This window comes from Arvicanthis niloticus, chromosome 1, assembly GCF_011762505.2.
Source record: "Arvicanthis niloticus isolate mArvNil1 chromosome 1, mArvNil1.pat.X, whole genome shotgun sequence".
Taxonomy (NCBI): Eukaryota; Metazoa; Chordata; class Mammalia; order Rodentia; family Muridae; genus Arvicanthis; species Arvicanthis niloticus.
In genome coordinates this window covers 16,377,170-16,449,258 of record NC_047658.1, presented here as the reverse complement: position 1 = coordinate 16,449,258, position 72,089 = coordinate 16,377,170, and the positions used below count along the sequence as shown (strand labels likewise).

Genomic DNA, 72,089 nt, shown 5'->3' with positions numbered 1-72,089 from the left:
GGCTTGACAGAGGCAGCAGGCTTGGTGGCAGTTGTGTACAGACAGGCCTTCTGTGAGAGATTAGACAGCAGCTTTGTAGGCAAATGTCTTTTCCATGTCTCCCCACCCACAGATCCCGATGAAAAGAGTTGGTCCATGGTTCTGAGGCATTTATTTTCGTGGCAGAAAGTAGATGTGTAAAACCATACCCCAATTCTCAGGGTAGTCCTGAGATTAAATACCTTTTGCAAGGAGGAATGTCTGGCAAGGGAATCTTATTAGCAACACTCTCTGGGCCTCTAGGAACCTCATTTGCAAGGAGATCGATCGCTGTCTTCAGCCTATGTGACCACAAGTCACATCTCTTTTCCTATTGCCTTTGTCTGAGATGTTCGGGATGTCTCATCTACATGTTGAAGGTCTTGGAGTACTGCCCTTATGTGACTGATGGTAACAGATCTATGGGGGCTGCAGCTATATGGCAGAATCTAGAACTGGGGAGCAAGTGAAGCTCTTCCCTTCCCTTCAGGGACTTTGGGGCTTCAAAGCCTTTTGTTCCACCAAGGACCAGGCTACCTCTCATGGTCCGCTGCCCCACTGAAGCCCACATACTCATGGAAATTGAACAACTCTCTATTTAATGATAACTTGGTCAGAGAAGAAATAAAGAAATTAAAGACTTTGTAGAATTCAAAGAAAATGAAGGCTTAGCAAACTCAAACTTATGGGATGCAATGAAAGGAGTGTTAAGAAGAAAATTTGGAGCACTAAGTGCCTTCACAAAGAAATCGGAGAAATCCTATACTAGGAAGTTAACAGCACACCTAAAAGCTCTAGAAAAAAAGAAGCAAGCACACACAAGAGGAGTAGATGGCAGGAAATAGCCAAACTCAGGGCTGAAATCAGCCAAATAGAAACAAAGACAATAAATAATACAAAGAATGAACATAACCAAGGTCTTCCTTGAGAAAAAGCAACAAGATAGATAAACTCTTAGCCAAATTATGTAAAGGACACAGAGACAGTATCCAAATTAACAAAATTAGAAATACAAAGGGAAACATAACAACAGAAACTGAGGAAATTCAAAAACTTATCAGATGTTACTGCCAAAGCCTATACACAACAAAATGGGAAAATCTAGACGAAATGGATGATTTTCTACATAGATATCACATACCTCAGTTAAATCAAGATCAGGTAAAGTATCTAAACAGTCCCCCAAAGTGTAAGGAAATCTCTTGGAGAGATCAGGAATTCATGGCAAATGACCTAAAGATAATAAAGGCAATATACAGCAAACCAGCAGCCAACATGAAATTAAATGAAAAAAAAAAAACTGGAAGTAATCTCACTAAAATCAGGGAGAAGAAATGGCTGCCCACTCTCTCCCCATCTATTCAATATAGTATTTGAAGTTACTACTATGTATAGCAGAGCAATTAGACAACAAATGAAGTTGAAGACTATGCAAATCAGAAGGGAAGAAGCAAAGGTATCACTATTTGCAGATGATATGATAGTATATATAAGTGACCCCAAATATTCTACCAGAGAACTCCTCTAGATGATAACTTCAGCAAAGTGGATGGATATCAAATTAACTCAAACAAATCAGTAGCCTTCCTTTATACCAATAATAATTGGGATGAGGAGAAAGTTAGGGAAACAACACCCTTCACAATAGCCTCAAATAATATAAAATATCTTGGTGCAACTCTAATTAAGCAAATGACAGTTCTGTATGACAAGAACTTCCAAGTCCATTAAGAAAGAAACCGAGGAGACCTCAGAAGATGGAAGAGTCTTCCATGCTTATAAATTGGCAGGATTAAGGTAGTAAAAATGGCCCTCCTACCTCTTCAATGCAATCTCTATCAAAATTCCAAGACAATTCTTCACAGACATATAAAGATCAATTCTCAACTGCATATGGAAAATCAAAAAACTCAGGGTAGCAAAAACAATACTCAAGAATAAAAGAACTTCTGGGGGAATCACTCTCCCTGACCTCAAGCTGTACTATAGAGTAATAGTGATAAAAACCACATGATATTTGTGCAGAGACAGATTGGTTGGTCAATGAAATATAATTGAAGACCTAGAAATAAACCCTCACACATATGGACACTTTATTTTTCACAAAGAAGTCATAACCATACAGAGAAAAAAAACCCCACAGTATTTTCAACAAATGGTACTGGCCTATCTGGCAGTCTGCTTGTAGAAGAATGCAAATTGATCCATATTTATTACTTTGTCCAAAATTCAGGTGGATCGAGGACCCCAACATAAAACCAGAATCTAACAGATTCTACACTGAATCTAATAGAAAGTAGGAAATACTCTCAAATGCATTGGCATAGGAGAAAATTTCCTGAACAGAACACCATTAGCTCACACTCTAAGATCAACAATTGACAAATAGGACCTTATGAAATGGCCAGGAAGCACTTAAAGACATGTCCAGCATCCTTAGCCACCAGGGAAATGCAAATCAGAATGACTAAGATAAAAAAAAAAACTTCCAGTGACAGCGCACGCTGGTGAAGATGTGGAGAATCAGAAACACTCCTCCACTGGTAGTGGAATTGTAAACTGGTACAACCACACTGGAAATCAATTGGGTACCTTCTCAGAAAATTGGAAATAGTTCTACCCGAAGAACCAGCTATACAGCTCCTGAGCATATACCCAAAAGATATTCCACCAAACCACAAGGGCACATATTCCACTATAGTTGACTAATTCGTAATAGCCAAAAGCTTGAAACAACTTAGATAAACCTCAACTAAAGAATGGATACAGAAAATGTGGTTCATTTACATAATGAAGTACTGTTCAGCTATTACAAAAGAGGACATCAGGAATTTTGCAGTCAAATGGATGGAACTAGAAAATATCATCCTGAGTGAGGTAACCCAGACCCAAAAGGACATGCATGGAATGTACTCACTGATAGTGAATATTAGCCCCAAAGTAAAGAATACTGATGATAAAATCCTCAGACTATAAGAAGTTTAACAAGAAGCAAGGCCCAAGCGAGGATGCTTCAATCCACTTAGAAGGGAAAACAAAATAATCATGGGAGCCAGAGGAAGAGAGGGACTTGGCTGGGAGAAGTGAGGGGGAGTGGAAAGGGGGTCAGGAACAGGTATGGGAGGAGACAGGAGAGAATCCCAGAGGGCCAGGAGAATGAATGGAAATATACAGCTGTGGGGATTGGGGGTGCAGAGGGAATCTCTAGAATGTCCCAGATAATTGGGATGCTGGAGGCTCCCAGGACAGTGAAGATTACCTTAGCTGAAATGCCCAACAGTGGGGAGATGGAACTTGAAGGGACCACCTCCAGTCCACAGACAGTGACACCAGTGGAGAGATGTGTCACAAAACTACCTTCAAAGTTTGAACCCAGAATTGTTTCTGTCTAAAAGAAATGCAGGGACAAAAACAGAGTAGAGATTGAAAGGTCAACCATGACTGGTCAAACATGGGAACCATTTTATTCACTAAACCCTGACACTGTTACTAATGCCATGTTGTACCTGCAGGCAGAAGCCTAGCATGAGTGCCCTCTGAGAGGTTCTACCAGCAGCCGACCAAGACAGATACTTATAATCAACCATTAGACTGAAATCAGAGACTCCTATGGAAGAGTTAGGAGAAGAAATTAAGGAGCTGAAAGGGGATGTAACCCCATAATGGTTGGAGGGGGACTGGGAAGTGGGGTTACATTTGGAATATAAATAAATTAAAAAATTGAAAATATATAGTTCCAAGTTAAAAAATGGGGGGGGGGGATGTCACTTCCCTTTTTCTATTTATTTTTTAAAGGCTAGGACATGACTAGGACATGTATTTTTAAAGGCTAGGACGGACGCTAAATGATTAGAGTCCTTAGTTCCACCAATGCATGCCTTTTAGAGGCCTAGGCCAGGTACAAGGAAATTGGTAGGGAGAGGATTCCTCTTTGTGGCAGAAGGCAGAGACTCTGAGACTAAGTAGGCAGAAATGTCAAGTGAGCCCTGACTACGCAGTCCACACCCTGATCAAGAAGACTACACAGTGGTGGATGGCAAGACCTTCAGGAAAGATGGGCATACCACTCTTCTTCTGCATTAACGTCAAAGAGCTGCGTGTCTCTCCCCTATTTGGCAGAGAGGCCTTTGGATTTTTTTCTTCTTCATTGGCTTCTGACAAGTAAAGAATTCCAAGAACACAGCCTTGTGCTGCAGATGACTCTCACAGTCTTGTTGGCTCCAGTCCAGTATGCTGCTTCAGGAAGGCCCACACAAAGGGCCCAGCCTGCTAGGCTCCCTGCTCTTGCTCAGAGACATGGTGATGTGGTTCACAGTTCTGGGGCCCTCATACCCTGTTCCAGAGAGCCACTATTTTGATGGTTCGTCTGTGTACCTACTGAGGGTCACAAATCTCTCCTGCCAAGCGTTTGCTCCACCCAGCTGCCAAGATGTAAAAGAAATACTCACATGCTAATTGTGACAGTGTACCACACTGCAGCCAGGTGAGACACTGACTTCCTGTCTGCTTCTTTGTGGTTCCTCTAGTGAGGATTTGAAATAATTTGTAATGCAAGACTTTTCTAACCCTTGTGGGAAGGAAGCTTGAGACATGGATGATGCAGGTTATTTAATCAGCCATGACCAGCTTAAAGGGCAAGGGACCTGGGGTTCATAGGGAAATGAGCCACTCCAGCACTAGAGGAAATGGAGTTTCTAGGAAAGTCATGTCCTTTGAGGAGGGATTCTGACAGTGAGCATCACAGTCCTCTCTCCTTGGTTTGCAGCCCTGTGGACTCTGTGTGACCGCTCTTGGAGAGATCTGCCCAAACCCACCTGTAGGCAAAAAGTATGAAGTGTATCTTGGGAGCTATTCAATTTCAGCAACAGGCACAGCAATGTCAAGTTACATGGGTTTCTAGGGAAGATTGGGTGAAAACACTTCACAGTTGCATCCAGTCCTGAAAACACTCTAGTTTCACTACCTCAAGTCAGAACAGCAGCAATTCATTCCTCACTGGGCAACAGGCACTTCAATTGGCCTTCATCTGCTGCAACCCTCGTTCTTGAGGTCCAATCTCTTCCCTGGGCCACTTGCTGGGTTGTTTTTACATCATCCAGACAGTAACAGCAAGTCTGAGGCTAACTGCCATCTTTAGGATAGTGTATCAATAGTGACTGATACCTTCTCTGTGCTAAAGTAAGGGAGTCCAAATACAGAATATCTTTGAGGTAGTTTAAAGGCACAGATGGCTGAACAGTCCATCATTGACATCTGGACAATTTGTTTGTTTGTTTGTTTGTTTGTTTGTTTGTTTTAAATATATGTGGTCTCTCATTCATGGGGAAGTAAAGTTAAAGGTGAGCTGACCTTTTAAAATTTAGGTTTTAGGAATAGGTTGTCTTTATGAGCCACAGGTGAAGTTTCTTCCCAACTGACAATGCACAGCTGAAACATCCAAATAGAATTTGTAATATCCATTAATGAAATGGGATGAGTTATGACCAGGATACAGAAGCGACATGAAGGCCTGGCTTTAAGTGGACACAGGCTGCCACTTCCTACACACTCGGATCTTTGAATTCTTTTGTGTACTGAGTCAATTCCTTGGAAGTTGTCTTGGGACTATGTTGAGACAGGTATCTCTGATTCATTTCATAAATGAGCTTCCAGTTCTCGTTCCTCTAGTCTTACATCCGGGCCCATTTCGCATCTCCCATCCCATTTACCCTTCATTATTCACCAGCATCTGGAGCGCTCTGAGGGTTTCTTTTTCAGGCCTCACTCAGTTTTTTTTTTCTTCTTCCTTTCTTTGCTTTGTTCAGCAGCTTTCCTGTTTAAATTTCCACTGGAATAATCCAGTATGCCCAAGAAATAAGGTATGCACAGTAGTACACTGACTTGCTCCAGCCAGCAACAGTGAATTGAGACCAGATTTCTGATATGGCGCCTCAGTGATGCCGTTGACATGACGCCATCGGTGAGTGTCTGTTTCTGGCAGCACATGCGCCTTGAGGTTACCTCCGGACCTGATAGAGGCCTGAGCTTTGAGGAGTGGCGTCTGTTCCGTGTGATCAGTTCGCAAATGTCTCCGGAGAGAGCACAGGTCAGGAATAATTAAGTATAGAGTGTTGAGCTGGCAAAGAGAGGACAAGACAGAGATTGGGGACTCGGGAGGGCACAGGTGGGCCTGGGATATTGGTAATAACGGCTTAACGGCTGTAGTGGAGTCTTAGGATTTCCCCAAGGGGTTCACAATGTGACCCTGGGTGGCTCCAGAAATTACTAATTCACACTTCATTCTGGTGGCAGGGGATTTAGTTCTATTTCTTCTATTAACTTCTTTTATGACCTCCTTTAAAGTTTTCTTTTCAGTGGGTAAAAAGAAAGTGTAGGTTTAGTTGTTGTGAGCAAGAAGACAGATATGCATAGTTAGCGAAGCTAGTAAAATTTTATTATACTGAGGGTCCTTACACAAGGTTCACACACTAAATCCTTAACTACAGTCCTATGCCCATCTCCCCATACCTACTTGTCTGTGTAATTATCTTAGCTGAAGGACAGGTCCAGACTGTACTAGAGGTCTTTGATTCGAGGGTAGGGATCCTCCGGGAGATTCTCCAGTTTCAGGGCAGATCAAGGTGGCAGCTCTCCAGATGTGCAGAGGAGAGCACATCTTGGTCTCTGCTTATGTACTGTCCGGTGGGTGTCATGGGATTCTAGGACTATGTCTAGTTATTTTGAGTGAGTTGAAGTCTCTGGGTTGTGGTTATCAGGTGCAGTCTTGTGTGTACTGGGATTCCTTGACTAAACTGTTTTCAAACGTCTAAAAGGCATTTGTTTTTACTATGTTCATTATAGGTGGCATTGATGGTCCCAGCTCTTTTAAATTTATTTTTTTTCATTCTGAAGACAAAGACTCCCTCTGTCAGCCAGACACTTGCTATGTAGTCTAGGCTGAGCTTGAAAGTGTAATGTTTCTGTCTGAGCTGCTGGAGCATTAGTATTTACAGTCTCTCCTACTGCATCCAACCCAGAAAGCATTCTTTAGACTTAGAACATTAGTTCTCTCGTGATAAAAGAAAAAAATGTTATTCTCATAGCTACAGATGTGGGACACAAAGTCCCTGCCTAGCCTTCCCTCTAACCCAGTTACTGCAGTCTCTTAATGGATGGCTTTCAAATATCCAGCTTGGCTTTGGGCATCTGGTAGTATTCCCTATCATTCTCAGATTACAGTAGAGTAGTGGTTTCTTTAGAGCAATAGTGACACCACAGTTGCCTGCTTGCTAAAAATCTTTGCTTTTTAACAAGGAGACAGGCTCACTTTGACATCCTCAAAAAACAGTGTATAAAGAAGGATACTTATTAGAATTTTTGTGATTCTTGTATGAGAGCAAAGTACTGGGAATAATATTTGACAGCAATAGACTGAGCAAATGAAGTATGTGCTGCTTTATTTGGTAAATTAAATTTATCACAGGGGTGATAGACTGTACACTTATTTTTAAATTTTTTATCAGATATTTTCTTTATTTACATTTCAAATGTTATCCCCTTTTCTGGTTTCCCCTTTGAAAAACCTCTATCCTATCCCCCTCCTCCTGCTTCCACGAGACTATTTTCCCACCCATCCACCCACTCCTGGTTCCCCATCCTGGCATTCCCTTACATTGGGGCCTGAAGCCTTCACAAGACCAAGGGCCTCTCCTCCCATTGATGTCCAACAATGCCATCCTCTGCTACATCTTCTGCAGCTGAAGCCATGGATCATTCCATGTGTACTCTTTGGTTGGTGGTTTAGTCCCTGGGAGCTCTGCAGGTCTGGTTGATTCATATTGTTGTTCCTTCTATGCATCTGCAAACACTTTCAGCTCCTTCAGTCCATTCTCCATCTTCTTTATTGGGGACCCCATGCTCAGTCCAATAGTTGGTTGTGAGCATCCACCTCTGTATTTGTCAGGTTTTGGCAGAATCTCTCAGGAGACATCTATATCAGGCTCCGGTCAGCATGCACTTCTTGGCATCCACAGTCATGTCTGGGTTTGGTAACTATATATGGGATGGATCCCCAGGTGGGGCAGTCTCTGGATGGCCTTTCCTTCAGTCTCTGCTCCACAGTTTGTGTATCTTCTCCCATGGGTATGCTGTTCCCTCTTCTAAGAAGGACAGAAGTATCCACACTTTGGTCTTCCTTCTTGAGCTTCATGTGGTCTGTGAGTTGTATCTTGGATATTCTGAGCTTTGGGGCTAATAACTACTTACCAGTGAGTGCATATGATGTGTATTCTTTAGTGATTGGGTTACCTCACTCAGGATGATATTTTCTTGTTCTATGCATTTGCCTAAGAATTTCAGCAATTCATTGTATTTTTAATAGCTGAGTAATTTCCATTGTGCAAATGTGCCAAATTTTCTGTATCCATTCCTCTTTTAAAGGACAGCTGTGCTCTTTCCAGCTTTTGGCTATTATAAATAAGACTGCTATGATCATAGTGGAGCATTTGTCCTTGTTATACATTGGGGCATCTTTTGGGTGTATGCCCAGGAGTGGTATAGCTAGATCCTCAGTTAATACTATGTCCAATTTTCTGAGGAACCATTAGACTGGTTTCTATAGTGGTTGTACCAGTTTGCAATCCCACCAACAATGGAGGAGTGTTCCTCTTTCTCCACATCCTCACCAGTACTACTGTCACCCGAGATTTTGACTTTTGTGTTCTGACTGGTGTGAGGTGGAATCTCAAGATTGTTTTGATTTGCATTTCCCTGATGACTCAGGATGTGGAACATTTTTTAGGTGTATCTCAGACATTTGGTATTCTTCAGTTGAGAATTCTTTGTTTAGATCTGTACCCTATTTTACAATATGGTTATTTGGTTCTCTGGAGTCTAACTTCTTGAGTTCTTTGTATATATTGAATCTTGTCCCAATCTGTTGGTTGCTGTTTTGTTCTATTGACAGTGTCCTTTGCCTTACAGAAAGAAGCTTTGCATTTTTATGAGGTTCCATTTGTAGATTCTTTATCTTAGAGCATAAGCCATTGGTGTTGTGTTCAGGAACTATCCCACCTTCTCTTCTATTAGTTTCTGTGTATGTGGTTTTATGTGAATGTCCTTTATCCACTTGGACTTGAGCTTTGGACAAGGAGATAAGAATGGATTGATTTTTTCAAGACTAGAACATACTGATTTGAACCACTGGCATCCCCTGCCTAAGGAAACTAGGGTACAAGTCCTAAGAGATAGAATTCATTCTTGTGAGGGAGCTGTGGGGGAAGCTACAAAAAGAATTAATATTGCATATGGAAAAGTTTGAAAAACAGTATAAAATAGATATTTGAATAAGCTTAATAAGCTGGAGGAAGAAATTCAGTAAATTTAGACAAGATAAAAATATTAATATTACAAATGGTGCTGGTTCAATTGGAAGTCAGCATGTAGAAAAATGCAAATCAATCCATTCTTATCTTATTTCTTGACCTCCAGTAATTAAAGGGGACCCTGTAATGGCTCTGACCCTCCTGTCGTTGTTCAGTGAGGCATGAGGGCCATACCCATCCCGATATCTTTTTCCTGGAGAGGGAATACTTTTGAAATCAACCTCTATGCAGTCAGGCTTGTCCCTCAGGGAACCCAGAAGGATATTTTTAATTTTTATTTATATTCCCTTGTAGTGCTTAGCCTCAAAGCCTAAGCAAGAATTTAGATCACCAGTCAGAGGGGGATCTTGGTGGCCCCTCCCTGTTTGGTCTAGGGGTGGATGTTCCCTCTTTTAGGTTGGGTGGAGATGGGGTTTTGGCAACACCCTGTGGATAGAGTAATAACATCTTGAGTCTCGTGATCCTTTATAGCTACCGTATGATAATGTATCTGAATAGGTTTTGCTGTCAAAATTATCTATCTGTTGTTTCACAAAATTAGTCAGCCTATTTAAGGACCAAGGACCAAGAGAAGTAAGCAGAAGTAACCCAATTATCAGTCACAAAATGGAAGGAAGTAGGGTTGACAATCATGAAGAGGTTGAAAACCAATTCTTGTAGCAACTCTCTTCTCTTTTCTTCTCTTCTCTTCTCTTCTCTTCTCTTCTCTTCTCTTCTCTTCTCTTCTCTTCTCTCTCTCTCTCTCTCTCTCTCTCTCTCTCTCTCTCTCTCTCTCTCTTTTCTCAAGGCCTTCTCTGACCTTTTTCATGTTAACTTTAACCCTCCCTGTCTTGTCTATGTAAAAGCAACATTCTTCTTTAAGGGCTGTACATAGTCTAGAGCTTTACAGTCTTTTTTATTGTAAAAGAGTAAATCAAGTCCAGTAAAGTTCTTTGCAATGGAGATCACTTAAGACAGCAAAATGAGGGATTTCTTCAGATTAGTCTCTAGCTGTTTGATGTTCTTGTCAAAGGCCCATTGAAGGTCTGAGTAGTATAAGTCCACAGGCCAGCATCAGGATTAGAACTTCTATCATCAGACACCATCAGTGATTCATGTTTACCTGGAAAGGAAGAAGAAGAGAATTCTCAAGGAGATTTCTCTTCCCTGGATATCAATTGTTATTCATCTTATTTATAATTGGGCTTGGTTTTGTGGGGGTATCTATTTATTTCATTAATCTTTTTGGTGGCCATTTAGCTGTGCCTTCTGTGGTATTAAACAGGCATATCAATCCTCAGCCCCATAGAGAACTGGGTCTGGGCCATTCTATTTAAAGGTAAGAGGGTTCTTCCACATAACTGTGGCATAGTTTTTATTGGTCTCACCATGCCAAAGGCAATCAGCAGCAGCTTTGTCATGAGCTTTTAGATTTAGAAAATTAAAAATGAACAAGGCATGATGGAGAGTATTTCTGGGAGACTTCTCCTGGTGGTATAGTTCCCCCTCTTTTGTTTTAAAAGCCAAATTTTCAGAGTTCTTGTAAAACGAGGGTAGCTGCTCCCCCCATATTCAGAGTTATTAAGATATTATTTTAAAGTTTTATAATATCTGCTTTATAATATCTTGTCTTTGAGGATTATAAGGAATTCCAGTAATATGGCTAATAGTAAATTGTTAACTAAACATCTCAAATGTCTGACTGTAACAGTTAGTTTTGTTTATCTTAATCTGATATGGAACACCAAGGATAAAAGTTAATATAGGCAATAACTAATTATATTTTTAGTTGTTTTTCTTGTTAAAGTAATTGTAACTAGAAAGCCTGAAAAGGTATCAAATCACATATACATATTTTAATTTTTTAAAATAAAATATGAATAACATCCACTTATCATAACTGAATAGGTATACGTCCTCAAGTATTAACACTATTATGAAAAAATTGAGGACACTGAAAAAAATTTTGTAATTTGACCTATATATTCTCTAAAGATATCAAATTGTTGTCTCAGGCTATTATTATTAAATATAGATCTATAAAAATGTACTATCTTGTGATGATGTTTTAAAATAGATGAGTTTTTAAATTTTAATGATGATCTTATAAAAATTTTAAAAACTATATCCATGATTATTAAGCTCTTTTGTAATGAGACTGTTATTAGACCTTTTTCTGATAGTCAAAAATTGTAATAATTTTGTCAATCTCTCAGATAACATCAGTTAATTTTTTAGACAAATAACCAGACTTTTACTCAGAGCACATTTCAGGAGGTTATAAAACAATTTGTCAAAGGTCAATGAAAAGGGAACCAACAATTTATCATAGGTCTCAGGATACAAAATAAAATACTGTCTGGGCTTATATACACAAATCTTCACTAATAACTCAGTTATAGTTCTGTGGCTGTCTTCTTTTGAATTTGTTGGAAGGAGATTACTTTCTTGCTCTTTCTAGGATATAATTACCTGCCTTGTATTGGAGCTTTACCACTATCATCCTTTGTAGTGCTGGGTTTGTGGAAAGATATTGTGTAAATTTGGTTTTGTTGTGGAATATCTTGGTGTCTCCACCTATGGTAATTGAGAGTTTTGCTGGGTATAGTAGCCTGGGCTGACATTTGTGTTCTTTTAGGGTCTGTATGACATCTGCCCAGGATCTTCTAGCTTTTATAATATCTGGTGAGAAGTCTGGTGTAATTCTGATAGGTCTGCCTTTATATGTTACTTGGCCTTTTTCCCTTACTGCATTTAATATTCTTTCTTTGTTTTGTGCACTTGGTGTTTTGATTATTATGTGACAGGAGGTATTTCTTTTCTGGTCTAGCCTCTTTGGCATTCTATAGGATTCTTGTATGTTTATGGGCACTTCTTTTTTTTTTAAGTTAGGGAAGTTTTCTTCTATAATTTTGTTGAAGATATTTGTTGGCCCTTTAAGTTGGGAATCTTCACTCTCTTCTATACCTATTATCCTTAGGTTTGGTCTTCTCATTGTGTCCTGGATTTTCTGCATATTTTGTGTTAAGAACTTTTTGCATTTTGCATTTTCTTTGAAGTTGTGTCAATATTTTCTATGATATCTTCTGCACCTGAGATTCTGTCTTCTATCTCTTGTATTCTGTTGGTGATGCTTGTGTCTATGACTCCTGTTTTTTTTTTTTCCTAGGTTTTCTACCTCCAGGGTAGTCTCCCTTTGTGATTTCTTTATTGTTTCTACTTCCATTTTTATGTCCTGGATGGTTTTGTTCAATTCCTTCACCTGTTCATTTGTGTTCTCTTGAAAATCTTTAAGGGATTTTTGTGTTTCCTCTTTAAGGCCTTCAAACTGTTTACCTGTGTTCTCCTCAATTTCTATGAGAGTGTTGTTTATGACCTTTTAAAAATCCTCTATCATAATCATTAGAAGTGATTTTAGATCTGACTCTTGCTTTCCTGGTGACATGAGGAATTCAGGACTTTCTAGTGTGGAATAACTAGGTTCTGATGATGCTAAGTACCCTGGGTTGCTGATGCTAATGTTCTTGTGCTTGCCTTTTGCCATCTGGATCTCCCTAGTGCTATTTGCCCTGTCTCTGACTGGAGCCTATCTTTCCTATTATCTTGGTTGTGTCAGAACTGTGTGGGGTGTGTGTTGCTACTGGGGTTAGAGATGAGGCCCAAGATCTGCTCAGTGCTCAGGCCCAAAATGGAAGGAGCCAGTGCTCTAGGCCAGGAGTGAATTCTTGGGTCCCAGTGGGTACCAGTTATTCCCTTTTGGGGGTGGGTGTTGCTGTCTCCTTACCTAAGACACTGCCCAGGTTACAGCTCCTGGGAGACCCTTTTCCTCTGGCTTCTGAGATATTGGGTGCAGAACTGCTTCCTGGGATCTGCTGAGTGCTTGGGCCCAGACCAGAAGTTCTCTGGTGTGTTTTTAAATTGCTAGGATAAGATCTCTCCCTATTTTTAGATCTCTCCATTTTTTAAAGAAATCACTTAGTGCTATGAACTTTCCTATTAGCACTGCTTTCATTGTGTCTCATAAGTTTGGGCATGTTGTTCATTCATTTTCATTGAATTTTAGGAAGTCTTTTATGTCTTTGTTCTGCCAAGATCCTATAGTAGTTCAGTGAGGATTTAGTCAGATGTATGCTTTTTATTGCTTCTATTGTGGTTGACATCCATTTTGATTCCACAGTGGTCTGATAGGATATAGGGAGTTATTTCAATTTTCTACTTTCTATTAAGGTTGCGTTGTGATTGAGTATGTGGTCAATTTTTAAGACTATTTTCTGTGATACTGAGAAGATGTATATTTTTATGTTTGAGTAAAATGTTCTATAGTTATTCATTAGGTCTATTTTTTCATGCCTTCTGTTATTTTCTATATTTCTCTGTGTAGTTTTGTCCAGATGACATGCCCAATAGTGAGAGTAGAATATTGAAGCCTCTCACTATTAATGTATGAGTTTCAATGTGTGATTTAAGCTTTAGGAATGTTTGTTTTACAAGTGTGAGTTCCCTGGAATTTCAAGCATAAATATTAGGAACTGAAATAGCATCTTGGTTCACTTTTCCTTTTATGAAAATAAAATGTCCTTTTGATTAATTTTGGTGTGCTGTTTATTTTTTAGATACTAGAATACCTACATGAGCTTGCTTGCTTCTTAGGTCTATTTGCTTGGAAAAATACCTTCTAACCCTTTATTCTGAGGTAATACACATATTTGAAGTTGAGGTATGTTTCTTGTAGGTAACATAAGAATGGATCCTGTTTGTGTATTCATTCTGTTAGATGATGTCTTTTAATTGGTGAATTGAATCCAATGATATTGGGAGATATTAATGACCAATGATTGCTATTCCTGTTATTTCTTGGTGGTGGTGGCAGTGGTGGTGGTGTGAATGTGTGTGTTTTCCTTCTTTTGGATTTGCTTGTGTGGCTTTTTGAAAAAGATATGAGCATTTAATTAAAGTTGATGAATTGAGACAGTCAAGACTTTAGAGTGTGACATGCCAAGTGTTAGTTTTTTTTTCTGGTTTACTATTGTATGGATTTGCACTGATAATTGAACAATCCAAAGCCTCAGTGTATGTCTGAAATGTTTTCTTTTTACATCAGCTGTTGAGCTATGGGTGTCTGCACCTGAGTCAACTCCTGGGTAGAACCTCTTAGAGGACAGCTGTGCTAGACTCCTGTGTACAAGCTTAACAGAGTATCATTAATAGTGTCAGGGATTGGTGTTTGCCCATAGGATGGATCTCAAGTGGGCCCAGTTATTGGTTGGTCATTCTCTCAGCCTCTGCTCCATCCCCCATTTCTGTATTTTTTGTAGACAGGATAAATTTGTGGTTTAATGTTTTGTAGGAGAGTTGGTGTCCCTGCAAGGGCTCCTGTGTGGCTAAAGGAGGTAGCCCCTTCATGTTCCATATCTCCAATGCTATGAGTCACAGCTAAGGTCATCCCTATTGATTCTTAGCCACCTCCTTTATCCCTGGTTTTTATCTCATCCTGCCAATGCCTGCTACCTCCCCCAAACCATAATTTGCAGATTCTCATTCATTTTCATGGCCATCTGGCTGTCTCTCCTGTCCCATCCCACACCTGATCCTCAAATCTCCTATTCCCATTCCCATCCCTCTCCTACCCACTGCCCTCTTTCCATATGCTTCTTATGACTACTTTATTCCCCCTTCTAAGTGGGATTCACAATCCTTTCTTGTACCTTTTTTCTTGTTAAACTTCTGGTTTAGCTTCTCTGAATCTGCAGATTGTAGCTTGGTACCTGTATTTTATGTCTAATATCCACTTATAAGTGAGTACATACCATGAATATCTCTTTGAGCCTGGGCTACCTCATTAGAATGGTATTCTCAAGTTCCATCAATCTGCCTGCATAAGTAATGTCTTTGTTTATAATAGCTGAATAATATTCCATTGTGTAGATGTGCCACATTTTCTTTATCCCTTTTTCAGTTAAGGGACATCTAAGTCGTTTCCATTTTTGGGCTATTAGGAATAAAGGTGCTATGAACATAACTGAGCAAGTATCTTTATGGGATGATGGATCATCCTTTTGGTAGATGCCCAGGAGTGGTATAGCTCGATCTTGAGGTAGAACTATTTGAAGTTTTCTATGAAACCTCATGTGTATGTGTGTGTGTGTGTCTTTTATTTTTGTTTCTCTTGTGTGATATTTTTTATTGCCTGTATTTTTGTGGGTGTAGTTAACCTTCGTGTGTTGGAGTTATTCTTCTAGTACTTTCTATAGCACTGGGTTTTCAGAAAGGTGATGTTTAAATTTGATTTCTCATGAAATTTGTTGTTTTATCCATCTATGATGATTGAATATTTTGCCAGGTATAGTAGTCTGAGCTTACATCCTTGGTTTCTTAGAGTCTGCTGAACATATTTTCAGGCCCTTCTGGCTTTTACAATCTACCTTAAAAAACTGGATCTAATTTCAGTAGGTCTCCTCTCTTTATATGTTACTTGTTCCTTTCTTCTTGCATCTTTTAATATTTTTTCCATGTTCTATATGTGTAGAGTTTTGATCATTATGTGGCACAGGGAATTCCTTTTCTTGCTCAATCTATTTTGTGTTCTGTAAACTTGTTATATCTTTACTGGCATGGCCTTCTTTAGCTTAGGAAACTTTTATTCTATGATTTTGTTAAGTATATCTTCTGAATTTTGGTGTTGGAATTCTACTCCTCCTAAACCCATTATCCCATGGGTTTTGTCTTTTTATAGTGTCCCTGATTTTCTGTTTTTTTTTTTTTTTTTTTTTTTTTACACTGGGTTTCTCTGTGTAGCTCTGGCTGTCCTGGAACTCACTCTGTAGACCAGACTGGCCTCAAACTCAGAAATTTTCCTGCTACTGCCTCCCAAGTCCTGGGATTAAAGGCATGTGCCACATCTGGCAGTTCCTGGATGTTTTGTGTTATAATTTTTAGATATAACATATTCTTTTACCAATGAATCTGTTTATTATATCTTATCTTACATGCCTAAGAGTCTGTCTTCTATCACTTGTATTCTGTTGTTGATGCTTGTGTGTATAACTCTTGTTCACCTAACTACATTTTCCATTTACATGATTTCCTCAGTTTGGGTTCCTTTTCTGTTTCTTATTTAATTTTCAGGTCTTAAATTGTTTCTTTACATGTATGTGTTTGCTTTCTTGCCTTTCTTGGAATTCTTTAAGGGATTTTTTTGATTTCCTCCAAAGTTTTATTTTCTATGATTTCTTCAAGGTTATTTTTTTTCTGGATTTCCTTTTTAAAGACTTCTATCATCATCATACCTTTGGTCTTAAGGTGATTTTCTTTTGTCTCAGCTGCACTGAAATATTAAGGTCTTGCTTTAGTGGTGCTATGTTGTCATATATGTTGTCCACCATGTTCTTATAATTTTTTTTATTGACAATTCTACAATAGAGTGGATTTTGGTAACCTAGTTACAATGACAATTAAAGTCTAAATTCTTGAGTTCTTTGTATATATTTGATATTATCCCTCTATCAGATGTAGGATTGGTAATGATCTTTTTCCAATCTGTTGGTTGCCATTTTGTCTTATTGACAGTGACCTTTGCCTTACAGAAGCTTTGCAATTTGATGAGGTCCCATTTATCAATTCTTGATCTTAGAGCATAAGCCATTGGTGTTCTGTTTAGGAACTTTTCCCCTGTGCCTAGGTATTCGAGGGTCTTTCCCACCTTCTCTTCTATTAGTTTCAGTGTATCTGGTTTTATGTGAAGGTCCTTTATCCACTTGGACTTGAGCTTTGTACAAGGGGATAAGAATGGATTAATTTGAATTCTTCTGCATGCTGACCTCCAGTTGAGCCAGCACTATTTGTTGAAAATGCTGACCTTTTTCCACTAAATGGTTTTAGCTCCTTTGTCAAAGATCAAGTGACCATAGGTGTGTGGGTTCATTTCTGGATCTTCAATCCTATTCCATTGATCTTCCTGCCTGTCTCTGTACCAATAGCATGCAGTTTTTATCACTACTGCTCTGTAGTACAGTTTGAGGTCAGGGATGGTGATTCCCCCAGTAGTTCTTTTATTGTTGAGAATAGTTCTCGCTATCCTGGTTTTTTTTTTTTATTCCAAATGAATGTGCAAATTGCTCTTTCTATCTCTGTGAAGAATTGATTTGGAATTTTGATGGGGATTGCATTGAATCTGTAGATTGCTTTTGGCAAGATGGCCATTTTTACTAAGTTAATCCTGCCAATCCAGGAGCATGGGAGATCTTTTCATCTTCTGAGATCTTCTTCGATTTCTTTCTTCAGAGACTTGAAGTTCTTGTCATACAGAGTCACTCCAAGGTATTTTATATTATTTGTGGCTATTGTGAAGGGTGTCATTTCCCTAATTTCTTTCTCAGCCTGTTTATCCTTTGAATAGAGGAAGGTTACTGATTTGTTTGAGTTGATTTTATATCCAGCCACTTTGCTAAAGTCATTTATCAGGTTTAGGATTTCTCTGGTGGAAGTTTTAGGGTCACTTAAGTATACTATCATATCATCTGCAAAAAGTGAAATTTTGACTTCTTCCTTTCCTATTTTTATCCTTTTTACTTCCTTTTGTTGTGTAATTGCTCTATTAAAAATGGGGTACAGAGTTAAACAAAAATTCTCAGCTGAAGAAACCCGCATGGCTGAGAAGCACCTTAAGAAATGCTCAACATCCTTAGTCATCAGGGAAATGCAAATCAAAACAACCTTGAGGTACCACCTCACACCAATCAGAATGGCTAAGATAAGAAATTCAGGTGATAGTAGATGCTGGCGAGGATGTGGAAAAAGAGGAACACTCCTCTATTGTTGGTGGGGTTGCAAACTGGTACAACCACTCTGGAAGTCAGTCTGGTGGTTCCTCAGAAAATTGGACATAGCACTACCTGAGGACACAGCTATACCATTCCTGAGCATATACCCAGAAAATGCTGCAACATATAACAATGACATATGCTCCACTATGTTCATAGCAGACTTATTTATAATAGCCAGAAGCTAGAAAGAACCCAGATGTCCTTCAATAGAGGAATGAATACAAAAATGTGGTACATTTACACAATAGAATATTACTCAGCTATTAAAAATAATGAATTTAAGAAATTCTTGGGTAAATGGATAGAACTAGAAAATATCATCCTGAGTGAGTTTACCCAATCACAAAAGAACACACATGATATTTACTCACTGATAAGCGGATACTAGCCCAAAAGTTTGAAACAACAAAGATTCAATTAACAGACCACATGAAGCTCATGAAGAAGGAAGAACAAGTGTGGATGCCTAGGTCTTACTTAGAAGGAGTAACATGTTTTCATCAGCTTATATATACCAGCCAAGGCATGGAAACAATTTAATACCTCTTCATAGAAGAGCACATCGCAAATAAAAATACCCAAGGAAGCAAAAATGGAGACAAAGTGTGGGACAGAAACTGAAGGAGAGGTTGTATGGAGACCATTCCATGTGGGTATTCATCCCATGTGCAGTCATCAAAAATAGACGCTGATATGGATGACAGAAAGTGCATGCTGACAGCAGCCTGATAAGGCTTTCTCCTTAGAGGTCTCCCAGAGTCTGACATACCCAGAGGCAGATACTTACTGTTAACCATTAATCAGATCAAGGCCTCCCAATGGAAAAGTCAGAGAGAATACTGAAGGAGCTGAAAGGGTTGGTGACCCCACGAGGAGAGCAACAATACCAACCAACCAGAGCCCCCCAGGGTCTAAACCACCAGCCTAGGAGCACATAGGGAGGGACCCATGACTCCACCTGTATATGTAGGGGAGGATGGCCTTGTTGGGCATAGGTGGGAGAGGAGATCTTTGGTCCCATAAAGGCTGAACACTGAGTAGGGGGGAATATGAGGGTGGGGAGGTGGGAGTGGGGGGTAAGTGGGGGCATACCCTCATAGAAGCAGGAGGAGGGGGATGGGATAAGGGGTTCCTGGGTGGTGGGGGGAACGGGGTAAGGGGATAAAATTCTAAATGTAAATATTATATTCAAAAAAGGGGGAAAAATAAAAGCTGTTAGAACCAACACCTTTAATAAAATGTCAGCCCTCTAAAAAAAACAATGACAAGTAAACTTTCCAGGCAGAAAGTTAACTTGAGAACCAGTTAGTTAATTGAGAGCTAAATTGAACACAGTTAAATACCAAGTGGACTTCTTAACTGGCATACCACATTTTCCATTCAATAGTAGGAGACATCCATTGTCTCAAGCACAGAAGAACCTCTCTGAAAGATAAATAACATGTTTTCATCAGCTTATATATAACAGCCAAGGCATGGAAACAATCTAAATACCTCTTCATAGAAGAGCACATCACAAATAAAAATGCATGCCATCTATACCTATATACAATGAGACCAATTAATCCTGTCAAAAAGGGAAGTTCTACCATTTTTGATAAATGGGAAAACACAGATATCATTATGATAATTAAGTAAACGATATGCTGGAGAGATGGCTCAGCCGTTAAAGACTAGGCTCACAACCAAAATGTTCTTATAATTGTATTTAGGCATCTGGGCTTTGAATGATTAAACTTTTACATGCTGATTTCTGAGGTTGTCTTTACTGTAGGAGTAAATTGTTTCCTTGATTTGTTTCCTTTTTAGTCTTCTGGTTGTTGTGGCATGGATTTTACACAGCAAGCATAACCTCTGATACAGTAAGGAGCCTCTGCCCATGTTGGGAACTAGATATCTGGTTGCGAGCTTGACTTTAATGTAGTAGGGCATATATTTCTCTTACAAGTATAGCCTGAACCTATTGTTACTGCTGTAGCCAGGACCTGAGAATATGAAGTCTTGTAGGCAGGAGCCCAGCAACAAGGCAGGTAGTGAAGTGAGAAGATGGCAGTGAAATGGAAACTGAGTCTAGGGAGTTAGGGCATTTCTGCTAGAAGATGGGTCAGTCACCTGTTCTTCTAACTGATGTGGCCTGCACCTGAGCAAGGAGAGTTGGAATTTAATCTTTTATTGGATGCTGAGTCAACAAAAAATATTTTCCAGTTTTGTAGGCTTCACCTTTGACCAATTTAAGAGCTTCTTTGATTAACAGAATCTTTTCAGTTTCCTGAGGTCCCATTTAAGAGTTGTTGATTTTAGAGCTTGCAAATAGCTTTATCCTGTGCCAATGAACTCAATGCTATTCTTCAGTTTCTCCTCTGTTGGTTTCAGTGTATCTGGTTTAATGTTGAGGAGTTTTATTCAATTGTGCTTAAGTTTTGTGTATGGTGGGGAAACGTATAGATCAATTTGCATTCTTCTACATACAGGTATCCTGTTTGACCAGAACCATTGTTGAAGATGTTGGTTTATTTTTTGCCAGTGCGTATATTTCTGGCTTCTTTATCAAAAATCAAGTATGTATGTGTGTATTTATGTCTTTGTCCTAGTTTCATTCCATCAATAAATGTGTCTCCTATTATACCACTGACATGGATTAATTAGCTCCATAGTAGCTCTTGAAATCATGTATGATGGGCCTTTCATCATTTCTTTTATTGTGCAGGATTTTGTTGTGTATTCTGTGTTATTTTTTTCCTGTGAGTGTTTCTATATAAAGTTAAGAAGTGTCCTTTCAAGGTCTGTAACAAATTGTGTTAAAATTTTGATGGGGATTGTAATGAATTTCTAGATTACTTTTTGTAACATGGCCATGTTATTTCTTCCAGTCCATGAGCATTGAAGATCTTTCCATCTTCAGGCATCTTCTTCAGAGATTTGAAGTTTTTAATCATACAAGTCTTTCCCTTGCTTGGATAGTGTTGCTCGTTATTTGAGGCAGTTGGGAGAATATGTAGTTTTCCTAATTTCAGTGTTAGTCTGCCTGTCATTGGTATCTAACAGGGCTATGAGTTTTTCAGTTAATCATGCATCACGTTACTTTGCTTAAAGTGTTTAACAGCTGTCAGATTTACCAGGGAGAATTTGAGGGCCACTTACAGATACTAGATTTACCAGTTTGTATCCACTTGATCTCCTTCAGTGGTGTTACTTTTCTAGCTAAAACTTCACATTCTATATTGAATAGATACGGAGAAAGTGGGGAACCTTGTCTTGTTCAAAATTGCTTTGAGTTTCTCCCCACAGTTTCTCTCTCTGTTTGAGTTTTTCTCATACCTTGCTTTAGTTATGTTGAAGTATATTCCTTTATCTCTGGTGTCTCCAATACTTTTATCAGTAAATGGTGTGGATTTTTGTCAAATGTGGTAAAAAATAAACTTGTGGTTAATTTTTTTGCAGTTTGTTTATATAATGGATTATATTTACTAGTTTTCCTATACTGAACCATTCCTGCATCTCTAGGATAAAGCCAAATCAATGGTGATGGATGATCATTTGGATGTGTTATTAAATTCAGTATGCATGTATTTTATTGAGTAATTTTCTATATATATTCATTAAAACTCAGTCTGTAGTTGTTACGTTGTATCTTTTTGTAGTTTGGATATCTGCCTAGCTGTGGCCTCAGAAAATGTATTGGACAATATATCTTACTTTTGTTTTCTACAATCATTTGAGGAGTATTAGCATTTACAATTACTAAAACGTTCTGGTAGAATTCTGTGCTAAAACCATCTGGCCCAGGGCTTTATTTTGTTTGGGAAAGTTTTAAAGACTAAGTCCATTTCATTGGGTTTATTTGGTTTATTTATCTGATCTGTAAAAAATTATCAATTTTATTCAAAGCTTCCAATTTGGTAAAGTTTTTTAAGTATGCTCTTATAATACCCTGAATTTCCTCACTATCATTTTTTCTTTCTGTCTTTTTAAAAATGTATTAACTTATTTTATTTACATTCCAAATGTTGCCACCAGAGTACTTCAACCCATTCCTCTTCCCTTTTCCCTCTGACAGGCTGTTTCCCTCACTCCCATCACCCACTCACCTCCCTCTAACTTATTCCACAAGCATCCTTTTTCCTGGAGCATCAAGTATCTGTAAGATAAGGTACAACCTCTCCCACTCAGGCCAAACAAGGCAGTCTACTGCTACATATGTGCCTTGGACCTGGACCTGCCTATATATGCTCTTTGATTGGTAGCTTTTTCTCACTTCAGAAGGCCAGGAGAATAAATGGAAATATGCATCTGCTGTGTGTTGGAGGGACTTCTAGAAAGTCCCAGAGTCCTGGGATGTGGGAAGCTCCCAGGACCCAATGGAAATGGTTTTTGCCAAAGTGTCCAACTGTGGGGAAATGTAAACTGAAGAGACCACCTTCAGTAGTTAGTCATGACCCTCTGTTGAGGAATGGGGACACCAACTCACCTTCAGAAATTTCAACCCAGAATTGTTCTCTCTAAAAGAAATGCAGAGACAAAAATGAAGCAGAGAGTAAAGCAAAAGCTGAACAGTCACTGGCCCCACTTGGGATCCATCCCATGGGCAGGTACCAAACCCTGACACTATTACTGATGCTATTTTGTCTTGCAGACAGTAACATGGCTGTCCTCTGAGAGGCTCTATCAGAAACTGACTGAGACAGAGGCAGATACTTACAGCCAACAACTAGAATGAGATTGGGGACCCCAATGGAAGAATTAGGAGAGTGAGTGAAGTAGCTCAAGGGGATGGTAACCTCAAAGGGAAAAACAGTTTGTTTATCTTCTTGATTTTCTCAATGAATCATCCATTTGATTCATCGATTTTTGGTTTGTTGTTTTGTATCTGTTTCAGATTTCATCTCTAAAAGTGATTATTTCTTACAGTCTATTCCTTCTAGATGCCACTTCTTTTTCTTCTAGCGATTACTGTGTGCTGTTAAATTGCTAGTACCGAATATTTTCTATTTATTCAAGAAGGCACTTAGTGCTATGAAATTTTCTCTTCATACTTTTTAAATTGTGTCTTACAAGTTTGAGAATGCTATTTATTCATTTTCCGTGAATTCTAGAAATCTTTAATTTCTTTCTTCTTGTCTTGACCCACTTTTCATTCAGAAGAGAATTGTTCAATTTCCATAAATTTTTAAGCTCTCTGTTGCTATTGTTGTTTGTATCTAGCTTTAATCAGTGGTGGTCTGGTAGAATACAGAGGATTATTTCAACATTCTTGTATCTGTTAGGACTTGCCTGCTCTATCTAAGTACATGGTCAGGTATTAGTATTCTACCTTATGTGGTAGGATGAAAGAAAGAATGACACTACAGGATGAGGCTATGCTTTCTCAGGCAGCAGGGGCATTAGCCTGTTAAAATCTGAAGCACTGTTTCTTATTACACAAAAAGGCAATTATAGCAAGTCAGTTTCCACATACCAAACCCTCTTATCTGATCTAGAGGTTTTCTTGGAGTAATTCATTACCTACACAATTCTAAGGCATATGAGATTTCCTGGTTTGTCAAGTATGCCTTGTAACTAAGTAATATAAAGGCTCTGAGGATCCTTCAAAGAGCCAACCCCATAAAATCTCAAATAACAATCACTGCAAAGGGCTGCTTCAAAGCCTATGTGCTATCACTCTGGAATTCATGCCACATATAATGACTCTGCTAAAATTCTGCTACATTTCCCCCTTTTGTTTAAGTTATGCTTGATTATGTTGAGGATTGTATCTATATTGAAAGTTATGCATCCTCACAGTAAATACAACAGCCTCTGTGGACAATTAAACATTCTTTCTTATGGTGTCTGTATTAAATGCAGACAATAAAATATCATCTATGTATTGATAAACCATGGATTGAGAAAATTTGTTTACAAACTACTTCCAGTGGTTGATACACAAAATAGTGACATAAAAAGTTGCAATTTGTAACATTCCTTGAGACAGAACTTTTCATTGGCATTGTTTAAAAGACTGGGCATGACTATAAGTAGGCAATGTAAAAGCAAATTTGTCTGTTAGTTAAAAAACCATCACAAATCAATACCCATAATAGCCCACTCTTTAGATATTAAGAAGTTAAAAGATCCCATGTTATAAAGACCCAATTGATTGAATTACTTTGTTCACAGCTCTCAAATCAATGAACATTCTCCATTTACCAGATTTCTTTCTAAATACAAATTCAAGAGAACTGAAAGGACTAGTAATTTCCTTAAAATGTTTAGTTTCTAACTGTTCTTTTATTAGTTGTTCAGCACATATAATGTCTTATTAGTTAAGAGCCATTAGTCTACCTGAACCAGGTTACAAGATAACCATTTTAAAGATAGGGCAGTTGGTATATGAATGATAGCCCCTACTCTGAATTAAGTATCAATTACTTATTACTAATTACTAATTTTTTTCTGCTGCTGAACAAACTGTATAGCCTGTGATTTTCATTGATAAATTTTCCAAGATATTTTTTCAGGAATGTATCCTATTTTTAACATCATTTTATATGCTGTTTCTGAAATTGAAGGTGTTGTGATTTAAGAAGCAGATGTCACATATAAAAGATCTGATGTGGAAGGTTTACTGGGAGAATGGGATATGCAGAGGCTGCCTCTCAGTATGGGTAGAAGAAAAAGAGAACAAGGAAAGGAGTCATTGGCTTTTTCTAAGAGGTATAGTGCATAGTACATGTGATTGGCAGAATCCATGACTCATGATGACAGTGGAAATGTATCACATCTTGGCAACTAGTAATAATGTATGCTGCTGTAACTAGGTGCCTGAGGGTAGGCTGGTAGAAATGCCTGCTAACATTCCCCTTTTTGTTTATGAATTTAAAAAATGAGAAACTAGAGGGGGGTGATGTTGAGGTAGGGAATGAGAGTGCATTGCTCTTTAGACTACTTCCAGCTGTCATCTTCAGGACAGTGTTGGTCCTCACCATCAGAGAATATTCAAGGCATATTCAGTAATCATGAGTCTTCACCTGTTACAGGATATTAGAACCTGTTTCAAAAGTTAGGGTGTGGCATACCCCTTTGCACATACATTTAATCACTAGGACAGGAATACATAAATACTCAGAGTAGTCACCTTTATTTCCAAACAATTAAGGAAGTACCCATGTTTGAAAATGATGTGTGAGTAGCAGAAAATGTGATGAATCAGTGAAAGATTTAATAGAATAGCATATCCCCAACTCTCTCATGAGAAGAGTAAGGAGTAAAGCTACCTAAGGGAGAGACAGACAGTACAGGAAGATGAAAGTACAGTATAGGAATATAGTAGAATTCATGGAGACCAGAAGATTTGAGAGAGAGCAGAGCAACACAGAGAGGAATAATAAAGCAGTTTTACTAGGAATGTTTTAAGGAGAAAGATTGAAGAGAGAACAAGATAGAGAAAGGTAATGACAGAACAAGCAAGAGAATGGAAAGGATCCAGAAGATTAGAAAAGATTTCAGAATTAGTTTGAGGTCAAGGAGAGCAATTCAGAGGCTGTGAGAAAAGCCAGATTTATAATTCAGCAGGGAGATAAGTTTGAGCCAGAAAACCTGAGTTGAACAAGCCAGTCATCGCTTAAAATGAACATGAAATTTGGGCTTATTCAGCAGTAAATCTTAGAGCCTTAAAATGTTCCAGGCCTAGATAAGGTTTACAGAAGCTAGAAGCTTCTAGGTCTAGGCCTAGGTTAGCTGATAGAGACAGTAATCCTATCAGACAACACTTACAACAGAAGAATCAATGTTACTTATACTTCCAGCTCTGGCTAATGTTTGGTAGTTTTATAACAGTAACTGATTGTTTGCTTCGAAAATTGTTTTTAATTTTTCATGGGAAAAATGTGGAGAAGAAATTTCTAAGCATGGTTTGATTAGTAAAAGCAGAAAAATGAGAAGGAGAAGGGTCAGGAACAGAAGTGTTCACTTACATATAGGGTCAAGGAAGATCCAGGGCCTGGAGACATTGAGGTATTCCCAACATTTTGAAAGTTTGCTTGTTTGTTTTTTTCTGTGTCTGATTGGTTTACAGGGAAGCAGCATTCCACTGAGAGGAAGAGGCAAAGCCCACCTTTTCAGTTGTAGGAAGATCTAATTCCCTTTCTTTTTTTGGAGTACTACCAAAGCCAATGACTCAATTTATCCTTGAAGAATGAGTATGGTTTGGGGCACTTGTTGCAGTTTCTAGAAGCACTGGAAAAAAAACCCGAAGATACAAGGTCTAGGAAGAGGTCAGTTTTGTTGTCCATGTGACAATATGTGCAGTTATATTCTATGACTGCAAGGAGGGGCAAGATTTAAACTGTTATTCCTTTCTGTCAGGCATCTATTGAGTCTTAAATGGTAGGGGTTCTTTTCCATGTATTATTCCCAACTTGGGAAAGAGAAATATTAGCATGCAACCAACCAGGAAGTAGGCAACAGTAGACTTGAATACCACAGGAGTCAAGGTGTTATGGAGTGTAGGGCACTTAGGATGAGGTGGGGTATGAAGAGTTAAAGTTTTCTGCAGTCTAGGGGATGTAATGCCCCTATAATATGTATCCTGAATGTCTTCGAGCAGTTTGCCATGGCAAAGAGAGTAATATGAGAAAGGTCGGGGAGTCATGGCAACCCTGGAATCATGGAAGTTGAATTGCAAGGTAAGGTTATTTGGCAGGGTTACAGGAGAAGCTGTAAGTGCCATTTGTGAGCTAGTCTCAGGAGAAACAAACTGCAAGCAATCTCCAAAGTGTCAAGGTTGTATGACATTAAGGAGCCAGTCAAAAGCAGGAAACAAACTAATAGGTTTATATTATTTAGGATAGTGTGTGTTAAAAAGGTAATAACCTTGGCAGAATGTATAATTATGTCTTCTTTTTCCCCTCTTTCCAGAGGTTAGATAATTAGGACATTCTCTGAATCTTGATCATGCTTACAGGTTACCAGGTGTTGAAGTAACAGAGTTTATTAGCAATACCTTTTTCCCACTTAAGACTCTATGGGTCTTGGATATTGAGGTAGAGGGGCCCCTCTTTTCAATAGAAGCGGGAATCAGAGTAAGGATGCACATGTGGCAAATGGTATTGACATGACCCCCTTGGGAAGCCTTCATATCTGTCTGCCTATTCTTTATAATAACTATTTGTCTGGATATAGAAGACAAAGATAGAAAAGTCATCAAATGAAGGAAGGGGTATGGATAAAGGAATTATGGACATTCTAATTGTTCTATAAAACAATTTCCCAGCCCTATTTGGAAGGACTTTTATAAGTGAGGGTTTCTCAAACCTCAAATTTCAACATGTAACTGTTATTCTAGACAGATGCAAACAAATGGAAAAGATGGAAAAGTCTATGGCCCATCCAGTAGAGTCAAATATAGCTGCTAGAGTGAAGCCTCATTCTTCTGGAACTAAAATAAGGTGTATGATCTTGGTGTCCTCTGAAACATAAGGGAGCAAGGAAATTATCTTGAGATGGAAAGAGATCACATGAGGAGAGCCCATGACATGAGAAGAGCCAGTAGCAGTTTTACCCAACACGGTTAAGTTCTTGTGACAGTTGGACAAGGATGATTTTTAAGAAGTGGTTAGTTTGTTCTGTCTTTACTGAGGACTGGTGATCATGTGGGATGTGGAAATGATAAGGGATATTGAGGGCTTTAGTAAGTCTTGGCAAATATGAGAAGTGAATTCAGGGCCTTCCCAATACCTATTCCAACAAGAGCACTCAGGGACCAAAGCTATCCAGATGACTAAAGACCTTGAAAGAACAAATTCAATAAAAGCCAGAGCAATATGATATCTTCAGAGGCCAGCTACCTTATTATGCTATGGCACAGCCTTGGATATTCTAACACAACCAAACCAAAAGAAAATGACCTCAAATAAAATTTTAAGTAAAATCTGTAACAGACATGAAGATAAACTTTGTTACAATAGGCAATCTCTCACACACATTTAAACACACACACACACACACACACACACACACACACACTTCACCAACATCAAAATAACAGAAAATAACAATGTTCATTAATATTTCTCAACATCAATGTACTCAGTCTTCAATAAAAGACACAGGCTAACAGAATGAATGCAAAATCATTCTGCAAAATCAAGATCAATCATTCTGCTGCATACAAGAAACATATCTCAGTAACAAACATAGACAGTGCCTCAGAGAAATGGGATGGAAAAAAGTTTTCCAAAGAAATGAACTGAAGAAGCAAGTGTAAGGCCTGCCAGGAAGGGAGGAAGTCCCTCCCTGCTCTCAGGAATTTACAGCCACCCCAATAACTGCAAAGACACTGAACTTGATGTAACAACAAAAGGTATATTTCAATCAATGCATTGAGGTCGCACTTCTAGCCCGTCCTACACAGAGGCAAGCAATGAAGTACGACCCTCACTTAGGGAAAAGATAGAGCTTTTATAGTAAAAACCGCAGCCCAGGGAGACGAGGGGGGAAATATCAAACACTATCCAATTTGTCTTGTGGTTAGTTTTGTTCCTGGTATCCAGGATGTACGGGCACACTGAGAACTCCCAACTCAAACTGTCCTGGTATCCAGGGTGCACAACTCAAACTCTCCTGGTATCCAGTGTGCATGGGCCTCCCAACTCAAACTCTCCTGGTATCCATAGCACTCGGTCACACTGACCTGAACTCCTAGCTCTGAACTCCTATCTCATCTAATTTGTCTTGTGGATAGCTAATTTCCTGGAGCCCAGAGCGCAGAACAAGCTGATCTGCACTTTTGACTCCATCTATGAAAAGTTTAAAAGATTTTTAACTCTTTCACAAGCTAGAGTGGCCACTCTAATATCTAATAAAATAGACTTTCAACCAAAATTAGTCAAAAGAGGCAGGATTTAACACTTCATACTTATCAAAAGAAATGTCTACCAAGATGATATCTCAATTCTCAACAACTTCCACAAACACAAAGGCACCCACATTTGTAAAAGAAACATATATGTATATATCTCTATCTATCTATCTATCTATCTATCTATCTATCTATCTATCTATCTATCTATCTATCTATGTTTCTTATGGATGCATTTCTAAAACTGACCATGTAGTTATTAATAGAGCAAGCCTCAAGTGATACAAGAAAACTGAAATAATGCCTTGTATCTTATCAGACTACCATGAATTAAAGCTAGATTTCAACAAAAACACCAGAAAGCCTACACACTGATGGAAATTAAACAGCTTTCTCCTCGATAAGCAGAGGAAGGAAGAAATAAAGAAATTAAAGACTTTATGGAGTTCAATGGAAATGAAGGCATGACATACCCAAATTTATACAACACAATGAAAGTACTAAGAGGAAACTTCACAGCACACTAAGTGCCTCCATAAAGAGATTAGAAAGTTTTTATACCAGAAATTTAAATGTACACCTGAAAGCTCTAGAAACAAAAAGCAATTATACCAAAGAGGACTAGAAGGCAGGAAATAATCAAACTCAGGACTGAAATCAGTTAGAAACAAAACAATACAAAGAATCAATAACTCTTTGAGGAAATCAAAAAGATAGACAACCCCTTAACCAAAAGACAGAGGAACACTATCCAAATAAAATCAGAAATAAAAAGGGAGGCATAACAGACACTGAGGAAATTCAAAGAATCATGTGGTCTTACATCAAAAGCACAGTGTTTCCATGCCAGTGCACATATCTGGAGTTAAACAGCACATGATGAATGATATAATTATAGACCTCCCTAATCTATTGCTTTCTATCATTCCCTTCTACCCAAACCTGCCCGTGTGAAGATAATGTGATTCAGGTGGTTGGGCCTTTTGATGCTGGCCTTGTTAATGTTCTCTCCAACAGTTACTTTAGACAGCAAACAGCCCTTGTTTGATTGAACAGTATTGGGCCTTTACAGGTGTTGTCAATGTAATATTTTGAAAATAGCTAATCTATGAAAATCTATCAAAGTTTGGATACAATAAACCAGTAAACTTCTGATGTCATTTTTTTCCCAGAAGGAAAGCAATCTTGGCATTAACAGAAAGTACAAAATATACTAGATGGAAAAACCACATCCCATATGAGGTCATTTGTCACTGCCATGATAGGTAATACAGCCTACTAATGACATAAAGGAGATGTTAGATAAATGAATCTGAGTTGCCTTCTAGTTTTAAATACATTATTTAAATATTATGTGTTTTAAGATAGATAACAAAAATGCAGTTTGGCTAAAATATTACCTCTTCATCAAATGATGTGAATATTGGATATCCTTATATAAAGGAAGAAACGTGATTCTACCTGGCATGGTATAGTATTCCTTTAGGTCTAGCCCTCTGGAGGTAGGAGTGCAGGCAGAGTTAGGTGCAAAAGGGGGCAGATTTCTGTGAGTTCAACACTATCCTGGTCTACATAGTTAGTTTCAGGACACCTAGTGCTATGGAGAGAGACTGTAAGGCCCGACAGGTAGGCAGGAACTCCCTCCCTGCTCTTGGGAATTCACGGCCACCCCAATAACTGCAAAGACACCGAACTTGATGTAACAGCAAAAGGTATATTTTAATCAACGCGTTGAGGTCGCACTTCCAGCCTGTCCTACGCAGAGGCAAGCAGTGAAGTACGACCCCAACTTAGGGAAAAGATAGAGTTTTTATAGTAAGAACCACAACCCAGGGAAACGAGGGGGAAATATCAAACACTATTCAATTTGTCTTGTGGTTCGTTTTGTTCCTGGTATCCAGGATGCATGGGCACACTGAGAACTCTCAACTCAAACTCTCCTGGTATCCAGGGTGCACAAGAACGCTAACTTGAACTCTCAGCTCAAACCCTATTCAATCTATCTTATGGTCAGTTTTTAGTTCCTGGTACCCATAGCACTTGGTCACGCTATCTTGAACTCCAAGCTCTGAACTCTATTCAATCTATCATCTATTTTGTCTTGTGGATAGCTAGTTTCCTAGGACCCAGAACGCAGAACAAGCTGATCTGCACTCTTGACTCCATCTGTGGAAGGTTTAAAAATTTTTAACCCCTTCAAGACTAAAAGGAAATAATAATTAAAGGTAAACACATAATTAGCTTGCCAAAGTATCACCCTGGAAAAAGCCAATGCCATCAGAGCCCTAAGTGTAATAAGATTAAAACTGTCAGAGCACAGAGTAGCACATAGACTTCAAGGTACAGGGATAGGCAAGGAAGTAGAAGATCTCCAGCCATGTGAGGAATACTGATGGTTCACAAATGGTTTCTCAGGGAAGTAAAGGAATTCTTCCCAGCTAAGAAAGGATTTGAGATGGCCTCAAGAACAGGAGCAAATATTTGCTATAGATATCTTGATAGATGATTAGTATCTAGATTATTTACAATTAGGATAAAATAGCTACATCATAAGAAGAAAGTCAACTCAGTTTGTTGAAAGCAAACAAAAATTTCTTCAGACTCAGGAAGAATAAGAATTGTACAGTGAAAGTTCAGGAAATGTCATCCAAGGTCAATTAGAAAAGTAAAAACAAACACCTCAGTGGGTGTACACAGGAATTTATGCACTGCTGGTGGTGGTGTGAAATATTCTAGCCAGTGTGGTTGTCAATTTGGAGGGTCTTTCAAAAGCCAAACCCTGGCCAACTAAATGGTGCAAGAATACCATTCCAAAGAACACAACATAGTGGAGAGATCCTTGTGCATCAGTGATGATTGCAGCCATTTCTGTAATACATTAGGGAACCAAGCTTGGAGTCCCAAACAATCACCATGGTTAAGGAAAACGTGATGGACATAGATAAAGATATATTTTCAGCCATAAAGAAATAAATTCATTTTATTTACAAGAATCTGCATTAGCCTTGGTCAGGTGAGATGTCTCAGCATATAAGAACACATATTGTTCTTGCAGAGTCCCCAGTCTGAGTTACTAGCACTCTCATGGTGCTTTTAAACCTTCCTCAATTCCAGAACCAGATTACTAATGCCCTTTTCTTCCCTGAATTGGAACTATACACACATGTTGCCAAAAATATATGTGCAGAGGAGACACATACAATACAATAAAATAATATATGGGTGTTTTCAGAATCCAATTCAACCTGTTTAATTAATTTATTTATTAGATATTTTATTTACACTTCAGATGCCATCTCCTTTCCCCATTCCCCCCCTTAGAAAACCCCTATCCCATGCCCCCTTTTCCTTTTTGCATTTATACATTTTTAAAAAAAAATGTTAATCATAGGCTTTATAAGTTTGGTATTGTTCAATCAGAGGTGTAATCCACTACCCAACCTAGATATAACAACTATCTTTGACTGGTGGAGATACATGAACATCTGCCTCCCTGTCTTCCCCCTCTTTCTCTCTTTCATCACCTAGCTTCTCCTCTCCTCCTTCTTCTCCTCTTCTTACTCCTTTTCTTCCTCTCAGTACTCCTCCCACCTTAGCTCCTCCTACACATCACCCTTCCTGTTAAAATGAAACTTTTCTCTCAAAATACAATTAGAGCATAATTATGCCAATTTGTACCAGTGAGGTACAAGATAGTCCTAATACCCAGTCCATCCTTTTGTTGACTAACCAGCACCTCTGTCATCTATCCTAACTAAAACATTTAGTTCTGAACCTGGCTTTAGGATGAATGTCAGCTGCCGAGCATCCACTCAAATATTTTCTCTCAAGGTAAATAGCTATAAGTTTTCAACCCTGTCAGAAATCCAGAATGAGTGAGTTAACTATAATTGTGGGCAGCACAAAACATAGCTTCTAAAACTTAGCCAATTTATAGAGACCTCTGAACACCTGGACACTTGCTCTACTTCAAAACGTTAGATCATCTGTTCTTCTGCCTTCTGGTCCAGGATCATCTGACAGACCTTAGTGCTGCAGAATTATTAAGGGCTGATCTGTCTAGGCAGATATAATCAGTCAATTATTCTGCAAGTGTGTCCTTTTCTGGACAGTAATTTGCCTGTAGATGAAAAGAGGCAATTCTTGCCTAGTGGCTGTCTCACCACAACTGGAGTAACTCCAAGGATGCTCAATTTCTTCTTAGAATTCAATATAGGAAGCTGTCCGGAGCAGACAGGTCTCTAATGAAAATGAACATTAATACAGAAATGTTTGTCATGTCAATGCTAAGGATTTCTGATGTTTTGAAAACTGACTATCCATGTAAGGTAATCTGGACTGTTGCCTGTTAACTCCACTCAGCTATTTCTAAATAAAACATAGAGTACATCCTTATAATAAACTCCAAGCCATGAATTTGCTATAGTCCCTTAACTCACAGGCTGACCTTCTCAAATCAGTTAAAAAAAGTTAAAGAAGGACTGGGTCTAAGCTTTGTATTCCTAAATGTGTTATACTGGTACAATGCCTATAAGAGTAACAATATTCATCTCACTCTTATATCACTAAGAAGCTCATGCCAATGAAAACCTTAAAATTTGTAAGCAAAGTAAATTGGTGCCATTTAAGAATTTATATCTTCATCTTGATACTAATTATACAGATTTCTACTAATAGGTTATGGCTATGCAATAAACCCTAGCTAATCCTCTCTATTCCCACAAAACCACTACTTTTCCCTAGAAAGACAGTCCAACATTTACCACCTTAGTCCCCAAGCCCAGGGAATAGGGGCACTGACTCTTCATTAGCTTCTTCAAGCTGATTATGGTCATTGAGATATTAGAAGAGGAGTGGGGGGAAGAGCAAATTGACAATCTTCTGATGTTGTGTCTTCACTGCTTCCAGATGGAATTCCTGGACCTCAGAGGTTTGAGCAGGTCTGCCCAGCTTGCTTGTTGAGTAGATACACCAAGGCTGATCATTCTGCAATATACAATTCTCAAAACAAATTTTAGTATCAAGATAGTTTTTTTAAAGAGGGCTGACATTTTATTAAGAATGTTGGTTCTAACCGCTTTTCTTTTTTTCCCCTCTTTTATTGGATATAATATTTACATTTCAAATTTTATCCCCTTACCGCATTTCCCCCACCACCCAGGAACCCCTTATCCCATCCCCCCTCCTCCTGCTTCTATGAGGATGTTTACTCACCTACCCCCAGCCCCCTCCCCACCCTCAGATTCCCCCCCCTCGGTGCTCAGCCTTCAAGGTACCAATGACCTTGTCTCCCACCTATGCCCAACAAGGCCATCGTCCCCTACATATACAGCTGGAGTCATGTGTCTCTCCATATGTGCTCCTAGGCTGGTGGTTTAGACCCTGGGGAGCTCTGGCTGGTTGGTATTGTTGCTCTCCTCATGGGGCCACCAGCCCTTAAGGCTCCTTCAGTTTACTCTCTAACTCCTCCATTGAGAACCTTTGATCAGATTAATGGATAGCTGCGAGTATCTGTCTTTGGGTATGTCAGACTCTGGGGGACCTCTAAGGAGACAGCCTTATCAGGCTGCTGTCAGCTTTCCCATCCCGACATCCCTATCAGCATCTATTTTTGGTGACTGCCCATGGAATGAATATCCAGGTGGAAAGGTCTCCATACAACCCCCCTTCAGATTCTGTCCCACACTTTGTCTCCATATTTGCTCCCTTGGGTATTTAGTTACTCCTTCTAAGAAAGACCTAGGCATCCTCACTTGTTCTTTCTTCTTCATGAGCTTCATGTCGTCTGGTAGTTGAATCTTTGTTGTTTCAAATTTTGGGCTAATCTCCGCTTACCAGTGAGTAAATACCATGTGTGTTCTTTTGTGATTGGGTTACCTCACTCAGGATGATATTTTCTAGTTCCATCCATTTACCTAAGAATTTCTTGAATTCATTATTTTTAATAGCTGAGTAATATTCCATTGTGTAAATGTACCACATTTTTTGTATCCATTCCTCTGTTGAAGGGCATCTGGGTTCTTTCCAGCTTCTGGCTATTATAAATAAGGCTGCTATGAACATAGTGGAGCATATGTCTTTGTTAGATGTTGGGGCATTTTCTGGGTATATGCCCAGGAGTGGTATAGCTGGGTCCTCAGTTAGTACTATGTCCAATTTTCTGAGGAACCGCCAGACTGACTTCCAGAGTGGTTGTACCAGTTTGCAACCCCACCAACAATGAAGGAGTGTTCCTCTTTATTCACATCCTCGCCAGCATCTACTATCACCTGAGTTTTTGATCTTAGCCATTCTGACTGGTGTGAGGTGGTATCTCAGTGTTGTTTTGATTTGCATTTCCCTGATGACTAAGGATGTTGAGCCTTTCTAAAGGTGCTTCTCGGCCATTCGAGTTTCCTCAGTTGAGAATTCTTTGTTTAGCTCTGTACCCCATTTTTTAATGGGGCCATTTTGTTGTTTGGCGTCTAATTTCTTGAGTTCTTTGTATATATTTGATATTAGCCTTCTATCAGATGTAGGATTGGTAATGATCTTTTCCCAATCTGTTGGTTGCCGTTTTGTCTTGTTGACAGTGTCCTTTGCCTTACAGAAGCTTTGCAATTTGATGAGGTCCCATTTGTCGATTCTTGATCTTAGAGCATAAGCCATTGGTGTTCTGTTCAGGAACTTTTCCCCTATGCCTAGGTATTCGAGGGTCTTTCCCAACTTCTCTTCTATTAGTTTCAGTGTATCTGGCTTTATGTGAAGGTCCTTTATCCACTTGGACTTGAGCTTTGTACAAGGGGATAAGAATGGATTAAATTTCATTCTTCTACATGTTGACCTCCAGTTGATCCAGCACCACTTGTTGAAAATGCTGTCCTTTTTCCACTGGATGGATTTAGCTCCCTTGTCAAAGATCAAGTGACCATAGGTGTGCGGGTTCATTTCTGGGTCTTCAATTCTATTCCATTGATCATCCTGTCTGTCTCTGTACCTATACCATGCAGTTTTTATCACTAGTGCTCTGTAGTACAGTTTGAGGTCCGGAATGGTGATTCCCCCAGAAGTTCTTTTATTGTTGAGAATAGTTCTCGCTATCCTAGGTTTTTTGTTATTCCAAATGAATTTGTAAATTGCTCTTTTTATCTCTATGAAGAATTGATTTGGAATTTTGATGGGGATTGCATTGAATCTGTAGATTGTTTTTGGCAGGATAGCCATTTTTACTAAGTTAATCCTGCCAGTCCAGGAGCATGGGAGATCTTTCCATCTTCTGAGATCTTCAATTTCTTTCTTCAGAGACTTGAAGTTCTTGTCATACAGATCTTTCACTTGCTTGGTTAGATTTACTCCAAGATATTTTATTTTATTTGTGGCTATTTTGAAGGGTGTCATTTCCCTAATTTCTTTCTCAGCCTGTTTATCCTTTGAATAGAGGAAGGCTACTGATTTGTTTGAGTTGATTTTATATCCAGCAACATTGCTAAAGTTGTTTATCAGGTTTAGGAGTTCTCTGGTGGAAGTTTTAGGGTCACTTAAGTATACTATCATATGGTCTGTAAATAGTGAAATTTTGACTTCTTTCTTTCCTATCTGTATCCCTTTGACTTCCTTTGTTGTCTAATTGCTCTATCTAGGACTTCCAGTACTATATTGAATAGGTAAAGTGAGAGTGGGCAGCCTTGTCTGGTCCCTGATCTTAGTGGGATTGTTTCAGGTTTCTCTCCATTTAGTTTGATGTTGGCTACTGGCTTGCTGTATATTGCTTTTACTATGTTTAGGAATGGGCCTTGAATTCCTGATCTTCCCAAGACTTTTAACATGAAGGGATGTTGAATTTTGTCAAATGCTTTCTCAGCGTCTAGTGAGATGACCATGTGGTTTTTTCTTTGAGTTTATTTATGTAGTGGATTACATTGATGGATTTCCGAATATTGAACCATCCCTGCATTCCTGGGATAAAGCCTACTTGATCTTGATGGATAATTGTTTTCATGTGTTGTTGGATTCGGTTTGCGAGAATTTTATTGAGTATTTTTGCATCAATATTCATAAGAGAGATTGGTCTGTAGTTCTGTTTCTTTGTTGGTTCTTTCTGTGGTTTAGGTATGAGCGTAATGGTAGCTTCATAGAACGAATTGGGTATTGTTCGTTCTGTTTGTATTCGATGGAATAGCTTGAAGAGGATTGGTATTAGGTCTTCCTTGAAGGTCTGAAAGACTTCTGCACTGAAACCATCTGGCCCTGGACATTTTTTGGTGGGAAGATTTTTAATGACGGTGTCTATTTCTTTAGGCATTATTCGACTTTTTAGATGGTTTATCTGCTCCTCGTTTAACTTTGGTACCTGGTATCTGTCTAGAAAATTGTCCATTTCATCCAGATTTTCCAATTTTGTTGAGTATAGGCCTTTGTAGTAGGATCTGATGATTTTTAAAAATTTCCTCTGTTTCTGTTGTTATGTCTCCCTTTTCATTTCTGATTTTATTAATTTGAATGCTGTCTCTGTGCCCTTTGGTTAGTCTGGCTAAGGGTTTGTCTATCTTGTTGATTTTCTCAAAGAACCAGCTCCTGGTTTTGTTGATATTTTTATAGTTCTTTTTGTTTCAACTTGGTTGATTTCAGCCCTGAGTTTGATTATTTCCTGCCGTCTACTCCTCTTGGGTATACTAGCTTCTTTTTCTTCTAATGCTTTCAGGTTTGCTGTCAAGTTGTTAATGTATGCTCTTTCCAATTTGTTTTTGTGAGCACTTAGAGCTATGATTTTTCCTCTTAGTACTGCTTTCAGTGAGTCCCACAGGTTTTGATATGATGTGTCCTCATTTTCATTTAAATCTAAAAATTCTTTAATTTCTTTATTTCTTCCTTGACCAAGTTATCATTGAGTAGAGCATTGTTCAGTTTCCAGGTGTATGTGGTCTTTCTGTTGTTTTTTGTCCATGTCAAAGACAAGTCTTAGTCCATGGTGTTCTGATAAGGTACTAGGGATTATTTCAATCTTTTTGTATCTATTGAGGCCTGTTTTGTGACCAATTATATGGTCTATTTTGGAGAAGGTACCATGAGGTGCTGAGAAGAAGGTATATTCTTTTGTTTTAGGATGAAATGTTCCATAGATGGCAGTTAAGTCCAATTGGTTCATGACTTCTGTTAGTTTCATTGTGTCTCGGTTTAGTTTCTGTTTCCATGATCTGTCCATAGCTGAGAGTGGGGTGTTGAAATCTCCCACTATTATTGTGTAGGGTGCAATGTATGCTTTAAGCTTTAGTAAAGTTTCTTTTATGTATGTGGGTGCCCTTGCATTTGGGGCATAGATGTTGAGAATTGCAAGTTCCTCTTGGTACATTTTTCCTTTGATGAATATGAAGTGTCCTTCTTTATCTTTTTTGATTACTTCTGGTTGAAAACTGATTTTATTTGATATTAGAATCGCTACTCCCGCTTGTTTCTTGGGACCATTTGCTTGGAAGATTGTTTTCCAACCTTTTACTGTGTGGTAGTGTCTGTCTTTTCCACAGAGGTGCGTTTCCTGAATGCAGCAAAATGTTGAGTTCTGATTACGTATCCAGTCTGGTAGTCTATGTCTTTTTACTGGAGAATTGAGCCGATTGATATTAAGAGATATTAAGGAAAAATGAGTGTTGTTTCCTGTTATTTTTGTTATTGGCAGTGGAGATATGTTTGTGTAGCTACCTTCTTTTACGGTTTTTGGAAGATTACTTTCCTGCTTTTTCTAGGTTGTAGTTTCCCTCCTTGTGATGGAGTTTTCCACCAATTATCCTTTGAAGTGCTGGGTTTGTGTTGAGATACTGTGTAAATTTGGATTTGTCATGGAATATTTTGGTTTCTCCATCAATAATGATTGAGAGTTTTGCTGGGTATAGTAGTCTGGGCTGGCATTTGTGTTCTTTTAGGGTCTGTATGATATCGGTCCAGGATCTTCTGGCTTTTATGGTCTCTGGTGAAAAGTCTGGTGTAATTCTTATAGGTCTGCCTTTATATGTTACTTTGCCTTTTTCCCTTACTGCTTTTAGTATTTTTTCTTTGTTTTGTACATTTGATGTTTTGACTATTATGTGGCGGGAAGTATTTCTTTTCAGGTCTAAACTATTTGGAGTTCTGTAGGCTTCTTGTATATTTATGGACATGTCTTTCGTTAGGTTAGGGAGATTTTCCTCTATAATTTTGTTGAGGATATTTACTGGTCCTTTAAGTTGGGAGTCTTCCCCCTCATCTATTCCCATTACCCTTAGGTTTGGCCTTCTCAGTGTGTCTTGGATTTCTTGTATATTTTGGGTTAGTAGCTTTTTGTATTTTGCATTTTCTTTGACAGTTGTGTCAATGTTTTCCATGGTATCTTCTGCACATGAGATTCTCTCTTCCATCTCTTTTTTTGTTGGTAATACTTGTGTCTATGACTCCTGGTCATTTTTTAAAGTTTTCTATCTCCAGGGTATTCTCACTTTGTAATTTCTTTATTGTTTCTACTTCCATTTTTAGATCCTGCATGGTTTTGTTTAATTCCTTCTCCCGTTTGGTTGCATTTTCTTGCAATTCCTTAAGGGATTTTTGTGTTTCCTCTTTAAGGGTTTCTATTCTTTAAGGGTTTCTGTTCTTTAAGAGTATTATTTATGTCTTTCTTGAAGTCCTCTATCATCATCATGAGAAGTGATTTTAATTCTGAATCCTGCTTTTCTGGTGTGATGGGGTGTTCAGGGCTTGCTATGATGGGGGAACTGGGTCTGATGATACCATGTAACTTTGGTTTCTGTTGCTTATGTTCTTGCGCCTGCCTTTTGCCATCTGGTTAATTTTAGTGCTACCTGTACTTGTGTCTCTGATTGAAGCCTGCCTTTCCAGTTATCTCGATTGTGTCTGGTCTTCTAGGGGTCCAGATGTCTCTGTGATGTTTTCCAGCTGCACTGATTACAGTGGTATCTCTAGGATGCCTCAGGATATGGTGCCTCCAAGGTGGCAGTCCAGCTAGGTGTCTGCTGTTCTGGGTATCCAAGATATCCTCTTGGATATCTCAGGATATGTTGTCTGATTCTCTGAGTTCAGTTGTTCCTCTGTGGCTCTGGGTTGAGTGGACCTTCCAGTATGTCTCATGTGGAATCCAGAGTCCACACAACAGCAGACCTGGCAGAGGTCTGGTCCAGGCCTCAGACCCGGGAGATGGGCAGAAGGGGGGGTGCTATCTAATGCTGGCTGTGGGACCTGTGGCGCCTCCAGAATGTCTCCGGTGGGATCTGGGGTGCAAACACCAGCAGGCTGGCAGGGGAGAGCTCAACCTGTTTCTGAAACATAGTCATCCTGATGTTTTTCTCGTTTATGAGTGGTATGTTGACTATACATGAAAGCATATATTTCATTATATGAAACAACAGGAAGAGTTCTGTTCAATAATAATGATTAAGGCCTGGGGTGAGAGGTTAGAAATGGGAGGAACTGTTGTAACAGTTTGAGTGTCTTTTGCTTACAGTATAAATTTTAGGAAACATACCATGTTCAGTGACTGGTACAATGAAAATAAACTCAAAGAAAATAATTTTATCACCACTATAGCTATTGATGAATTGATTTAATGTTAAATATTATCAGTTTTATTTCATACGATATGTAACATATATTACTTGAGCAATGTAAAATATTAATATCAAAGTTATGAAAATAAAAACAAATCCTTTCTATATACCATAGATTAAAGAATTGACTTAAATTTCTCCAGTCAATTTTACTGTTCAAATATTTACATAACTACAGATGTACCTATGTGACTACACATTCACATAATACTTGAAACTCCATGTATACATATGTATCATTGTCTATATTTATCCTTGTCCACACTGAAAAACAATTTGTTACAAAGTTCTGGGCGGCTCTTAGATTGCATAGCCATAATATTGGGAAATTTCCATATCCTTCTCCCTCTGGAGGAAAATCTGAAGTTTCCCAGGTGAGGTGTACTTGGCAGCATTCTTGAATTCCTGTTGGGCCTACTCTTCATGGCCTCCCTCTCTGTTCTCTGCTCTTTTGTGATGGGCTGTGAGACAACTGGTCCCAGAATGTCAACTTTCCTCCATGGAATTGGTTGGCGGCTGAAGTCTTGCAGCAGATATTGAGTTTAATGTTTGGTAGGTGATGATACCTTGTTCTTGGCAGCAGAAAGAAGCTCCCTCTGGAGGGAAGTGTGAGATGATGCTCTATAGGGTGTAGGCCTCACAGTTCCTGACTGAGGTACAGTGTTAATCTTGATATTGTTGGTTACATTAGGTTGTGTGGCACTGGAAGAACCTGCAAGAACTGACTTGGCAGAAACCATTAAAGATTTGCTTCCAGGAGGTTGTTGGGATGGCCTGTGTGTAGTAAGCTGAGCTGAGTGAAAATGACACCTCTCAGAATAAGCTGCAGTGGGCCTGTGTGAAGCCAGGGCGATGGGCTTTCTAGAAACAGGTCTGGTTTGAGGCTGGAACAGGGTTGGGAAAGACAGAGGTACTAACCTGTTATCCATGCCATGTCAGTTCTGAGATGACTGTGTTCCTGTGTGTTTGTGTGGTGTGTACATACATAGCCAACATGGGAAGTTTACAGAATTATCTTTGTGAGTGTCCCTCACTTGCCTTCCTTTTTGTATAAAAAGATACATTGCCTCTCATTTCCTCAGAGTTTTACTATTAGGTGGGTTATCTGGCCAATATTTTCTGAGAAATTACTTGTTTTTATCTAAGAACTTATGCCAACAGCATTACACAGACACCATGAAAATACTGGATTTTTATGTGGGTTTAAGTATCCAAATCCATGTAAGAATTTGAACAACAGAGACTTTTCACCAGCCAGCCCCATGTTTCTCAAACTTCTTACAAGTGACATGAAAATTGATTTAAGAAACTGAAACCTTTTGGCTTGGGTGTGACTCAGTATTAGAGAACATGTGTATCTAATTTTATAATCTTCACCATGTATTACCTCTGAAATACACAGCAAAAAAAGAAGTAGTAGTTTGGCTGCCTTAGCAGTGGTACATGTAGGGCACCTAACACCCTATATTATTTTAAGTGTAAGAGAATGCCAGGACAAGTGGTTTGAATCTGGGAGGAATATGTCCTCCAGGACAGATTCTCAGCTGCACAGCTCTGAAGAAAGATTTTGACACATGGTCTGTTCTGTCTCTCCCTCTCTCTATGTCTCTCTCTGTCTGTCTCTGCCTGTCTCTGTCTGTCCCTGTCACTCTCTATGTGTCTCTGTCTTTCTGTGTGTGTCTCTCTCTGTGTGTGTGTCTCTGTCTCTGTCTCTCTCCCTCTCTCTTTCTCTCAAACACATACACAATTCTTTGGTGTCCAATTGGATTACAGTGTTGTTGGGGCATGACACTGATCACATTGGGCACTGATATATGAGTGTGATATACTCTGTGAGCCTCACTTAATTCCATATGGATTCTACTCATTATATCTTGCATTCTTTTTCATGATAGAGTCTGAAGGTAGAGATGGAAAGCCACAGCTGTACTTAACCTGGAAGGACCAACATTCTCCCTCTGTGTGGGATGTCCAGTACTGAAAGACAGAGCTGAGTTTCCTTGGAATATTGATCCCACTTCTTTCACTCCTGGCTCAATACTTACTCAGAAGATTGTTGTCTAGCATGGCTTGAGCAGATGTGCAATAGATGATGGCAGAGGTAGAGAGAAATGTTTAGACATTTCTTTGCTGAATCTCCTTTAAGTGCCATCACCATCTCTGGTGGTGGGGCAAAGTGTTCACTCTCAGGGTAAGACACAGAGCCATAGACAAGAAGGAACTCTCTGATTTCTCCAGCTATAAGAGGGCCCAAGCTGTTGTGCTTATAGTAATAGACCTGGCTACCCTCCTGGCACAAATGTACCAGGCTGTATCCTTGATTTAGTGCCACAGATAGTTAGCTAGACAGAGCTGGCAGACCATGTTGGATAGAAAGGAACTATGGCATTGGGATCTAAAATTTTATCACACTGGACGATCATAGATAAGGACATTTTGGTGTCCTGGTTAGTGATGTCACATTGAGTTCTTAGAATGTAGCTGCCTTCCTGTCTGTGCTTCCTGTGATATCTCACTGAAAAATACCTGGACAGGAGAGTGTGGAGTTGGAGACATGGCTCTGGTCAGTCAGCACTGTCAGCATAGTTGTGCTAGCATGTGGGTTAAGGTAGGCACTGCCCATGAGTGGCTGGAGAGAAGTACTGGATGCTGATGGCAGGAGCCATGCTGAACTCACAGCTGTGATGGAGACACTGGAGTAGTTGCACACCATTCCTGAGGGTATGGAGTTGTTCAGCACAGGCAGAGAGGGCTGCAGAGTACTTTCTGTCCTAAAGAAAGGTGTGCTTTGGAAATTTTCTGTAGGGAGGAAGAGGACAGTAGGAAAATGAGATGGATGCTTTCTAGTGTTGTGTAGGAAGTAGTGCTGTCTCCAGTTTCTATTGTCTGGGAGAGTGAGTCAAAGACCAGTGTTTTCTCATAATTTCCAGTTGCAAAGGTTCAGACTAATTCTTGGTACTTGACAAGATGACACTCAGTTTATAACTGTTCTTCCTGTGTGGGCAATCAATTTCAAGTTGACTTGGTAACCTTTGTGCTAATCTAAACACAGTCCATTTTCAGGTGCTTTCTATTGCCCTCATTCCTGCCGTGATATGACCTCATAACTTGGTCCTGTAATAGAAGTATTCAGAGGTAGTAGATCCTAAGACAACTTCTCATGCCCCTGCCTTTGCCCTCTTCTGTGCATATCTTACTTTATGTAAAGAGACAAGGTCTACTTAAATAACGTTTTCCTTAGAATCACAAAAATTGGCCTTGGCCTGCCTCTGCTGCCAGGATGCTAGTATCATAGAAGTCTGCCAATGCCACCAGGCTTACTATTACTCTGAGCTTTAAAAAACAATATATCAGGGATTTGATATATGAATACTGTATTTATTTAATTACTCTTCCCCCTTCTAAGTCCTCTTGTGCCCCTACCACTCCTTCTATAATTCATTACTTATCATTTAAGTATAACTATTAGACACATATGTGTATAATTTTCTTTTCTTTTCTTTTCTTTTCTTTCTTTCTTTCTTTCTTTTTTTTTTCTTTTTTTGTTTTTTTTTTTTTTTTTTTTTGGTTTTTCGAGACAGGGTTTCTCTGTGTAACCCTGGCTGTCCTGGAAATCACTCTGTAGACCATTCTGGCCTTGAACTCAGAAATCCGCCTGCCTCTGCCTCCCAAGTGCTAGGATTAAAGGCATGCACCACCACTGCCCGGCATGTGTATGATTTTCTAACTATAACATGCTGATAATATTTCAGGGTGGTTTTGAGTACTAAGTGCTGGCACATTGATATTTGCTAACATATTAGAAATTCAACCCTGAATAAGACTACCTTTTGTTACTGTTACTTGCCTATAATTCTTCCAGAGGAAAAGCATTGTGAGAATTCCCTGTTCTGTGTCAGTGGTGCACAGAGAACCAGTGACTGTGATGACAGCCCCATCTGATATTAACCATCAAAACCAGTGTACACAAGACTTAGGGAACTCTTCACAAGTCGTGAGAGATTGTAGGAACCAGGGAGCAGAGTGGATTGTGTCCTTTATATAACAGGGAACCAGCACCCAAACAAATATCAACAGTGTGATTGCCTAGACAAGACTTGAGAAATGCCTTGATTCTTTTGATTTGAAATCTGTGGTTCTCTGTAATATTTGGTCTTAAATTTTCTCAATGTTCCTTTTAAGATAACTCTGAGTTTTTGAATTCTTTGATATCTCTGTTTTCTATCACCTCATCTTTATACTTTGGGCTTTTTTCTTCTCTCCAGTTCCTGTGGGTCTGTCTTTCATATACCATCCACATGATTTCTTTCACTACATTAACTGCCTTCACAGTGTCCAGTCCCTTCTTAAATTCTCCCACATTCTCTTTTTACCTAGGATAGATTGAGTTCTCAAAAACATGCTAATCACTCTCTTTATTTTTTATTTTGTTTGTGTCAAGACAGGACCACTGCAGACCAGGGTAGACTTAATCTGATCTTCAGTATTTCTACCACTACATGCTGTGTTCATTGATAAAGCTGTTCATAATAATCACATATATTATGAATACAGGTATGCCACCATACTTATGCGAAAGATACATTTAGAACAGCCTTGAATTTGAACAATAACAGGGAAGCAGTAGTGGAGAGAGACAATCACAATTGTGGTATTGAGTGCTAGATTCTTCAAACCACTTCTACTTTGTTTTTTAAACTTAACACTATCAATATTACCTGAATTTTTTCCTGTTCACTTGCTGCTTAAGACACAACTATACTGTGCTCTTAACAAGCTACAGTGCAATCTCCCTGAAGCAGAAGAAGGATCAGTTGAGAGTAAACAGTCTCTCCAAAGTCATATATTTAATAGGAACCAAGGCTAAATGTGCCATTCAACTTGAGACATCTGTATATCTAGTATCCATAGTCACCTGAGGATTTAAACTTACACTAAAAATTAGGAAACATATGATCAACGTTCTAAGTTTCATTTATTACCTGACATGGTCAGGACAAGTGTGGAAGGGATTAGCAGTAATCCATGTTACAATGGAGCAGGACAAATGGTTGTTCTTGACTGATCTTCTCTTTTAACTGGCACCTCTGTCCACTAGCAGACAGTGCTCACTGGTCATAGGTGGCCTGTGGTCTAATTTGTTTACAGGTAGTTCCATGGAAAACCATGATTCTACCAGATACTGGTAGGGTGAGAGAGAAAATGATGTCATAAATCAGGGAGTAGCCAATAGGAAGGTTTGATTCTGAGGTAAATAACAAGATTGTGTTGAGAAAATTGCAGGAGGCCAACAGAAGCCATGAAGGCTGAGGTTTTAGCTGGTTAAAGGAAGTAATATTTTGGTGTAGCTGTTCCTCTTCCTATGACTTTTACCATAAAAGATCATGGCAATGCTTTTATAAAGTTCATTGATTTATGTTTTATGCAGAGTTTCTGCAAACCCTAAGAGGCCAGAGCTGTCAGCCCAGACTACAGTATCCAGCAAAGCTCTCAATGTACATATGTGGAGAAACAAAGATATTCCATGACAAAACCCGATTTCAACAATGCCTTTCCTCTGACGCAGCCCTACAGAAGCTACCACAAAAAAGGCCAATAGAGTGAGGTTAAGTATACTTAAGAAAACACAAGAAATAAATGATTTTATACCACTAAAAACAATAGAAGACACACACATGTGCACATACACACACACACACACACACACTCCACCAAGACTGCTGCCAAAATACCAACCAAGACTAATATCAAAATAACAGGAATTAACTATCATTGGTCATTAATATCACTCACCATCAGTGGACTCAATTCCCCAACACACAAGCTAATATAATCGTTGTATAAAAATAATCCATCAATACAATAGATCCAAATAGTCAAGGAACAATCAAGAAAATAAAAGAAATTGTGGAAGGTTATGTATGTGTTTAGAAGGTGCTCCCCATGTGTCTGGAGGGTCTGGTTGTGTTTGTGACTGTCTGGGTGATGGAGGCTGTCTTAAAAGATATTTGATTACATTGTAAACCCGGATATTGTGAACTGGTATGGCTCAGCTTTTGATTCCAGACTTTTCTGTTTAACATAAACAAGTACTTGTTTTGCTCAACTCTAGCACATACCTTTAAGTCAAGAGCTAATAAATAAAATCAACTCTAGGTAAAGAGGCAGAGCAAGCAACCAAGCTAACAAGGAGTGAACATCAGTGTCTTAGGGTTTTACTGCTGTGAACAGACACCATGACCAAGGCAAGTCTTATAAAGGACAGCATTTAATTAGGGCTGGCTTACAGGTTCAGAGGTTCAGTCCATTATCATCAAGGCAGAAACATGGCAGCATCTAGGCAGGCATAGTGCTGGAGGAGCTGAGAGTTCTATGCCTCTATCTGAAGGCTGCTAGTGGCATACTGGCTTCCAGGCAAACAAAGGGTGAGGATCTTAAGGCCACACCCACAGTGACAAACCTACTCTAACAAGGGCACAATTCCTAATAGTGCCACTTTTTAAAATTAATTGTTTATTGGACCTAGGCTGGTCTCCAGCTGCCTATAGCTGGGGATAACCTTGACGTTGTGATCCTCTACCTCCCACCTCACCAGTCCTGTAATAAGCACTGTGCATCCCACCTCACCAGTCCTGTAATAAGCACTGTGCATCACTGTGTGCAGCTGAACATTCCTTTCTTGGTGTGCCTGGGTGTGGAGGACACCTCCCATGTTCTCAGCTCCCTACTCACTCACAGTGGTCTGCCAGTTTCTCCCCATATTCCACTCACCCTGACAGGTGGAAAAGAGGCACTGGGATCCATCTGGACTGGGCAATTTTCTTTTTTGTTTTTTGTTTTGTTTGTTTGTTTGTTTGTTTTTTTGTTTTTCGAGACAGGGTTTCTCTGTGTAGCCCTGGCTGTCCTGGAACTCACTCTGTAGACCAGGCTGGTCTCAAACTCAGAAATCCACCTGCCTTTGCCTCTCAAGTGCTGGGATTAAAGGCATGTGCTACCACCCTGGACTGGACGATTTTCATGGAAGTTCAAATAGGTCTACCCAGCCCAGGTTCCTCTGCACTCCTTGACCTTACACACCTGGGTCACACAGGTCTGCAGTATGAATTGAGACTTGTATTCTCTCCTGTCTGTCTGGAAAGGGTGTTTCTGAGGAAGTCTAAGAGGAAGTGTGCAGGGAAGCTGGGGCTGGAGTGGGGTCTTAGCTTTCCTTCCTGTCAACTCCCTCAATCACATTATAGGATTTTAAAAAAATAAGGAAAGATAGTGTCTCATGTGTTGCCCCATCCAAAGATACACCTGCCTCCACCTCCTATGGACTGTTAACCTGAGGAATCTTATTAACCTCATAGTGTATTTTTTATGTTGATTTGTTTTGTTTGATGGAAACAGGGTATCACTATGCAGACTAAGCTGACCTTGAACTCATACATACATACATACATACATACATACATGCATACATATATACATACACATGTACACACACACATACACATGTATATATACATATGCCTGTCTCTGTCTCCCCAGTGCTGGGATAAAGTTGTGCACAAGCACACCCAGCCTGTGTTTCAAGCATTTGCCTTCATGTGTGAATATTCATGCTTTCCTGGTGCTCTCAGGTGACAGAAAAAGGAGTCAGATTCCTTTGAACTGAGACTACAGATGGTTTTGAGCTGTTAAGTGGATGCCAGGAACCAAAAATAGACCCTCCAAAAGAACAGCAAGGGCTTATGTATTTCACACTGCTGGATATGCAGGACTCCTACAAAGAGGGAGTGACGACAAGGTCAATTGGTTTGGGTGACTGGGAAACAGCCACAGGCAGCTCAATGGATCTCAACTCTTTTATTTATTTATTTTTATGGGGAGAGAGACAGGGCCTCACGTTCTCAGGCTAACATTATATTCACCATTTAGCTGAGGCTGGCTGTGAATTCCTAATCCTCTGCCTCCACTTCCTCAGTGCTGTGATGACAAGTTTGTGCCACCATATGTCACTATTTTGGTTTTTTAGACAGAAACTGACCAGAAGCTCCAAACCTCAAGGAAACCCCTGCCTCAGCCTCTGGAAAGCTTGGATCACAAGTGTGTTCTACCCCATACTCAGCTAAGAAACAAAGTATCTCATTTGCCTTTGTTGTGTTGTGGTAACAACTCTTGCTCTGCTGGCCCAGGCTGTGTGCACCACCATTTGAGGCTTCCAGCTTTCAAGTTCTTAGGAACTCATTACCAGGAAAGGGCGGGCTCTGGACATGCTGTATCTACCAAGGCATCTGTTACCTGTCCCCTCTCAAAACAACAGGTGAAGACTGAGGGAGAAATAACCCTACTGGAAGATGAGTGCAGGCAGGCCTGTGTGACTCTGAGGTGACCACTGTCTGGAAACCTCAGCCATTTTTGAAATGTCAGGCTGTATAGATTCAGATTTCGCATAGAGGACTGTCCCTAAGAGAGTAAGTGCAGTTTCTGTCTCTTCTTCCCTTTGTATTATGACATTGGGTTTTCTGTCTATTACTCTCTACCTTACTACTTTCATACAAGATCTCCCACTAAACCTGGATCCAGGTTAATGGCTACCACACCCTAGACCTCCTCCTGTGACTTCCATTCTTAGCACTGGGTTTAGACCTGAACACCTAGATTTTCATGTGGGTCCTACGATTCAAACTCAAGAACTCATTCTTGTAAAGCCAGTGTTCTTATCCTAATGCCACCTCCCTAGATCTCCCTTTACAGTTTTGAGTCATTGCCTTTTATTAAACCCAGAGCTTGCTTATTTTGGCCAGACTGCCTCTGCCTCCCAGGGCAGACTACAGGACTGAGTTCTTGCCATGGCTTTCCCATGGGTGCTGGGAACTGGAACACAGATCCTCACACTCACTCAGCATGCATTTTATCAACTAAGCAATTTCCCTAGCCTCCCTGTGCATCCTACAATGAAACTCAGACTACTCTAGAGCTCCTAAACTCCAGTAGTCCTTCTGACTCAGCCCCCCAATACTGGCATCATCTGTGTTCCATGCATGGCCAGAAACTTAATCTTGGTTTTGGTGTTATTTGTTTCTCACCATAGCCCAGCCTGGCCTAGAACTCTGGGAAATTACACGAGGGAGACTGAAGATCTCCACCAGGGACACCAGGGGCTTCTCCAGTGCTATGTGGACATTGGTGAAGTTCCCAGACCTGCCCGCCTGAATCAACAGGGGTGAGTTTTCTGTGATCCCATACACCAGGGCCCTGCAGCAAAAAACCCAGGAGAACAGTTTTTCCTGAGTGCTGTGTAGTGGCCACACTTTGAGGCTGAGACAGAAATTTTGAGTTCTGAGCTAGCCTGCACTATTTAGCAAAACTGTGTCTCAGAACATCCTCCCCCTAGGTCACAAAATAAAAAATGTGGCCTCCCCAGGCCCACAAAATGTGTGACCTGAAATGTGGAACTGTCCAGAATTGAGAACTCTCCATAGTCATAAAGCAAAGCGGGGAAAGGGAGCAGGAGCAACTGCTGCCTTGCTGACCACGGAATGTTCTGGAATTGGAGCCCAGTAATGGTTATATAGAATAGTGATTTTTGTACAAAATTCAGTAAGTTACAAAAAGATAAGGCCTAGTTGCAGTGGCGCATACTTTTAGGTCCAGTGTTCTGGAGGCAGAGGAAGGAGGATCTCTGATTTTGGGACAACACAAACTACATAGCAATTTCCAGGACCTTTGGAGGAGCTACATAGATGGATACTGTCTCACCAAAACCACTTTTAAAAGACAGTAAATGAGATGTCTCACCTGGCAAAGACAACTTCTGTGAAGCTTGAGGTCCTCAGTTCCATCTGCAGGAATCTCATGGTAGACTGAGGGAACCTGAGGTTGTCCCTTGTCTCTGCTCACACTCATGGCTGTACCCCACACACATAAAAACCCAGTAGTGGGCAGGCAGGCTCCATATCTCTGTGCACTGCCAAGAGCACATCCTAATGGTCCTTTCCATTTGAGTAAGTGTCTGATGTACTCTGGGATGTCCTTTGTCTTCCCCGTGAAGCTGAGGTTGACCTGGCAATCCAGCTTCCTCCTGCCTCAGCCTTCTAGGTGCAGTAATGTGGAGGTGCATGAACCTCTACATTGTATTGTATTCACTGACCATGTGGTGCTTCTGGTTGGTGCCCAGCAGGGTCTTCCTGTGTTAAGTGGCCTTCCTTCTTTCTCTCAGCCATCTTCTCTCTCTCTCTCTCTCTCTCTCTCTCTCTCTCTCTCTCTCTCTCTCTTTCTTCCCCTCCCCTCCCCCTCCCCCTCTGCCTATTCCTATGCCTCTCCCTCTGCTTCTACCTTTCCCTCTTCCCCTCCCCTCCCCCTCTCCCTCTATGTCTTCATCTCCCTCTCTGACTCTATCTCCTCCTCCTCTTCCTCTTCCTCCTCTTCCTCTTCTTCCTCCTCTTATGCCTTCTGTTTCTCCATCCCTCTCTGTCTCTCTGTCTCTGTTCTGATATTCTCTAGGCAGCTATTTGCTATTGTAAAAATTCTCTGGATAAGATAGCTTTCTCTGCTAGTAAAAATTCTAAAAGCTATCTGGATAGCTCATGAATTTTTTTCACCAAAGTCAGAAACACTGCTATAAAAATTTCTTGGATCTTCCAACAAAGTCAGAAATTCTTTTAGAAAAAAATCTAAAAGTAATTCTTGGGCTTTCCAAGTAAAATCAGTAAGCCCGAAAAAATTCCAAAAGAACTGTGTTTGCTATATATACAGCCTTCTCTGGATAGCTGCTAGAAAACATTCTTTTTTAATTAATTATTTTTTTATTTACATCCCAAATATTGCCCCTTCCTCCTCAGAGTTCTTCACCCCGTTCTGCCTCCCCTTTCCCTCTGAGATGTTACCCTCATACCATCATCCTTGCTAAAGTGGGACATCATCCTTCTCTGGAGCATCAAGTCTCTACAAGCATAAGTGCACATTCTGATACTGGGGCCAGAAGGGCAGTCAGTCTTTTGAAACATATGTGCCAGTGGCCTTGGACCAGCCCATGTATGCTCTTTGTTTGGTGGCTTAGTCCCTGGGAGCTCTCAGGGGTCCAGGTTAGTTGACACTGTTGGTCTTCCTATGTATTTGGCATCCCCTTCAGATCCTTCAACATTTCCCCTAACTTACACAGGGGTCGCAGACCTCAGTCCAGTGGTTGCCTATGAATATCTGGACCTGTCTCTGTCAGCTACTGGTAGAGCCTCTCAGATGACAATATAGGATCAGGATAGACAATCATTGTCCGCACTGCTCTATACTCTCTGAATCTCCCCTGGACTTTTGAGAGGACCCTGGCCCTCATTTGTCATGTTTAGCACTGTTGTAGTAACTGAGCCTGGGCCTGGATCTTTGTTGCTGGTGAAGGTTTTCAGACCCCCAAAGGAGGAAATGTTAGTTGTCTCCTCATTCTTCTTTCCCAGTGGGTGAAAGATCTGCAAAGACTCCCGCATGTGCATGCCAAGGTTGGTTTGGGGCTTCTTGAAGCTGTTTTGACTGAGCTCAGGTGGATTCTTCTTCCTCTTGGTCTTGGGGATGGTGGGCTTCTCTACTCTTTTGACTCTGTTCCTTGACTGCTTAAGTCCCTCTGTTTTCTTAGAGCTGTTCTCTGGTCCACTTGGTCTTTCCTGCCCCTGTCTTCTAACTCTCCTGTCCTTGCTGGGGGCCACTTTGGGATCTTTGCCCTTCTGGTTCTTTTTCAAGTTTTCAATAACCCTGCCACTGGCTAATTCATTCATTAATTTCGTATAGAATATCATAAACCTAAATCATCATAGTTAAGAGAAATATCAGAATAAAATAACCAACTAAACATTCTATAGGCAATTTTACTCACTATTCAAATACATGTGGGTATGTTTTGTCTATCCATCTATATCTAAGTAGTCTTCTGTATTCCTGCACATGTACCTATGTATATACATTTTTCCATTTGGTTTTTTCTCCTTTTATACATCTGTGTCAGTGAATATATCTCTTTAATCAATGTAGAAAATCACATAGTCACAGTGATCTGGCCAGCTCTTATATTACATAGCCATAATATTGAGAAATTTCTATATCCTTTTCCCTCTGAAGGAAAAGCTGCAGTTTTTCAGAAGAAGTTTTCTTGACAGCATTCTCACGTTCCTGTTGAGCCCGCCTTTTCATGGCTTCCCTCTCTGGCCTCTGCTCTTTTGTGATGGGCTGTGAGACAACTGGTCCCAGAATGTCGACTTTCTTCCATGGAATTGTTTGGCGGCTGAAGTCTTGCAGCAGGTATTGAGTTTGAGGTTTGGGAGCTGATGGCACCTTGTTCCTGGCAGCAGAAACATGCTCTCTCTGGAATGAAGTGTGAGATGGTGCTCTGTATGGTGCAGGCCTTGAGATAGCCAACTTGGGTGCAGCACTAGACTGGATGGTATTGGCTACATTAGGCTGTGTGGCTCTGGAAGAAACTGGAGGAGCTGGCTTGGCTGAGTCCATCAACGATGTGCTGACAGGACCTGGTTGGTTTGGCCTGAGTGTGGTAGGTTGAGCTGAGTGGGAGTGAGGCTGCACAGGGCAAGCTGCAGTGAGCTTTCGTAAAGCCAGGGAAAGGGGATTTCTAGAAACAGCTCTGGCTTGAGGCTTGTCCAGGGTTGAAAAATGCAGAGGTACTAACCTGACCTTCCCAGATGGGGGCAGCTCATACGTGGATGAAGACACACAGTCTTTGTTGGCACTGCTCTCTACTGTATGAATCTTCCCTGGACTTTTGGGGAAACCTTGGCCCTCACATGGCATGTTTAGCACTGCTGTGGTAACTGAGCCTGGGCCTGGATGTTGGTTGCTGGTGAAGTTTCGTAGACCCCCAAAGGAGGAAATGCCAGTTGTCTTCTCACTCTTCCTCCCCAGTGGGTGAAAGACCTGCACAGACTCCAGCATTTGCATGCCAAGGTTGGTTCGAGGCATCTTGAAGTTGTTTTGACTGAGCTCAGGTGGATTCTTCTTCCTCTTGGTCTTGGGGATGGTGGGCTTCTCTTCTCCTCTGACTCTGTTCCTTGACTGCTTAAGCTCCTCTGTTTTCTTAGAGTTGTTCTCTGGTCCACTTGGTCTTTCCTGCCTTGGTCTTCTAACTCTTCTGTTGTTGCTACAGGCCACTTTGGGAACTTTGCCCTTCTGGTTCCTTTCCATGTTTTCAATAGTCCTGTCACTAGCCCCAGCCACACACAGAGCCCCCTGCCCCTCCACCATGTCCTGGTGCTGGATTTTGGCCTGAGGAGCTTCCTCAAGCAGCTCAGAGGATTTATGTTTATTCTTCCTCATCTGGTCAGGGGGGGCACTGATGATGCTCCAGTTTTCACAGGCCTGATCCCAGTCTATGTCTGTGAGGGTGTTGAGGAGGTGGGGAATTTGGATGTCTTCCTCAAGTGTAGTTATGTCTTTAAAGTCGAAGCTGGATCCAGTCTCATTCTGCAGTCCCCCAAGCTCTTTCATACCCATGCTGATGCCTCCCAAATGCATATTATTTGAAGCATGCTTCTGGCTTAGTCTCTCAGTATCAGTGCAGTGTAGAGGCTCCTGCAAGTCAGGGTGAGCCAAAGTCATGATTGGTGTGTCTTGGTTTTCTTTTGTGCCCTCATAGGCATCCAGATTCTTTAAAAACTCATCTTTAATCTCTTTCATGGTTTTGTTCTCTGTTTCTTCCAGGCTTGGAGCTGGAGGCAAGGCTAGGAATTCTGAAGGACTGTGGATGGGGGCTGTTAATGCCCTGTTTCCATTGATAGCTGGTGGTCTTATCTGGGAAACCTGATCCCAGGTGTTGCAGAGTTCTGGACTCTGCAGCTGACAGTGTGTCTGACCTGAAGGTGGCAATCCCAGGGATGTCTCCATTTGAACTACTGGAAAAGAGTGAAGGGAGAAGTCAGTGCCTGGGGTAAATGAGATACTGTCCACCACCACCTCCATTTTATAGGACCACAGCATTCAGCCCCTGCAGCAGTGGGAGGGCATTTTTAGAAGCTCTTGTTGAGGGGATTGGATGGTACCTCTTTTGGTAAACAGGTGGTGACTGCAGACCATTTTTCTGCAGACCATTATATGTAATGTTTTGTAGATTTTTCTCTTCCTGTGTTTGTGGTTTGTAGAGAAAACTTTTTGTGGGTAGGTTCCTGATTTCCTTTTGGTGTGCTCCTCAGTTTCCTTCCTTTTTGTTTTTATTAAGGGTTTTTATGAGACGTTGCTATTAGGCGGGTTGTCTGGTCCACCATTTCCTAACACTTACCTCAGCCTGCCAATTTCTATCATTTCTTTCATCACACAGACAACTGTCAGTTTATTTATCTAAACCCACTTAGGCACTCCTACAAGGACCACATTTAAACAACCAAGGATTTCCTCCTGCCCCATGTTTCACAGTCTTATAAGTAAGATGAAAAATGGTATGAGCATTTGAAATTGTTGGGCTTGGGTGTGACTCAGTAGTAGAGAACATGGCTACATGATCTTATGTTCTTGGACATGGGTTACCTCTGAATTACCACAGCAAAAGAAAAAAAAGAGCAGCTTTAGCAAAGTTAGAAATGGTACCTTGAGTATACCATACTCTCTTTACAATTTTAAATGTAAGAAAATTCATTGCTGGGAATCTGGAAGGAATTTTTTCTCCAGGACGGATTCTGAGATACATTGCTCTGGAGGATTTAAATTCATGGAAAATCACATGTTATTAAAGCCAAAAAAATTCTTCAGTGTGTTCTAGACACAGATTAATAGGTCAGCAAGGAGTCTATTGCAGTATATTGGTAGACTTGTTATCTTGGGTACTTAGTTATATGTGTGTTTTTGGTGTGATCAATGGATATCACTTAATACAGGATTGATGCCATTCACCATGGCCTTGCATTCTCTCTTTGGATAGAGTCTGACAGTTGAGGTGGAAAGCCAGAACTCGACTTACCTGTCAGGATATGCATTCTCCCTCTGTGTGGAGTGTCAAATACTAAAAGGCAAAGGTCAGTCTCCTTGGAGTGCTGATTCCACTCCTATCCTTTAGATCTGTACTCACCTGGAAGACTGTTGTATGGCATGGATTGAGCAGATGTGGAAAAGAGAAGGCAGAGGTAAAGAGTGGTATCTGGACATTCCTTGGCTGAATCTCCTTTAGCACCATCACCATCTCTGGTTGGAGCACAGAGGCCAGATTCCCAGGGTAGGACTCAGAGCCATAGGCTGGCCAACACTGCCCAAATTCTTCAGCTGTAAGAGGGCCCAAGCTGTTGTGTTCATGGTAATAGATCTGGCTATTCTCCTTATAGGAAGGTGCCAGGTTGTATCATTGATTTGACATCTGCAGTGGTGTGACCTGGACAGAGCTGGCAGGCAGTGTTGGATACAAAGGAACTATGGCATTGGGATCTAAAATTTTATCACACTGGTTTGTCTTAGTCAGGGAGGAGAGTGTAGTGTCTGGGTCAGTGATTGTCACAATGAATCCCTGGATTGCATCTTTCCTCAAATCCATGCTTCCAGTGAAATCCCACTTGAGAGCACCTGGATGGGAGGGTGCTGATGTGGAGATCTGGCCCTGCTCAGTCATCACTGACATCATGGCTGTGCCAGCATGTGGGTTAAGGTAGTCATTATCCATGAGTGGCTGGAGAGAAGTGCTGGATGCTGATGGCAGAAGCCATGATGAATTCACATCTGGGGTAGACCTTGGGGATGTTTCACCCCCATATCTGAGTGTGTGGAGTTGCTCAGTATAGGCAGAGAAGGCTGCAGAGCCCTTTCTGCCCCAAAGAAAGGTGAACTTTGGGAATTGTAGGGAGGAAGAAGACAGTGGGAAAATGGTGAAGTTGAAGCTTTCTAGGTTCCTGTGGGGGGAGGGCTGTGTTATGTCCAGTTTATACTGGCTGAGATTGTCTGAGACTGAAGTTTCCTCCAACATTCCTATTGCAAGAGCTTAGATTCATTCTTGGCAAAAATCAAACTGACACTCATTTGATAGCTGACTGATCTTTTGCTGTGGGCATGGAATTTCCTTTTTCAGCTGGTTCAGCCATTGCTCCAACCTAGACACATTGCTTCTTTGCCCTGCTTTGTCTTGCTCTCATACCTGCTGTGACACTGTTTCAAAACTCTGTCCTAGAGTAGAAGTGTGTAGGGGTAGGAGAGCCGTAGTTTATCAACTTTCTGCCTTTTCCCCGTCTTTCTCATATCTATGTAAAGAGACGCTTTCCATGGAATAGGCTGGGCTTGAAATCACAGAATCCAACCTGTCTGTGGATCTAAAGCGCTGCTATATAGGTGAGTCCCAGGACCACCAAGCTTGTCTTTACTCTGTGGGTGTTTTTTAAAATTATATATCACGGATTTTGTACATGGATATTGTATTCATTTCATTTATTTTGCTAACAATTCATTTGTCTTTGCCACTCCTTCTATAACTGATGATCTTATTTAAGTATAACTCTTAAACACCTATGTGTTTGTGACTTTATGTATACAACCCACTGGTAACATTTCATTCATTTCATGGTGTGTACATTGGTTTAGGGATGACCTATTGGGATTTGCTAACCTATTAGAAGGTTGATCCCTGAATAAGATTTATTGTTCCTCTGTTCCTGTTAATTGTCTGTAACTCTTGAAGAGGGGAAGCCTTGTGAGCACTTCCCATCTGTGTCAGTTAGTGTTATACAGAGAACAACTGATGATGGAATTCCCAGGCCCCAACTGATAATATCCAACACAACCAGTGCATACAAGAATCAGAGAACTCTGTACAAGATGTGATAGATTGTAAGAGTCAGGGATGAGAGTAGGATAATATCCTCTGTATATGACAGTGGACTTGCACCCAGACGAGTTCTACTAAAGGTTGCCTAAACAAAGCTTGGGAAATGACAGTGCCCTGAGCCCTTGGATTTAAATTGTGTTGTTCTCTGCAACATTCTGTCCCAAACTATTTTTGTGTTTCTTAAAGATCACCTCTGCAGGTTTGACTCCTTTTATTTCTCTGATTTCTAGCCTTTCTTCTTTATAGTTGGGATGGTTTTTCGTTCCCCAGTTCTTGTAGGTCAGTCTTTCATGTAACAGCCTCAACAATTCTTTCACTATAAGAACTACCTTCTCAGAGTCCAGTCCCCTCTTTGTCTCTCCCAGATTCATTTGTCTTTTAAGATTCAACAGCACAGAGCCCAGACCATAGTAGCAGTGTAATCTCCCTGAGGTGGATAAAGAATCAGTTGAGAGTAAACCTTGTGTCCAATGTTCTTAGTAAGAACAAAAGCTAACTATGACTTTCAACATGAGATATCTATAGCTATGTCATCACTAGTATTCGAAAGATTTAAACATATACTAAAAATAAAGAAAGATGTGATCAAAAAATGTTAGAAAGTTTCTTTCCTTACCTGACATGGTTGGGGGGCTTTGTAAGGAGTGTAACAGTACTGTACTCTACAATTGAGCCAGATAAATGTTAGTCTTTGTCCAATATGCTGTCCAAACTAACAAGTGTGTCCAGTATCAGACAGAGCCCACTGGTCACTGGTCACCTGTAGTGAGCCAAATTTGTTTACAGGCAGCACCATGGAAACCCCAGGATTCTACCAGGTATTGGTAGGCTAGGAGGGAGGATGATGTCATAAATAAGTCATTAGCCAATGGGAAGGACAGATTCTGAGCTGCAAGACAGGATTGAGAGAAACAGCACCCCAAAGGCTGAGGTATATGCTGGTGAAAGATTGTAATCTTCAGACTGTTGTTGCTTTTGCCTTGCCTTTTAGCTTAGGAGATCATGACAGTGTTTCTTATCAGATTCATGGACTGTTACTAATAATGTGAATATGATGTGTCACATTCCAACCGAATGTATCCCATCAGCTCACACTGTACTCAGGGACAGTAGCCTTGGGCAGGAAGGAGAGGGTCACCTAGGTTGAAGCAACTAAGTTGAGAAACCATTTTTAGTTGTGAGCTGTCTGCATGTGTCTATGAACAAAGTAAGAGATCAAAGATCTCCTTTGTGACTGTGTTGAAGGGCATGGCTGAGTGCATTGAAAGTACCTTGTAGGAGATTGTAAATCCCAGACTGTTCTTTTTGTGTTTCTTGTCCAGCAGTCCTTTTTTCCCAATATTTCATTGTTCTGGCCCAGATTAGACTCAGATCCCTGTACTTACCTTTTCATTCCTGCTTTGCAGGCTTTGATCCTTGGACCAGATTGATCCTGCATCCTTACACTAAAGGGTGATAGCACAGTAAACTTCCAGAAACAGTGGTCTTGATTTTATGTGACGGATGCATGTAAAGTGGGTTCTGCACTTATCAGCAAAGAACAGGAGGACTGAGGTTGAGGCTGGATGCCTGTGTTCCCTCTTTCAGCATTTGTTGCTGTTCCCCTGCCCACACTCTGCTTCCTCTGCATATTTTCTCTACTCTTCTTTCATTTTCCAAAGATGGGTTTTTCTCTGTAACTTCTGTTGTTTTAGAACTCACTGTGTATATCTCCCTCTGGCCTGTTAGACTCAGAGACATTCTTTTTGTCCATGATCACTCTTTGTAGAATCAGGGATGTGAGCTACCTAGTCTGGGTTCCTTCTCTCTCTGTCTTCAATAGATGGATGAATTGCAGTTACAGTAGCTTCTTTCTCCTTGCAACAGACTCTGTAGAATCTTGGGCTTCTAGCATTCTCTCCCATGCTTAGATCTGAGTTCTGACTAAAGCAGAGAAAGTGGAACAGGTGGAGAACAAAATAAGGTGTTTGTACAGTAAGCTGGGTTAAATGTAAAAAATGAAATATAGGTATTTTGTTTATCTGTTAATAAAGACCAACTTTTTCATCATCTCAGTGTATCTTCACACACAGGAATGCACCTGGCTTTTGATGACACAAAGATAACTCTTGTGTCTTTCATCATTTTGCCCTGTGTTGTATCTCCCATTTTTGTTATATTTGCATTCTCATACATTCATACATCTAGTTTGACCAGTTGCAGATGGTTTTTTCTTGTCCCCAGTGTATGTTTCTGGCTTCTTTATCAAAGTCATGTACCCTATATGCGTACAAATTTGTGTCTGGATCATAATTCAATTCTGTTGATAAATGTATTTATTTTATGCCAATATCATTCAGGTTTCATTACTATAGTTTTTTTAGTACCCAGTAAAATAGAATACTGTGAGACTTCCTGAATGTCTTTTTTATTAAGGATTGTCTATTGTATCCAATAGTGTGTGTGTGTGTGTGTGTGTGTGTGTGTGTGTGTGTGTGTTTGTGTGTGTTTTCATATGAAGATGAGAATTGTCATTTCAAGGTCTGTAACAAATTTTTCTGAAGATTGCCATGAATCTAGGATGACCCAAATTCCTATGCTGATGTTTCTGTTCCATGATTACGAAGATTTTTTTATCCCATGGTATCTTCTTCACACACTTGAAGCCTTTATTATACGAGTCTTTCACTTGCTGACTGGTGTTACTCTGAGATATTTCATAATACACAATGAGATCAGTGCCTGAGTGGTTTGTGAGGCTAATGTTGAACCCCGGCATTTGCTGTATTGTCTGGGAAACTGCCAGACCATCTACTACTCCTCAGTCAGTATCAGTGAGCAAAACCAAGCCAGCTGTCCCTTCTGAACCTAGGTAAGTGATTTTTGGGGTGTGTGGAGGGGATTGGGTTTGTTCTACTTGTTGTCTAGACCTTTTGGTGGCTCAAAGAAAAGAAACTGAAAGCAACATTGCTCTTCAAGCCATCAGACAAGGGATTCTCCATTTGGCAAAAGGACACGGATCTGTATTGACATTTTTTGATTGGGAGGAACTCCCAACCAGGAACTTTTCTTTAACTCCCATTTCTTCCACAACTTCTGTCTTGCTTTCATTTTGTTTCTTAGCCCTGTAATTCATTACCTCATTCTTAACCCATTCTTCCTCCTGGTCTTTTTCTCCATTCCCCATTATTGACCAGTCCTCCTCTAGTCCTGACAACTTTTTTTTGACTCTTTTCTGGGATTTTTAAAAAAATTTCCAAAGGACACTGAGGTTTTAGATACCCAAGTTTTCCCTGGGAGGTTCCATACTCTCTTTGAGCTCAAATAGCCCTCTCTTGTACTGGTTTTGTTTTCCAGAGGGCTTTTTAGACTATGCTTTTTTTCTGTCTCATACAAGCTTTAGTTCAACACTACCCTGCGACAACCTGAACAGGTCACCGATGTTATGGCTGAGAATTTTCTTCTCTTTGACCCCCTTAAATGTTTGAAAGGTCATGTTCCTTCTCCACCCTAGCCCACAGAGGAGGAGAAGGCATCTGCCATTTCTGGGAATTTTCAGGACAAGATCTGACAGACAATGGTGATTACCTACAATGTCAAAAAGACTGTCCAAGACTACAACAAATGAGTTTCTGCCATTCTAATTTTATAGGTGACAATGATTCCCTTTGTCGTTCATACTGAGTGCTCTAAGAAGCTTCACATCTCCACCAGGCCACTCCTGTTCCCTCAGCTCTCCCTTCTTTTCCCCACTATAGCCTTCCTTATGAGGGTAGGCACTTCCTTCCATTCTTCGGTGGAAACACCCTCCCTGAACATCATAGCACCTTCCTCTGCTGCAGATGAGAGACATTTTATGGTCTACCAATCCTTTTCCACCTGTGATATTTATGACTGGAAGGCTGATAATCCCACTTGTTCTGAGAAACCTCAGGTTTGATTTCTCTTCTTGAGACTATCTTTCTCACCTACCACCCTCTTGGGAAGACATCGAACAATTCCTTCAGATTCTGTTTACTTCAGAGAAACAGGATCACAATGGGTGGGAGGCCCACAAGTTGGTCCCAGGAAAGGACAGCAGATGTTCCAAGAATTGAGCAGATATTGATGCTGTCTTCCCCAAGACTATTCCTGACTGGGACACCAATTCAGCTGAAGATAAGCACTTCATTAAGTTTTCATCAGATTCTTATGAGAGTTCTCTAGGTGACAGCCAGGTACTCTACCAATTTATCTAAAGTGAGTGAAATAGTACAGAGCCTCCAGCCACTTTCCTGGAGTGGCTCCTGGATGCCTACAGAACTTACACACTGATCAACCCAGATGTGCCATAGTATCAACAGCTTATCAATCTGGACATTGTGGGTCAGTCATCACCAGATATCCAGAAGAAGATCCAGATGACTAAAGGATTGAAAGGTAAGAATTTGTCTGAAATCATGGAGTTGCTCAAATGACTTCAACAATTGGGACAGTCCAGTGGACATATAAGCTAAGAAATTGGCAAAGATTTTGGTGGCAGCCCATGGACAACATTGAGGATGGGGAACAGCTTCCACTGACTCAAGGTCAGCAAAAATAAGCCTGGTCATCCATCTCATTTGAAGCTCCTTAGAGACCAGTTTGAATACTGCCAGGAAGTGGGATACTAAAGGATCAATGCTCCCAGGATCCTAGGAAATTCTGGGAGCTTAAGCCCACCCTGAACTCTCTGGCTGAAAGAATAGGGACATGGAGTCCCCTCTAGAGCCCAGAGTAAATTTAGAAGGGGGTAGAGCCCAGTTGACTTTCTGTTGGTAACTGGGGCTTGCCACCTGGTCCTCCACAGGTCTCTGTGAACCAAAATGACCCAAACTACCCTAGTTTGAAGTTCTACTAGTCTACCAAGCTGTATAATCTTGAGCAAAAAGACTATTTCTCACTTTTTTCCTAGTGATTCCTGAATGCCCTTATATCCTGTTAGTGAGAGACCTGCTGACTAAAATGGCAGCTCAAATTCACATCTATCCTGGAGGCAAGAGAGTGGTCCAGGTGAAGCCAGCTCTGGTCTATGTCTTCTCTTTGAAGAATGAATACCTCCAGCAGCCAAAGGAAAAGAAACGTAGCCCTGTACAATCCCTCTCAGGAGAATATATTGCCCAGATTCCCTGGTATGTGCTGAAAATAACTTTCTGACCGAGCTTCTCATCTACCACCAGTTGTGGTAGATCTGAACATTACTGCTAGCCCTGTAAGACTAAGGTAGTACCTTCAGTCACAAGAAGACCTTCAGGGTATCAAGCTTTATATTAATTGATTTCAAGAGTATAGTATCCTCATTTCATGTTACTCTTCCTGGATTACACCCTTGCCGCTAGTTTAAAAGCCTGGAATAAAAGACTGTAGATCAATGCAAGCCCTGCCGAAAGTGAATAGATGGTGAGAGACATTGACCCAACAGTCCTGAATCCATATACCCCTTTGAGTTTTTTACTGCCCTACAGACAAATGTACAAAGACTTGGACTTAAATGGCACCTTCTTTAATATTCCCCTAGACAAGAACAGCCAGCAACTTTTCACCTTCAAATGGCAAGATCTAGAATACAGGTTCAGTGGACAGCTAAGCTGGACAAGACTGCTGCAAGGATTTAGGAACTTAGCCATGCCCTCTGGCCTATAGAAATCTCATTAACATGTCGATCTCTTGAGGTTCTGTAGCCTGTAGTCACACCCTCAACCTGTGCTATGTGACCTAAGGCTATGTAATCTTCCTTTGGGAGGAGCTCTGGATAGCTGATGCTAAGTGGAAGGAACCATGGCCCAGGAGCAAGACTGAACTCCTACAATCCCTTTATGGTCACCGGGGTTTTGAGGCCTGTGCTCCACCAGGTACCCAGCTGCCTCTCACAGCCTATCACCCCTCATAAACCTATGTATTGGTTATGTATAGGAGAGTTACTGTGTTGTGGTTTATTTGTTGTTGTTGTTATTCTTTGTTTTTTAGTTGTTTTTCTTTTTCTTTCTCCTTTTTTTGTTAATTTTGCATCCATACATGGCACTGAAGGTGTTTTTTTCTTTTTCTTTTTTTTTCTTTTATTTTTTCTTTACAATTAAGATGCCATCTCCTTCCCCCATTTCCCCTCCCTAGAAATCCCCTGTCCCATGCCCCCCTTTCCCTTTTGCTTTTATACAATTTTTTAAATGTTAATCAAGGATTTATAAGTTTAGTAATGCTCAATCAGAAGTGTAACCCAATACCCAACCTAGATATAAAAACCATCTTTGACTGGTGGAGACCAGTGAACATCTGCCTCCATGCCCCCTCTCTCTTTCTTTCTCTAATCACCTAGTTTCTCCTCTTCTTCATCTTCTCTCCTTACTCCAACTCTTCCTCTCAATAATCCTTCCCACTTAGCTCCTCCTACATATCACTCTTCCTGTTAAAGTAAAACTTTTCTCTCAAAATACAATTAGAGCATACTTATTCCTAATTGTACCAGTGAGGTACAAGATAGTCCTAATACCCAGTGCAACATATTGTTGACTAACCAGAACCTCTGTCATCTCTTCTAACTAAAACACTTACTTTTGATCCTGGCTTTTTTTTTTTTTTTTGCTTTAGAATGAATGTCAGCTGAAAACCATCTACTCAGATCTTTTCTCTCAAAGTAAATAGCCAGGATTGGCTATGACACTATAGGTCTTCAACAACGTCAGAAATCCAGAATGACTGAGTTAACTGAAATTTTGGGAAGCACTAAACATAGCTTCTAAAACTTAGCCAATTAATAGAGACCACTGAACACCTGAAAAGCCCATATACTACCAAACGTTGGAGCATCAAATCTTCAGCCTTCTGGCCCAGAGTCATCTGACAAACCTTAGTGATGCAGGATTATTAAGGGCTAATTACTCTGTCTAGGCAGATATAATCAGTCGACTATTCTGCAAGTGTGTCCTTTTCTGGACAGTAATTTGTCTGTAGATGGAAAGAGGCAATTCTTGCCTAGTGGCTGTCACCACATGACTGGAGTAACTCCAAGGATGCTCAATTTCTTCTTAGAATCCACGACAGGAAGCTGTCAGGAGCAGACAGGTCTCTAATCAGAATGGACATTAATATATAAATATTTGTAGCATCAATTCTATGGACTTCTGATGTTTTGAAAACCAACTATCCATGTAAGGTAACCTGGGCTGTTGTCTGTTCACTCCTCTCAGCTATTTCTAAATAAAATATGGGAAACCTCCTAACAATAAACTCAAAGCCATGAATTTGCTATAGTCCCTTAATTCATAGGTTAACCATCCCAAATCAGTTAAAAAAGTTAAAGAAGGACTGGGTCTAGTCCTTGTATTCCTAAATGTGTTATACAGGCACAATGCCCATGAGAGTATCAATATTCATCTCACTTTTATATTAATAAGAAGCTTGTACCAATGAAAACCTTAAATTTGCACATCTTCTGGGTATATGCCCAGGAGTGGTATAGCTGGGTCCTCAGGTAATGCTATGTCAAGTTTTCTGAGGAACCGCCAGACTGATTTCCAGAGTGGTTGTACCAGCTTGCAATCCCACCAGCAATGGAGGAGTGTTCCTCTTTCTCCACATCCTCGCCAGCATCTAGTATCACCTGAGTTTTTGATCTTAGCCATTCTGATTGGTGTGAAGTGGTATCTCAGGGTTGTTTTGATTTGCATTTCCCTGATGACTAAGGATGTGGAGCATTTCTTAAGGTGCTTCTCAGCCATTCGAGTTTCCTCAGTTGAGAATTCTTTGTTTAGATCTGTACCCCATTTTTGATAGGGTTATATGGTTGTCTGGAGTATAATTTCTTGAGTTCTTTGTATATCTTGGATAAGAGCCCTCTATTGGATGTAGGATTGGTTAGGATCTTTTCCCAATCTGTTGGTTGCCGATTTGTCTTATTGACAATGTCCTTTGCCTTACAGAAGCTTTGCAATTTGATGAGGTCCCATTTGTCAATTCTTGATCTTAGAGCATAAGCCATTGGTGTTCTGTTCAGGAACTTTTCCCCTGTGCTTAGGTATTCAAGGGTCTTTCCCACCTTCTCTTCTATTAGTTTTAGTGTATCTGGTTTTAAGTTAAGGTCTTTTATCCACTTGGATTTGAGCTTTGTACAAGGAGATATGAATGGATTGATTTGCATCCTTCTACATGTTGACCTCCAGTTGAACGAGCACCATTTGCTGAAAATGCTGTCCATTTTCCACTGGATGGTTTTAGCTCCTTTGTCAAAGATCAAGTGACCATAGGTATGTGGGCTAATTTCTGGATCTTCAGTTTTATTCCATTGATCTTCATGCCTGTCTCTGTACCAATACCATGCAGTTTTTATTACTATTGCCCTGTAGTATAGGTTGAGGTCAGGGATGGTGATTCCCCCAGAAGTTCTTTAGTTGTTGAGAATAGTTCTCACTATCCTGGGTTTTCTATTGTTCCGAATAAATTTGCAAATTGCTCTTTCTATCTCTATGAAGAATTGATTTGGAATTTTGATGGGGATTGCATTGAATCTATAGATTGCTTTTGGCAAGATGGCCATTTTTACTATATTAATCCTACCAATCCAGGAGCATGGGAGATCTTTCCATCTTCTGAGATCTTCTTCAATTTCTTTCTTCAGAGACTTGAAGTTGTTGTCATACAGATCTTTTACTTGTTTAGTTAGATTCACTCCAAGATATTTTATATTATTTGTAACTATTGTGAAGGGTGTCATTTCCATAATTTCTTTCTCAGCCTGTTTATCTTTTGAATAGAGGAAGGCTACTGATTTGTTTGAGTTGATTTTATATCCAGCCACTTTACTGAAGTTGTTTATCAGGTTTAGGAGTTCTCTGGTGGAAGTTTTATGGTCACTTAAGTATACTATCATATGGTCTGTAAATAGTGAAATTTTGACTTCTTCCTTTCCTATTTGTATCCCTTTGACTTCCTTTTGTTGTCTAATCGCTCTAGCTAGGACTTCCAGTACTATATTGAATAGGTAGGGTGAAAGTGGGCAGCCTTGTCTGGTCCCTGATCTTAGTGGGATTGCTTCAAGTTTCTCTCCATTTAGTTTGATGTTGGCTTCTGGCTTGCTGTATATTGCTTTTACTATGTTTAGGTATGGACCTTGAATTCCTAATCTTTCCAAGACTTTTAACATGAAGGGATGTTGTATTTTGTCAAATGCTTTCTCAGCATCTAGTGAGATGATCATGTTGTTTTTTTCTTTGAGCTTATTTATGTAGTGGATTACATTGATGGATTTCCGAATATTGAACCATCCTTGCATTCCTGGGATAAAGCCTACTTGATCATGATGGATGATTGCTTTGATGTGTTGTTGGATTTGGTTTGTGAGAATTTTATTGAGTATTTTTGCATCGATATTCATAAGAAAGGTTGGTCTGTAGTTCTCCTTTGTTGGGTCTTTGTGAGGCTTAGGTATGAGCATAATTGTAGCTTCATAGAACGAATTGGGTATTGTTCCTTCTGTTTCTATTCTGTGGAATAGTTTGAAGAGAATTGGTATTAGGTCTTCCTGGAAGGTCTGATAGAATTTTGTACTAAAATTATCTGGTCCCAGACTTTTTTTGGTGGGGAGGTTTTTAATGACTGCTTCTATTTCTTTAGGGGTTATGTGATTGTTTAGATGATTTATCTGCTCCTCGTTTAATTTTGGTACCTGGTGTCTATCTAGAAAAATGTCCATTTCATCCAGATTTTCCAATTTTGTTGTAGGATCTGACGATTTTTTTAAAAATTTCGTTTGCTTCTGTTGTTATGTCTCCCTTTTCAGTTCTGATTTTATTAATTTGAGTGCTGTCTCTGCGCCCTTTGGTTAGTCTGGCTAAGGGTTTGTCTATCTTGTTGATTTTCTCAAAGAACCAGCTCCTGGTTTTATTGATTCTTTGTAAATTACTTTCTGTTTCTACTTGGTTGATTTCAGCCCTGAGTTTATTTCCTGCTGTCTACTCCTCTTGGGTATATTAGCTTTTTTTGTTCTAAGTCTTTCAGGTGTGCTGTCAAGTTATTAATGTACGTTTTTTCCATTTTATTTTTGTGGGCACTTAGAGCTATGATTTTTTTCCTCTTAGTACTGCTTTCATGGAGTCCCACAAATTTTGATATGATGTGTCCTCATTTTCATTTAAATCTAAAAAATCTTTAATTTCTTTCTTTATTTCTTCCTTGACCAAGTTATCATTGAGTAGAGCATTGTTCAGTTTCCAAGTGTATGTGGGCTTTCCGTTGTTTTTGTCCAAGTCAAAGACAAGTCTTATTTCATGGTGGTCTGATAGGGTACAAGGGATTATTTCAATCTTTTTGTATCTGTTGAGGCCTGTTTTGTGACCAATTATATAGTCTATTTTGGAGAAGGTTCCATGAGGTGCTGAGAAATAGGTATATTCTTTTGTTTTAGGATGGAATGTTCTATAGATGTCAGTTAAGTCCAATTGGTTCATAACTTCTGTTAGTTTCGTTGTGTCTCGGTTTAGTTTCTGTTTCTATGATCTGTCCATAGCTGAGAGTGGGGTGTTGAAATCTCCCACTATTATTGTGTGAGGTCTAGTGTATGCTTTAAGCTTTAGTAAGGGTTCTTTTATGTATGTGGGTGCCCTTGCATTTGGAGCATAGATGTTCAGAATTTCAAGTTCCTCTTGGTACATTTTTCCTTTGATGAATATGAAGTGTCCTTCTTTATCTTTTTTGATTATTTTTGGTTGAAAAACGATTTTATTTGATACTAGAATTGCTACTCCAGCTTGTTTCTTGGGGCCATTTGCTTGGAAGATTGTTTTCCAACCTTTTAATCTGAGGTAGTGTCTGTCTTTTTCACAAAGGTGTGTTTCCTGTATGCAGCAGAATGTCATGTTTGTGTTTCCAATCTGATAGTCTATGTCTTTTTATTGGAGAACTGAGTCCATTGATATTAATTGATATTAAGGAAAAATGAATGTTGTTTCCTGTCATTTTTGTTATTGGTGGTGGTATTATGTTTGTATAGCTACCTTCTTTTAGGGTTGTTAGTAGATTACTTTCTTGCTTTTTCTAGGTTGTAGTTTCCCTCCTTGTGTTGGAGTTTTCCACCAATTATCCTTTAAAGTGCTGGATTTGTGGTAAGATATTGTGTAAATTTGGATTTGTCATGGAATATTTTGGTTTCTCCATCAATATTGATTGAGAGTTTTGCTGGGTTAAATAGTCTGGGCTGGCATTTGTGTTCTCTTAGGGCCTGTATATCAGTCCTGGATCTTCTGGCTTTTATAGTCTCTGTGAGAAGTCTGGTGTAATTCTTATAAGTCTGCCTTTATATGTTACTTTATCTTTTTTACCTTACTGCTTTTAATATTTTTTCTTTGTTTTGTATATTTGATGTTTTGATTATTATGTGACGGGAGGTATTTCTTTTCTGGTCTAGTCTATTTGGGGTTCTGTAGGCTTCTTGTATATTTAAGGACATCTCTTTCTTTAGGTTAGGGAAGTTTTCCTCTATAATTTTGTTGAAGATATTTACTGGCCCTTTAAGTTGGGAGTCTTCACCCTCATCTATACCTATTATCCTTAGGTTTGGTCTTCTCATTGTGTCCTGGATTTCCTGGATGTTTTGGGTTAGGAGCTTTTTGCATTTTGCACTTTCTTTGACAGTTGTGCCAATGTTTTCCATGGTGTCTTCTGTACATGAGATTCTCTCTTTTATCTGTAGTATTCTGTAGGTAATGGTTGCATCTATGACCTCTGGTCTTTTTTTTTAGGTTTTCTATCTCCAGAGTAGTCTCCTTTTGAGATTTCTTTATTGCTTCTACTTCCATTTTTAGATCCTGGACAGTTTTGTTTAATTCCTTCATCTGTTTGGTTGTGTTTTCTTGCATTTCTTTAAGGGCTTCTACCTGTTTACCTGTGTTCTCAAATTCTTTGAGAGTGTTATTTATGACCTCCTTAAAGACCTCTAACATCATCATGAGAAGTGATTTTAATTCTATGTCCTGGTTTTCTGGTGTGATGTGGTGTTCAGGACTTGTTATGGTGGGGGAACTGTGTCTGGTGATGCCAAGTAGCTTTGGTTTCTGTTGATAACACTCCTGTCCTTGCCTTTCGCCATTTGGTTAGCTGCAGTTCTACTTGCACTCACTGGTTCTGATGGGAGTCTTTTTTTCCAGTTATCTTGGTTGTATCAGAACTCCTTGGGGTAGGGATGACTGTATGATCCTGAGCTCCAGGTGCTCTGGGTTCAGTGGCTCTTCTAGGATATTTGAGGATATGGAGTCTCCACAGTGGTAGATCAGCTAGGTGTTTGCTGTTCTGAATGTAGTTGCTCCTCTAGGATGCTTCAGGATATGGTGTCCCCTGCTCTGCTGCTCTGGGGGCCGTGTCCTCACTAGGATGCCTGCAGCTCTATGGTCCTTGATCTCTCTTTGGTGCCTCTGCAGCTCTGTGGTCTGTGACCTGTGAACTCCCTAGGGTGCCTCTGGACTCAGTTTCCAGAGGGGAGCAGATAGGCTGGGAGATTGCTCTTGCCACTGGTATCCTGGCCAGAGGCAGAAGGGGCATGGTTCTCCACAGGGGCAGGGTCTGGCTGCCAGGTGCCCTCTGGAGGGCTCTTTACTGCCAGTTGTGCTTATAAGGCCTAAGGCTGTGGGCAGGTTCTCCTATCTTCTGCCCTCCCTAGAGTGCCTCCGAACTCAGTTTCCAGAGGGGAGCAGGTCGGCTGGGAGACTGCTCGAGCCACTGGTATCCAGGCCAGACTGAAGGTGTTTGTTGACTGTAGGATTTTCCTGGTAGAATTTTTGGGGTCACATCTGTATTCTGTCATATCACCTGCAAGTACCAACACTAACTCCTTCCTTTCCAGTTTGTATACACTTGATCTTCCTTGTTGTCTTTGCCCTTACAGACTTCATGTATTGTATTGAATCAAAATCATCATCTAATGATATGATCATTTTTATTTTTTCATTTCAGATTGTTTATATCATGTTTACAATGATATATTTGAATATTAAACCATCCTTACATCTCTAGGATGAAGTCACCTTGATCATAGTGGATGATCTTTTTGATGTGCTCTTAGATTTGTTTCATGAGTATTTTATTGAGTATTTTTGGCAGCAAAATCAATGAAGAAACTTGGTCTATAATTGTCTATATTGAATTTTTGTAGTTTTGGGGTATTGAGGCAACAATGGCCTCATAAATTTAATTTGGCAATGTTCCTTCTTTTTCTATTTTGTGGAATACTTTCAGAATTATTGGATATTTTATTTGCATTTCATATGTAACCCCTTTTTCCCCCACCTAGGATCCCCCTATCTCATCCCTCATCCTCCTGCTTCTATGAGGATATTCCCCCACCTACCCTCCTACTCTCACCTCTCCACCAGTGACTTCCCCCATATTGGGGTGTCCAACCTTCTCTTGACAAATGACTTCCTCACCTTCCCCACCTATGCCTGACACTGTCAACCTAACCTACATATGTAGCTGGAGCCATGGGCCCCTTCATATGTGCTCCCAGGCTGGTGGATTGACCCTGGGAGCTCTGGTTGGTTGGTATTTTTGTTCTCCTCATGGGGCTGCAAACCCTTTCAGCTCCTTCAGTCTTCTCTCTCACGCCTTCATTGGGAACCCCATGATCAGCTCAGTGGTTAGCTGTGAGCTTCTGCCTCTGTGTATTCCAGGATCTGGCAGACCTCTAAGGAGATAGCTATATCAGGCTCCTGTCAGCATGCACTTCCTGGCATCCACATCAGTGTCTACCTTTAGTGAATGCACAAGTGATGGATACTTAGGTAGAACAGTCTCTGGAAGGCCCCTCCTTCAGTTTCTGTCCCACACTTTGTCTCCACATTTGTTCACATGAGTATTTTGTTATCTCTTTTAAGGACCAAAGCACCCACACTTTTGTCTTTCTTGTTCATGAACTTCATGTGGTCTGTGAGGTGTATCTTGGGTATTGCGAGCTTTTGGGCTAATAGCTAATTATCAGTGAGTACATAACAAGTATGTTCTTTTGTGATTGGGTTACATCACCCAGGATGTTATTTTGTATTTCCATCTATTTACCTAAGAATTTCTTTGATTCTTTGTTTTTAATAGCCGAGTAATATTTGATTGTGTAAATTTACCACATTTTCTGTATCCGTTCCTCTGTTGAAGGGCATCTGGATTCTTTCCAGATTCTGGCTATTATAAATAAGGCTGCTATGAACATAGTGGATTATGTGTCCTTGTTAAATGTTCGAGCATCTTCTGGGTATATGCCCAGGAGTGGTATAGCCGGGTCCTCAGGTAATGCTATGTCCAGTTTTCTGAGGAACCACCAGACTGATTATCAGAGTGGTTGTACCAGCTTGCAAATCCACCAACAATGGAGTAGTGTTCCTCTTTCTCCACATCCTCGACAGCATCTGCTAACACCTGAGTTTTTGATCTTGGCCATTCTGACTGGTGTGAGGTGGAATCTCAGGGTTGGTTTGAGTTGCATTTCCCTGATGAATAAGGATATTGAACATTTCTATAGGTGCTTTTTGGGCATTCAAGTTTCCTCAGTTGACAATTCTCTGTTTTGCTCTGTACTCCATTTTAATAGGGTTATATGGTTGCCTGGAGGCTAATTTCTTGAGTTCTTTGTATATATTGGAAATTAGCCCTCTATCAGATGTAAGATTGGTAAAAGACTTTTCTCAATCTGTTGGTTGCTGTTTTATCCTATTGGCAGTGTCCTTTGCATTACAGAAGCTTTGCAATTTTATGAGGTCC

At 40.1% G+C, this 72,089-nt stretch overlaps 1 protein-coding gene and 2 pseudogenes across 1 annotated transcript; all 3 read right to left on the bottom strand.

Moving 5' to 3' along the window:
* Positions 1 to 40,885: 40,885 nt before the first annotated feature.
* LOC117724338 (uncharacterized protein C2orf78 homolog pseudogene) lies at positions 40,886 to 41,514 on the bottom strand (annotated as a pseudogene).
* Positions 41,515 to 42,619: 1,105 nt separating this feature from the next.
* Positions 42,620 to 50,427, bottom strand: LOC143439884 (uncharacterized protein C2orf78 homolog; annotated as a pseudogene).
* A 1,064-nt stretch (positions 50,428 to 51,491) lies between these two features.
* Positions 51,492 to 58,113, bottom strand: LOC117695028 (uncharacterized protein C2orf78 homolog). The gene is made up of 2 exons (XM_034485964.2): positions 57,976 to 58,113; positions 51,492 to 54,459 (listed from the first exon to the last, which is right to left on the bottom strand). Exons 1-2 carry the CDS (start codon positions 57,980 to 57,982, stop codon positions 52,622 to 52,624), a joined length of 1,845 nt encoding a protein of 614 aa, XP_034341855.1. The 5' UTR covers positions 57,983 to 58,113; the 3' UTR covers positions 51,492 to 52,621.
* Positions 58,114 to 72,089: the final 13,976 nt, after the last annotated feature.